Source organism: Sphaerodactylus townsendi, linkage group LG11, assembly GCF_021028975.2.
Source record: "Sphaerodactylus townsendi isolate TG3544 linkage group LG11, MPM_Stown_v2.3, whole genome shotgun sequence".
NCBI lineage: Eukaryota > Metazoa > Chordata > Lepidosauria > Squamata > Sphaerodactylidae > Sphaerodactylus > Sphaerodactylus townsendi.
In genome coordinates, this window is record NC_059435.1 from 46,756,001 (window position 1) to 46,826,876 (window position 70,876).

A 70,876-nucleotide genomic window follows, 5' to 3' on the forward strand; every position below is an offset into this window, starting at 1 on the left:
GCTCTTATTTCCAATTCTAATTCTGGTAGTTATATTTGAGTGTAGCTCTTTCAAGATTATGATCATTCTCTTAACCATATTTGATCTTTTAGACCAAAGTATATCTCTATTTATAGAGTCAAATGCCGAGGAAAGGTCAATGAATGCTACAAATAATTTCCCTTTTAATGGAAGTGCATTTATGAATTAGATCATGTAAAACTGTTCACTGATCTATTGTATTATGGTTTTTCCTAAAATGTGCCTGTTCAATAATGAAATCTTGTTCTCTTCAGCCCAGTCATTTAATTTATCAAGGAGGAAGTGTGTGTAAAGTTTATAGGAGGAATTTAATAGACTTATAGGTCTATAGTTTGTTGGGTTGGATTTCTCTCCTTTCTTGAAGATGGGAACGGTTATACTCTGTTTCCAGTTTTCTGGGATCTTACACCAAGCATGTATCTGAAAAAACTTTTAACAGCAAAATACATCAAGTCTTTTAATCTGAACTTTCCATTACTGCTTATGCTGCTTATGCTAGAGTTAATAACAGAATGTAATTTTTATTTTCCAGTATAAAATGTATGACTTTCATCACAACCATCCCCATTTCTGCCCTCTGGGATTTCCAACTGTAACACTTTTATGTACAATTCAGTACTTTGCTGCTTCATGTAGCCTGCTCAGTGTCCTTTACATTGATTTCAACTGACAGGTTTGACAACAAATTGCTCAAAGCATTCCCTGAACCCATGGGTGGTCTCTTGAACGGGTTACCACAGAAATTGCCAAATGAATAATGGGCTATAAAGTAAGAAGAGGTGAGACACAATCTTTCCTTCTTTTAAAAGATCATACACAAAGGAATGGAAAAGTTTTAGTGGAGTTTTCACAATATTAATTATTTGAGTGCCCTTTATCAGTGGCTTCCATATTATTTTCCCTTGGGCTCAGGTACTACACTTACCTGTCAGACACAGAACCAATCTGAAATCTTGACTGTCAAAAATTTCCACAACCTCTGAAGATGCCAGCCACAGATGCAGGCGAAACAGGAGAAGATGCTACTAGAACACAGCCAAACAACCTAGAAAACCCACAACACCCTAGTGATTCCGGCCGTGAAAGTCTTCGACAATAAGTTTCCACAACCTCATTTGTTTCATCTCACATCTTGCCCTAACTGGTCAAGAGTACATTTCAACAGCAGTTTTCTATTCTTACAGTCTGACACCTGTGTAAACTGAGCTGGATTTGGGCACAAACTACGTAAACTACAATTTAGGGCTTCTACTTGGGGTGGGTAAAGCACTGTCAAGTCATAGCTGATTCATGGCAATCCCATAAAGTTTTCAAGGCAAAAGACGAACAGATGTGATTTGCCATGGCCTATCTCTCCATACCAATCCTAATTTCTTGGTGGTTTCCCATCCAAGTAAATGGCCAGGACTGACCCTGTTTAGCTTCCAAGATATGACAAGATCAGACTAGGCTGGGCATCCGGGTCAGATTATGAGAGGCCTCTGGCGCTTATCTTTTGGTATTCCAGGCTCCATGCTTGCTTGGCCCAGCTCCAAGGTGGTGTATCCATTCTCAGTGAGACTGACACTTCTGTATTTCTCATTTTTTGTCTTTCCTCCAAAGTGTTTCTGACCTCTTCCATTTTATCCTTACCCCCATGAGGCAGTGACTGACCCAAGGTGACCCAGCGTATACCATGTCTTACAGGTGATTTGAACCTGGGTTTCCACAGTCTGAATTTGGTTCTCCATCCTGCTCAGTTCAGGGTCAGTTCGAGTTTGTGTTGCAGCCTAGACATCTACTTTCTTTGTGTCTTGCTTTGCTCTCCAATACCATCTCCTCTCCCAACTATTTATTTTGGTTACAATGATGTGTTCAGTGAGAGGCACAAGTCTCATTAATTTAAATGTGATGTAAACGTGAAAGTGGTTGTATGATTGCTATGGAATTTACCAACCAGTTTACAAATATGACTGTCTTTTTCTCATATTTAGGGTTTTATATTTACTACATTGCCTTCCCTGTATAGGCCCTGGATCATCCTAATACTGATTTTTATCTATCTCTCCATATCATCCTGGGTGAAATACTGCTTGCATATGATCCTGGTTCTGTAATGCTGAGCCCAGCGTGAATCATGGCATATGACCTCCTCCATGAATGGAGAAATGATACCACTACTGATGCAGACCTTCAATGGGTGCTTTGAATAAGCAGAGCTTGCGGGACTATAGTAATACCAACATTATATCATGGTTGTGCCATTCTATGCAACAAATGTAACTATGACCCAAAATCTTTTAAAATGAAACAGAAGCCAAGAAGCTCTTTACAGACAAAATTTATTCTAGTATAGGTTTTTGTAAGTTAGCCCTCACTTCTTCAGACGCATTTGATTTCTTTGTACAGATAATGGATTTCAACTTCATGCAGCTAAATTATGGAGTGCCATCCATGATCATAATTACGAAGGGAAATTCTGTTTTGGTCTGTTGCAGCAAAGTGAGGCAGAAATCAAGGGGCACAGTAAATAACAAAGATTACCCAAGCATAAACTGCCATGAGTCGGATCTCACTTTGTAAGCATATGAATAAATCCTTAATCCTTTCCTAATACAACAGGTTTTAGGAACCTAGCAGTGCACTGCTGGGAGTAGCGGTAAGCCCCACTGAATATACCTGTGCAGAATTCCAAATAGCCTTATTTAGAATTGACCTCTAATCCTGCAACTCCATGCATACATACCTGTGGTAAGCACCATTGAGCCCCATTAAAGGACTTCTGAGTAAATATGTATGGGCCTGTATGCTTCCTTACAAATCAAAATCTTTCACACAAATAAAAATGTAGCATAGCTTTTTCTGGGTGCCATCAATGCACAACTGATTTATGGCAACCCAGCAGGGTTTTTAAGGCAATCAGAGGCATAGCTCCGGGGGGGGGGGACGCACCGGGTGCGCCCCCGTGTGGGGTTGCGGCGAGGGCGTTCCGGGGGCTTGGAGGAACGTTCCATGGTGAGACGAAGGCGGAGGGCGCACCGGCGCACCAGGCGCATTTCCCCCTTCAGGCAAGAGACAGTCAGATGAGGCCTGCCATTTCCTGACCCTGGTATTCCTTGGAGATTGCCCATCCAAATACTAACCAGGACCAACTCTGGTCAGCTTCTGTGATCTGACAAGATAAGACTGTGGCTAGCACAGCTATAGAATGTTTTATTAGGATAAACCTAGGAAACAAAATTGTGAAAAATGTTACACTCTTATGTAAAGAAAGTACATGGGTTTTAACATTATCCATTCTGTTACTGAATGTTTTAATACTTCTTAACCATTAGGAATCCTAAATATATTATGTAAAGCCAAGAAGTTTAGTTAAAGAAGAAAAAGAGCATGTTCTTCCATGCTCACTGATGACTTATTCCAAAAGAGCAATGTGTCAGCACTTAGCCAAGAAAAGTGCTGTTTGTACTCTGAAGTCTAAGTTCAACCACAACTCAGTCCAAGAACAATAAATAATTGTATTCCATCTACGGTACACATAGGATGTCCTTTCCCAGCATTTTTTTGTGCCCTTAAAGTGCCATTTTGGAAGAAAACCATTTGAAAAAGACCATTTCCTAGTTTTTATCATCTGTAACGTATTGGCTCATTTTTTTCTTCTCCAGTTTCTGTCAGGCAATTTTTGTATAAAACTTTTTTATTCCTCATTTAATTTTTTAAAATGTATTTAAGAAACATCTTTTTTTTTTCACTAAAATGAGACAAGGTCCTCAGCTGTTATATGTTAACAGACTGTTATTATATGAAGATCTGGCCAGTTGTTTCCTTACTACTCATAGACCATTAGGGCAATAATAAGTATTCCCCAAAGTTACAGCTATTTAAACTCTAGCTATTATACATAAAGTTCCCAAAAGTTAGAGGTTTCCTTTGTAATAACAAATGGGAGCAGCACAGAGGAAAACTTTCTGCTTTCTTTAATCAATTGGCAGATGACACCTCCACTTCCAGCCAAGAATAACCACACTGTCAAAAAACTGGGTGGCATGGGGATCGGTTATAATGCAGGGGAAAAATGGACTAGGGATTCTGCATACAAGGAAACAGATTAAAGCAGGGAAAGGTGGCTTCTAGTTTACCCTCAACTCAATATTTACTTACTTCCAAAATGTATACCCTGGCTTTCTGCCTCATAAGTCACTAAGGCTTCAACAATTTGAAAACATAGGGCAAGGAGGAGAGATCAATGAGGGAATACCAAACATTCATCTCATCTCACAAGGGCAGGGGGGAGGGGGCATTTGAAGCAAGGCCTCAGAAGATGACCCCAGTAGTTGCATAGGTTCATAAGGATGCAGGTGTTCCTTCACCTATGTTGGTTCTTCCCCCGCTCCACACACACACAAAATACAGGACTTTAAAGGTTAGCTCTAGCACCTTGAATTGTGTTCAGGTACAGACTGGAAGCCAATGTAGATAGGCCAAGACTGGAGTGATATGGTCTCTACAACTCACTTAGTCAGCATCCTGGCAACAGATTTCCATACAAACTGAAGTTTCCAAACACTTTTCAAGGACAGCCCCATACACTGAAGTAATCTAATCCAGATGTTACCAGAGCATGAACTACAGTGACATTCTCAACATCAGTCACTAGCACCCATGCCTCTAACTGTCAGCAAGCAAGCAATGTGAACACTGCAACATCATCAAATTTGCAGTACACAGCAGTAGTAGTCTATGTAATATGAGCTAAGCTATTGCTATGAGAGCTTGAATGTGTAGTTTGTCACAAGAATGCTGCAGACCTGAGGGGGTGGTTTCGCAACACTAGATTTGACGCCATGGGCACACTACAGTGTTAAAAGAAATGCACTTCTGTCTAATTTGGTGCCCCTTAAAGCATGGTATTCTGGAGGTGGAAAGTGCTGTCAAGTTACACTTGACTTACAGCGACCCCAGAGGGTTTCAACAGAAGAGATAGTTTGCCATTGCCAACTTCTGTGTAGCAACCCTGGAATTTCCTGGTCACCCACCCAAATATTCATCAGAGCCAACCTTGCTTAGGTTCCAAGAAGATTTGATTAGACTGGGCCTTGCAGAGGAGGCATGGCATTCTAGGTGACCACTGTTTGGTTGGGCTGGCTCAGTACTCACACAAACATAGTTTGTGTAGAGGGGAAAAACACTGGTAATGAGAACAGGAGTAAAGTTAGTGCATTTCTACACAACATCCAACTGTACATAAAAGTATGCCCAATGGCAGTTCACAGAAGTAGTGACAGGTCTACAGGCCACATCCCCTGCCTCACTCTCCTTCCCCATCTGTATACTGCTGAAACATCTTCTCTATCTCTTGACTACTATATTCATGTACTTCTCAGGAATCTCAACTGTTTTTTGAAACTAACTATACGTTGGATCAGGATTACGCAGGCAGCAGAATGAGGTGGAAGAATGAACTACTTGAAACTGCTGGTTAAGCATGCCACTTTGAAAAACTACCAGTAGAACATGTAGAAAAGTAGCACATCATTCTTGTGCGCTAAAAAAATGTTCAAAGATGTGTTTCACAACAACAAAAGATACCTATTAAAACTGATGTTCTGTAATCTCTGTACAGATTATTGTATATTTGATTACTACATTTAAACTTTCGGATATTGAGCACAATCCAGCAATTTTAGTCCTTTTTGCTAGATTGTTTACAGGCAGGTAAGATCAGGAAGACAGGCCGTCCAAGCCAAATGAAGGACTGCACTGACCGTTTGATTATTTGTTGTGATTGTTTTTCTCCCTTATAATGCCCGGTTAGTAGCTGGCCTTGTCACAACAAGGTTGTTCTCTATCTCGTGCAACTTTGGTAGTGTCTCAAACACACACACACCACATCACACCAACGTGCAGCTTTGGTAATGTCTCAAAACAACCCCCTCCCCTCCCATCACACAAACACACACACACGCTCTTCATTGTGGCTTCCAATGGCTAATCTTGGGAGGGATATTTTGCATAGGGCTAATCCTGCCTGGAGGCTCCAGAAATCACATGGCTCCTCCTGGTTCTTGCAAAGCATGCGATATACTCTGGAGAGAGAACATCCGCACCTGCAACTCCTCTGCATGGAAAGGTTATGAGATCTGCGGACTTCATGCCACCAGGGAGAAATCCAGCCGTACGCAGGTTCGATGATCTTCTAGAGAGACGCAGGGGCCCAGAAGGTCGGGTTGCTGCTTCTTCCCAGCTCTGCAGCTCCAGCTGTCGTTTCTGCGCGTCTTCTTCTTCTTCCAGGCTACCGGCCTGCAGGGAGAGGGCGCGCGAGACGGTCCCGGGACTTGAGACATTTTGCAACCGCAAGAACTTCACTGCACAGCGACGAGGGCAGCCCTTGGCGGAGCAGCTTTGCCGGAGGCTCTCTTGGGAAGGGGAGCCCGCTTGCAAACTGCCGGCTGGTGCAACAGCGCTCTCCAGTTGGCTTGCACTTGGAATTTAAGGGAGAAAAGTCCCAGAGTTAGGGAGGGACCCCTCCAGGGAAAGGAAACTATGAGCATTGCTCGCCCGCCGAGGCGTTTGCTCTCCTTTTGGATGGCACTGGTGTTCCTCAAGGGAGCGGTCTGCCAGCCAGGTAAGAGGAGGGAAGGGACCAGAAGCGGTGTGCGTCTTCGAAGCATCTTCAGAGTTAAAATGACGCAAGGGTGCATGCACAAAATTATGACGCTGTGAAGTCAAACGTAATATGTATATTGTTCGGTTGCGTGGACGATACAAGGCATACGTGATTAAGTTGTTGCCAACTTATTGCATTAGCAACCTTAAGACACTTGATTAAAATGAGAAAAAATGGATTTCCTGCCTCACGGTATGTTTTTAAAGTGAATTTCAGAACTGAATGATCTAAGGTAAAAGACGACGAAATGTAAAGGTTCAGCTAAAAGCATTTAGGAGTCAACCTGTGGCACTGTTTTCAGAAAAGGAGCCCTTCTGGTCAGTTGCAGCAAATGCAAAGCCAGAGGTCCCCTGAAAACAAGGCTGGAAGTTAGTCATAATTCATTTGAGGTCCATTGTTTCAAAGGGGCTAAGTGGCTCCTCATAAATAAATCCTTTTCCTTGGTAGGTGTGGTTAGGGTTGCAGCCCTTGGTTGTATCTAATTTTACTTTGGTTGGAGTCAGTAAATTGCTGTGGAAAAAAGATAAGCCTATATTGGTAATTAACATATATAAATGATTTTTGAGTTCTCAAAGGTATTTATATCTTGCATGCAATATCAGGAAATCAGAGTTTGAGGAGTGAGCTGGGGGTATGAAAAGAGTTCATAACCCAGGTGACCTTTGAACCTAGGACCTCCTACTTCACATCCCATAGCCTTCCCATTGTACTCCTTAGGTATGTTCATGAGTTTTTGTTGGCAGAAGGCTACTTTGATCAAGTAGCCCATCAGGGACGTCAATCTTATTGTAACTATGGGCACTTTTAGAACGTTGAGAATGAGGAGTGGGCATCAGTATAAAATGGCTACCACATTTGCAATCACAAAGCACCTGCCGTTAGGTGCTGTTTCCAAGGAAGCAGGAGATAAATGCAAGCAGGGATTATGCCTTTGCTTTGGAGAAGAAATCCTTGGTCGAACAGGTGATGGGGCCCAGGAAACCCACTGATAGGCACTATCTGATATTGGGGATCAAGGCCTTACACATCAGACAAGGAGAAAGCTTTGCACCTATAATTATTTTCCATTGTATACATTATGTCTCACAGAGGAGTAACGGAAGCCCTTATACTTCCCAACGTGCTGTTTTGTGGGCTCTTCCAGTTTTATAGTAAACATATTTCATCCCTCCTCCAGCTCAAATAACAAGACTAAGCATTCTTTGAACCACTGTAGGGCTTGTTAGTTTGTGCCTTTCTTGGCAGGACTTGAGCCCTGGTTGCTTTGAATTAACCAGTTCACATCAATGGGAGGCTTGATGTGTACTTCCAAATACACGCAACACATCTTTTATCTCACCTGGTGTTTGCACATTAGCAGGGCTGAGCATGTACATTCCACGTGTTAATGAGAGGTGTCAGGAAATCTGGCCTATCAATGGTTCCATAGTTAGTCTGAGAAACTGGTAATGAACAAGGACATAATATATTATTTATGGATTGTCTGTAATAATAACTTTCACAAGTGATCAGTCAGATGCACTGGAGAACCAAAGCCTTTCCCCGATGTTCTCTCATAGCACTGATATTTAGAGGTTAATGGGATATAGAGTCATCTTTAGTTCTGATGGCCACTGATGGACTTGTCTATCAAAAATATGCATCTTTTTAAGGCCATGCACACTAGTAGCCATTGCTGGGCATTACTGGAAGCTATTCAGTCAGTGATGTCTTGTCTGAGAACAGCTGTTTTTATTACTCTTTGAACAGTATTTTATAATGTGTGCATAGTTTATCCCACCATTGATAATATGGCCTGGTGATGCTTGTGGCTCATCATGTGTCAATCTCTTTTAAAATGGTATATTTCACTGCTTGAAGCACACCATCTTGCTCAGTACTGTTACATTAATTCAAGACTAATTCTGGAGGTGGAAAGGTCCTGTTCCATATTAATAGTTGTTTTTAAATTCTGCAGATCCATCTCTCTATGGAAAGTATAGCTTAAAATATATGACACTAGAAGGAACTTTCCTGGACAGTATAATATTACCGTTTCATGGGCTTGGAGTCTCAACAGCATGTGGTGTAATCTCTTTAGGAGCACTTAGCAAGGGTTTCTTCATTATTATCTCTTTTTGGTTGTGATCTGATTGGAAACTACCCAAAAGTAAACTGGTGAAACCATTCTGCTTCAAACAATACTGCTAATAACGCCTTCCCTAATGGTGCTATTTACTAACAATTGTTTTTGGCTGTTGGCCCTGAATCAGTACTGCTCCAAGATATTCCTCCAAAGTAGTAAACTACAGCATGAATTTTTAAAAGTCCTTTTGAGCACTTCTTTCCAGATTTGTGACCGTTCCCAGGCTGGGCTTTTTATATGTTAGGACCCTGAGTGACTTGTGAGCATTTTTACAGTCATGCACAGAACTTGGACAGATGATTGGTGACTGCAGTAAGTTTCTCAACTTTCTTCACACGTTTTAGTCTGGGCACCTCCCTACCAGATCTCTGATTTAGTTCTGACTGTTGGCATCAGTATTGTAGTGTCTTAACCTAATCCAATTAAAAGTATTTGAAACCCATCATGAACCATGAAAATATTTAGCTTGTTTATGTTAATACATTTAATATTTCTTCTCTTCTAGAATGCCAGCCTGGGGGTCATCAGATCCTTCATAGTCCATATAGAAGTGTTGCTTTTGATTCATCACGACTTCAGCAGTCGGCAATTCAAGACTTAATATGTGATCATTCATTGACAACGGGATGGTATCGCTTTGTAATTTTTGATAAACCGGCTAAAATGCCTACTAAGTGCGTGGAGGTATTGGGACATTCCATTTGACTTACAAGAAGTAATATGAGTTCAAAAAGTGGGAAGAGTCAGCAAAATTAAAAAGTCAACCAATGTGCTGAGTTTCTTTTTTTAAAAAAAATCTGGATTGGATGTAGTTCATAATTGCAACTCCTAGCCTGCCACATCTTGTCCCTTCTGCAAGGCTTGAAAACACGTGGTTGCATCCTGAATTTTGTTTGGATATTTCTGGTCTCAAGCAATGATAGAAAAATTACAAGTTGTTTTGGAATCTGTGTGACACACTGTAAATTTTAGGTGGTCACCATGTTGTATCAGAAATCACATATCTAAACTCCTTTGCATATTTATTTTTTATTTTTTATTTATTTCTTCAATTTCTATACCGCCCGATCCCCGAAGGGCTCCGGGCGGTGAACAACACAATTCAAAGAACATTAAGCAGGAGCAAATCATACACAATACACAAATACATAAGCTCCATCCTATTAATCATCAATAAAACATCCTAAAAACTCATATAAAACAGCAGATAACAATTAATAAATAAATAAACAAGCAAGAGGCGTCCAGAATACCCCAATTAAAACCTACCCCAAGAAGGGGGACGGCGGGCCCCTCAATATGAGGGGACCCTGATGTAACAACGCCAGGGCAAAAAGCAGGGCAAAGACTTGCCTTTACAAATATCTGCCCACATAATTTTTCCTCTTTTGTTCCTCTTAATAGTATTACTGGAAACTAAAAGGTAGCTGCTGCTACAACCCTATTAAAATTTATATTCATTTAATCTCAGAGTTGGAAAGGACCATCAAGGTCATCTAATCCAACCTCCTATCATTTCAGGTCATAGTGGGGTATAGTATGTTCTTGAAGATTAGTGCATCTCAGGCCAATGCTACCAAATATATTCAAAGTATTCTTTATTTCTCATAGTTTTTATCTGCCCTGGGTGATAAACTTTTTGTGGAAAATTGAACATTTTCTGTGTTTGCATTTGGTGGTAAAAGGTGAATCACTGTGGAACTCAAGCACCGGTCTGGTTGTCTCTGGGAGAGTCAGAATCCATGCCTCAATCTTGTGAAATCAAACACTTAACAGCCTGTGCAACTTGGCGGTTTTTCTTCAGCACTGCCGAAGACTGCTGCCTTTTCCGAATTCCTGTTAGCGTGAGGAACTGTGGAGATTTCTTCGTATACTTGCTCCAGCCTACCCAGGGATGCATGGGATATTGTGCAGAAGGTGAGAAAATGTATGTTGCTACATCACTAAACATCAATATATTTTGTTTTCCTATCAGTGTCTCTGACCATTTCGTCTCCTATCATATTTTGGTAAGCACTTCTACGGTTTTATGGAGAACTTTAGAAAGGCTGTGACAGTTTTAGTCACAAGGTAAGTCTTCTGTAGATCAACATTGGAAACATGAATTCTGTGAAACCACTTGATGAATATTAGTATCTTGACTACTTCCAAGGATCCTGGGATACCCATCTCCTTCAGACCCTTCCTCCGGACCTTCCACATTCCCCGACAGGTTCCTGGAGAGATTTACTGACCTCAGAATGGATAGGAGATGATGCAAGGTTCGCAGTTCTGAAGGACTGCAATGTTCCCATGACTGCAAGGTTCCCAGTTCTGAAGGAACCTTCCCAGCCCTTGCCCTTCTTGGCCTCTGTTCAAGAGTCTCATTTAAAGAAGATGCTCCATCTCCTCAAATCCCTCACCCACTCACTCACTCATCCTGGTATCTGTTGTGCTCTCTCTGCTCTTTTCCTTTTGAGCCCATCACCTGTTCCATCACCAGGTGTTTGTTGCTTTTCCCCACCTCCCTGCACTATCTTGTGTGACTCCACCTCCTTGCAAGTGGTTAGCAAGCTACCATTGAGCCACTCACCTGGGTTGTGCCTCCCACTCCTCCCCTGCAGACTGTGGGTCTTCCGTGGCTGGACCCAAAGCCCTGTGACTCCTTGGAAGTCTGTCGGCTTCTTTCCAACTGTTGTAGTTTGGGTAGGAGAGGGATATGCCTGCTCTGCATCAAGCCCACAGCTCCAAGCTTCACCTCTCTTCAGTTTTGTTGACATGAGCCATGGTCAGAGACAGGAAGTACACTTCCATGTGCTTTCATGAAAGCAGCGCACTTGCATGTTGCAAAACAGAGGATTATGAAATACCAGTGGATTTTAGTTGATGTAGAGAAAAGTGTAATCACTCCTATGGTCTGTCTCAGAAAAAAATGTTAATAGAATTGTATATTCCTCCTCCACAGAACTCAAGATGTTGGACCTTCTTTGTTGTAGAATACTCCGCCTGGTCCTAGTGTCTACCTAGTCTGGCTCTCCCCCATCCATTTGAAAGTTTGAAAGGAAAAATACATGCTCTTGTATCAAAGTACCATGTTCAGTAATGCACAAAATAATTGTTTTACAAAGACAATAGATGAAAATGAATGATAATTCTCCTACTTGTTTGAGACTCTAATGCACAAGTATACAATTTTCTTGATTGTTGTGCCTCAACTGACCATACCAACATCATTTTCTGAGACAGAGTATAGCAATTTTAGAAAGTCACACAAACCAAGCCATTGGATCTGATATGCGTTTGTTTGCACAATTACATTTGCTGTGTTCCAATTTTGAAAGCAATTCAGACAATTGTTGAAGAAATAATGAACAATCAGAGAGCTCACAAGTTGCTTTTTAATGTTTCTAATAGCAAATTAAAATGACTGAACAAAACACGTTACATTACATCAAAACTGCTGACTTGTTTACAAGAATCAGTTATTTTTGATATGCTAACTGGACTGGGAAGAAAAATATCTCTCAGTAAAGATTTACTTGCAATAAAAGATTTTAAATTACTTTTGTCTGTTTTAATTAAAATGAATGAAATAAACTCTATTATCAGCAAACGATATCAGTTATTTACCCCAAATAGTCCAGTGTATTAGGGTTTTTATTACTTACTATTTTACATGCCACATGCAGTTATTATTATTTAATGTATTTTTATTATATAAGAAAATGTGGATGGTGAAAAGTATAAATGTTTTTCATCATCCCATGCAACTTATTTGCGAAATTACTAAATGCATATAGGATAATTCACCATTTCTTTTTAGAGTGGAAATATTGAAAACATTTTATTGCTACATTAAACTGAAAGCCAAATCGCTGTCTTAAACTAAAAGTAATGAACTGTGTTTTTTTAAAAATACATTTAATTTAAAAGCTCGAGGCTGTTTAGTAAAGTCACAGCACTCTGAAAATTACAGCACTCCGCAATTCTCAGACTTCAGCAACTCAAGGACCCCGTTTTGATGAAGAGTTTTTAATGGCTTCCTGGCCATTCCCTTCTCTTTCACTGGCACACTCCACCCAATCTGTTTCCAAGTACATGTGGTAAGCCAGACTTCCTGTTGAGTCTTCCATCCTCTTGTATCCTCAGAACAGTATAGCGAGACCCTTATCAGCTACTCTTCAAAAACCAGTTTAAACAAAATGTTTGTATTGTCTGTACATGGCTTAAAAGGGCAGATTCCAGAAAGTACATGATGCTATAGAGTCACTGCTCAAAAGACTCCTGACCCAAGTTCTGGTCAGTCCTTCTGTACGAGCCTACAGTTGCCATGGGTTTAGAATGGCTGCTTAAGTTGGTGATATACCAGAAAGCTTTCTGCTGCATTATGCAGCAAATCATGTTGTGGTTTGTTAGGAGAAGATGCCAGTGTCTGTGACTGATTATGCACAAGGTGTCTGCTGTGCAGTGGGGGTGAGTGACCGCTGCAGCAAGCTTTCTTGTACAAATGTGTTTCCTCAAGTCCTGCTTTCACTTTCCATTCTGTCTGCGGCACATGACACCACTTTTAGAATGGTTGTATTTTGCTTCGCCGGCAGAGCAGGGAAGATTTGCCAGTGAGCACAGCTTTGCTAGACATCTTCCCTCCACCCACAGCCAGCCTACCTAGCTTCACCCTGCCGTCCGTACCTGCCCCCCCCCTCCATGTTGCCAGCTCTTCCCTGCTTCCTACTCTCGTCCTGGCATCTTTTGGTAGCCGGCAAGAGGAAGCCAAAAAAAAGCTCAATCACACTGGCTTACCTGAAACAAACCAACCTCTAAATTCCCATATTGTTACATGGATATCTTGATGTAATAATAATGGATATAATAATAATGCATAATGGGCTCCAGTTTTTGTCACCAGCCATGAGATCCAACTTTGAGATTTGGAACAGGTTTTGAATGTAGTTTTGGGAATGATCACAGAGATGCAAATATTCGAATAACTTGGTTTCCAGTTAAATTTGGGAAATCCATCATTCTCTCATATGTTTTCTAGGTATGGATGGCCATGCTCCCAGCAATTAAAACATGTGGCATGATATGGTAAACTTATTCTTGCAAGGGCACTATCATGCCATGCTTATGTTAGTTATATTGCAAATATCAGCCATGTAAAATTGCACCAAAGTAACAATAAGGCTTTTTTTCACCTGATACATTAAGACAATGATTATACCTTGTCTCACAAAAAGATAGAACCTCAGTGTTGAATTAATCTGCAGCCACTTCCTGAATATTCTTTATATTAAAAGGAGGTGGTAGCTATCTTATGGAACAAAGGAAAAAAATGGCAAAATTGGAAGGTTTGAGCTTTGAAAAACCAATGGGTGGAGAAGACCCCAAGCAGAATGCAGTTAAACTCACTGTGCTAGCCCAAGGCATTTCAGCAATGCAGGCGTTTTCAGCTGCAGCAGTCATTTTAATATCGGGACTTTTTGTCTACAGCTAAAGCCCACTACTTTCACTTCCTCCAAACAACACAGAATCACATTTTTATCTTTTGGTGGGACAGAGCATAGACTTTATGCTTTTATCCGCATGGTTCCGTATCCTACCAGTAGCTTTGAATCCCACAGTTGGAGGGTGACTGGTAATGACAAAAAGATGGCTGCTATCCAACTGCATGATGGGGAAAGAAAATGTACTTAGCCCAGTTTTTACGTGTGCAAACAAAAATACATGGACTGGAATAACATATGGCACCTATGAATAGTTTTTAACAAATTAAGGGGGTGTGTGGAACAATGGAATGTACAACAGATGGTTCACATGATTCTATATAATTTGTGTTTGACATAATATTACAATGCATGTCTTGTGATATGTCTTGCACATGTGGTAAAGATAGAGGGGTCACTTTAGCAGGCGCTTTCACTTAATGCAAGTACGGTAGATAGTGAGGAGACATTTTAATATCTCCGCTTGCGCAAGGACTGTCGTGTATGTGGACAACTTCCTTGGAAGCCAGCCTGTTAAGCTGGATCACAGAACTTTTGCCAGAGCAAAATATCACCTGTGCCATGTTAATTGCTGGCAGCCTTTTTTAGCATAAAGTTAAGCTTTGGCAACTCCAGGCTGAGAAATTCTTAAAGGGTAGATCTTGGGGAGGGCAGGCCGTGGGAGGGACCTATAATGTCATAGAGTCCTCCATCCAAAGCAGCCATTTTCTCCAAACAAACAGCTCTGTAGTCTGGAGATCTGTTGTAATTCCAGCAGATTGCCAGGCCCCACCTGGAGTTTGGCAACCATATCTTTAAGGTGTCATAGGTTTTTGTTACTATGTACTAATGATTGATGAACTGGAATTTACTAGAGAAGTAGTGTAACCCATAAATGTAATACTGATAATTAACTCCACAATGAAAATATTCCTGTTTCACTAATTTCAGGAATCTCTTTCTCTCTAGTGATTTCAGATGCAAAACCCCATAACTATCAATCTGGGGACCCTGGAACACAAACCATCTGTAACGGTAAGTATCTTGTGCTCGTGTCTTGTCAATATATTGTTTAGACAGATGACCCAGCGGATTCATTATGCAATGTGTTTAATTTCTTTCTCTAATTTTGAGCTTGGTAAAGTGAAAGATCTCGTCTTTCTAATTAGAAGATGTTAAATTGTCACTGTTCAGGTGAAGAGATGCACGCAACAGCTAAGTACCAAATGAAAACATTATTGCAACAAAAAGGAAAACTTGTGTAATGCTTCTGTTGCTCCACTGAACACTAGTTCATTTGTGATTTTTGGGTTTGTACCTATTCATTTTGAAATAATATTAAGCTTGGGAAAGAGGTCCCAAAATTGTGCATTATAAAGGAAGACTAAGGAAAAGGTATGGGTCAGACTGGGGTAACTTGCCCTTCCCGTATCTCCAAACCTGGATGGAAGTGTATGGCTTGGCTAGGCAGTGGCAAAGGCATGGAAATGAGAAGAGAATCTCAGTAGGTAGATTGCAGCTCATTGTGTAGCAGTGCATTTTTTGTCTTTGAATCTGTAGAGTTGGATGTTTCACCATTTAATGTAATTTTTTTTCAGTTTTGATATTACCTGTTGACCTTATTGGTGTGTACTCAGCTGCACTGTGGAATTTATTGTGTGCACAGGGGTTCTCATTCTTTAACTTTTTGTAACCATTAAGAATATTAGAGGTCCTCTGCTGGATCAAACTCTGGTCCTTCTAGTCCAGCATCCTGTTACACACAGTAGCTAGCTAGCCTGTTGCCCCAGAGAGCCAAACGGGACATAGAATCCTTTGGAGGATGCACCGGTAAGGGGAATCTGTCCAAAAATGTCTCCATTTCCAGTGGGGTCCAGATCAGTAACTCTTTCCTAAAATGTCATGATAACTTTTGGATATACTGATGGCTATTATGTCAAACGATTTAAGACTATTTGTTCTCAGTGGGATATAGACACAGCACTCTTCCTACAGCTGCATGTTCTGCTTCATCAAACCTGCATGGCTGTCAATTTAGCTGATATTTCTGAAATCCTGAAATGGTTTGCAGAAAATTAATTTATTTGTCTTGCTGCTTTTTGCTGGGATTTCCCAAAACCTTTCTCCTCTTACATTTTACCTTTTTGTTTTGTTTTAAATTGATTGTTTATATTTCTTAAAGGTCAATAACTAGACTCTCCACTCGTTTCCCCCTCTCTTATTAGGTAAATTTCCTTCTCCACAATTGTTACTTCCATCTCTACCTCCTTCAAGCATACCTGAAATTGTGGCAGAGTTAGTTGAAGACAGTGTTTTCTTAAGGTGCATCTTTGAAGTACCTACTACAAATACCTCTGTAGGCTTTGTTGTGGCTTGGTCCAGACTGTCTCCTGAAGGCATCAAAGAAGAATTGAGACAAGAGACAACAGTTCAGACATTCTCTGTTTTAGAACTGGATGGTATAAACCTCAGACTTGGAGACAGGGTATGTTTAAATATAATTCTACTGTGTATGTTTATGCAAATTGCTAATATTCTTTAGTTACCTTCTAATTACAAGTCTTAAAATTAATCTAACTGGGCAAAGAGCTGACATCAAGTGATAATGGCTGGGTGGAAACACCTTTGCATGCTATTCTTTTAGGTGACTGATCATCATGGTGCTGTAGGTGGTTGTTTGTTTCCCAGAATCTAACACCCTTACTTCCTGTGATTATAGTGTTGAGGTAGGACAGTTTTATATGTGTAGATGTGATATATATGTTTGTGCTCTGTTAAGCTTTTAACGCAGTATTCTCTTATTCTTCTCATAGATTTACTGCAGCAGTTCCTCCTTTTTCTTAGAGAAACCAGAAATTCAGAGCCCACTTGCTGAAAGCAAGGAATTTTTTGCAGGGATTAAGGTAGGTTTGAATCGTATTATCCCTGCGCTGAAAGATATGCAGTGGTTGTCTGTTTCTGGGCACAATCCAGTTTGCTGGTTCTTGTTTTTAAGGCCCTAAATGGTTGGGGGCTGGGTCATCTGCTGTCATCCAATCATATCCACCTGTTAAGATACTTTGCACAGAGGTGAGGCAGGTGGCATCCAGAGACAGGACTTTTTCAGTGTTGACTCCTATTAAATACTGTTCCTGTTAAGTTTCACCTGATGTCGACCGTATTTTTTTTAGAGTCCAGTCAAAATGTTTCTTTTTGGCTAAGCTTTGAAATTTTTTGATCTTTTAAAACTGTTTTTGAAGCGGACTTCTAGGAAGTAAGCTGGAGAGATAGAATATTTACATGAAAAAATGTGACTTTTATATATGTAATTTTCTGAAAATAATTTTTACATGCAAAAATACCCCAGAACCCAACCCTCGTTTGGGGATTCTTGGAAAAAAATCATTATTTATTTCTTTGGAGGGGGGAATCTCTTTAAGAAAATCACAGAAATTAGTGGTAAATGATTTATTTCTCCATCACAGTGTGCATTTATTTAGTAGGATATTTATTTTATTTGTATTAATTATAATCCGCCTTTCTTGATAGTACCTTATTGTTTTTTGGTCTTTCAAATCCTTTTAACATTGTTCAGAGAGTACTATTAAGAAGATACGTTTGGATTTATACCCCATCTTTTCCTCCTGTAAGGAGGTTCAAGGTGGCTTAAAAGCTCCTTTATCTTCCTCTCCCTGCCACAGACACCTTGTAAGGTAGGTGGGGCTGAGAGGCTCATTCCGCACATGCAGAATAATGCACTTTCAAACTGCTTTCAGTGCTCTTTGAAGCTGTGCAGAATGGCAAAATCCACTTGCAAACGGTTGTGAAAGTGGTTTGAAAACCCATTATTTTGCGTATGCGGAAGGGGCCAGAGAGTTCCAAAGAACTGTGACTAGCCCAAGGTCACCCAGCAGGAATGTAGGAGTGCAGAAACTCATCTGGTCCACCAGATAAGCTTCTGCCACTCAGGTGGACGAGTGGGGAATAAAACCCAGTTCTCCAGATTAGAATCCACCATCTCTTAACCACTACACCACGCTGGCTCTCAACCACCACCTACACTTAACCACTACACCACACTGTCTCTCACCACATTGTCACCATCAGAATATGCAGGTCTGATAGTGAATAATTCCATGTAGTTATTTTGCATTCTTAGCATACTCTTTTTGTATACCAGCTGCATCCTGAGGCATTTACTGTGTCTGAAGATGGAAAGCAGTACAGACTGACAGCAGAAAGCAACATTCCCATTCCTTGTCGTAAAGCAGGCCAGCTTGAAAATGACTGCAAAATTTCATTGAAATTAAGCATGTTGGAGGAAGGTAACAGTTGCTTTGAGTTTTTCTTTTAAACTTTTTAGTTTGACCATTTTATACTGACGGTGAGTTATATATACAATCCACTCTAAGATATCTTGGCACAGTAGATACGCTGTTGAGGTCTTGAAGAATCCAAGAACTAGTACAGCACTAGTAGAATGAAACAGGTATTTTCTCATCTTGAAACTGTCTTTGCTAAATATATTTGACATTCAGTAATGATAGAAGATGAAGCCTCGTGTAAGAAAAAAATCACTGATGGATTATTTTACTCTGGAACAGGTAATGATCAGCGGATCGTAAACTTGGTGCTTTCTTCTTGCCTTGTGGACCTCTTTCAGCAACCCTGCCACAATAAAACCTGTAGCCAGGCTACTGTTTATTTTGCTGCAGTGTCTGATTTCATTCAAGATGGAGACACAGTAACCAGGATTGTGGTGGACCCTATCATTAGTGACAGTTTTCTGTGGAACAATTACATGCCCGACAGCATTCAGGTAACAAACTCATTCTGTTTTATCTTTATTTTTAAAAAATGGTTCTCAGCCCAATGAGTCCAATGTAATTAGAAAGGCAAAACTCTATCTAGGATTGCACTGTCAGTCACCATTCTTTGTACATTTTAAAATAGTATTTGTTTTTACCATTTACATGACATTCTAATTGGTATAGTGTGTTACTATTATTAGTGCACTGGCCTGCATAGTAACTGTATGAGAAACATCACTATTTATCCGTTTTGGGAACTGATTTGGACCAAGCCTCACTATAATCTCACACGTTACCAAATTCTCATTAAAACAATAGGAAACAATAGGAAATTTTAATTTTGAAATGGGCTGCCAAAATCCAGGTTTTAAAAGAGGAGGGAGAGTTGGGGGCAGAAAACTCCCGACCGTTGCCCTGCCTGTCGAACAGGCCCGGAACAACTAAGAGGGAGTCGTGGGCCGGAGCCCACAGTCATCATCGCGCCGTCAGCAACTTTTATGCCGGGCATGATTAAAATTGAGCCCGGGGCTGCAGGAACAGCGGATACATTGAGCAGAGCCTGTTTCGCGGGCCCGGGGCCTCGCAGGATGCTTTGGTGACGAGGCAGAAGGCGGCTCCCACGTTTTTAATATCAACGCAACCAGCAGATGCCGGATGCTATGAGTTAGTGGCAGTAGCTCCAACTTTTTTAATATCAACGCAACCAACAGATGCCGGATGCTGTGAGTTAGTGGCAGTAGCTCCAACTTTTTTAATATCAACGCAGCCAGTGGGTGCTGGACTTTGTGAGTCAGTGGCAGTGGCTCCAACGCTTTGCTAATACCAGCGCATGGCCAGTAGATGCGGTTTTATGGAGTCAGTGGCGGTAAAACCAACATTTTTTTAATATCCGCGCATGGCCAGCAGATGCGGACTTTGTGAGTCAGTGGCAGTGGCTGCAACGTTTTTAATATCAATGCAGCCGGCAGATGCCGGATTCTGGGAATCAGCGGCGGTGGCTTTAACGTTTTTAACGTCAACGCATCCAGCAGATGCCGGATTGAGAGAGTCAGTGGCAGTGGCTCTCTCGCTGCTGTACTGTCTGTACTGTCTGTACTGTCTATACTGTTTGCTGGCACCTGTTTCCACCCTTTGGCCCTTGTTGGTGATATTTAACTTTCAGAGAACAATACCAGAGGGGTCCTATCTGGGTGGTGTGAGCCCCGGATTGGGACTCTCTGGTGAGGTTTATACCATCCTTAGGACCGCCAACAACCATCAGGGACCACTAGTGGACCACTAGTGGGTGCAAGGGTCGTGGACGGGGCTGGCACCTAAATGCAGATGCAGCCCATGTTGTGACCCTGGACTCTAGCTTTGCTACTGAGCACAATATTGCAGATATTACGTGAATTCTAACGAGAATATTTTGTATCCGGCTATGATATTGTGAAGATCTTCATGACCGGACAATTAGTTAGTTAAGTAAATTATGTGGGTAGATGTTATGTTTTTATCACTGCTGCCACTAGATTGATTGATAGGTGTTGACTGAATTGTTTAGCAACACAAACATTGCTATTGTTAGAGACAGTGGTGAATCCGAGTCCACTTCGGTGGAGAGTTTTCGCCGGGGAATAGGCAGGAAGGGTAGTAGGTAATGGGGGCCCCACCTGAGGGGTCACCAGGGATCCCGGTATTAATGGGGAGCCGGGTAGATATGATGATAGGCGGGGGCCATATGAGAGAAAGGTGGGGGAGAGGTAGATATGCTCGCTCACCTTCTGACCTCCGACCTATCCCGAGGAACGTGGGTGGTAGGGTTCAGAGAGACTCGGCAAGTCATTGGTGCTGATCAATGCAAGGTCCATAAATAATAAGACCACAGTTCTGCTCCGGGACTTTCGAGGGACCTGCAAGGTGGACCTGGCTTGTATCACCGAGACCTGGGTGCGTGAAGAAGGAGACCCGTGTCCCTTGGCCAGGTCACGCAGCCAGGTTTCGCGTGTCCGCACCAGTCGCGAACGAGGGCCGGGGAAATTGGCGTGGCAATGTTCATCCGTGATGCCATCCCCTTTAGGGCAGCCCCTGTCCCGGAGATCGATGGTCTAGAGTGTGTAGGCCTGGAGTGGTTGGCCCAGGAGAGGTTGGCTGTTCTCCTAGTGTACCCGGTCGCCCTAAGCGCACCGGGAGATAATACTGCCACGGCTGCTGGAGGTGGTGGCGGACTGAAGCGTTAGGTTCCCCAGGCTTATTGTCCTGGGGGACTTCAACGTATCCATGTGTTCCTCGCCCTTCCTGCAACTCGCGGACCTGGTGTCATCCATGGCTGACACTGGGCCTCTCCTTGGTAAATTCTGGCCCCACTCATGAGGCCGGACACACATTGGACTTGGTCTTCGGATTGAGGGTTAATATGGTCATATCCTCTATTGATAGAGTGCCATGAATCTGACCATTATGCCCTGAAGGTTGGGATGGATGTGCCGCATAACTACCCCTGTCAAGCTGGCAACGGGCGTATTTTTTATCGCCAGCGAGGAGACTTATGGATCCTATTGGTTTCCTGAATGCTCTGCGGGACTCATGAACCCACCGGCACCCTTGATGAGCTGGTGGGAGACTGGAATTCCCGTCTCTGAGATGCCATCGAGGAGATTACACCAGCGTCCTCTACGCCCCCGCTTACTGACTATTGCCCCTTGTTATACCGAGGAGCCTCGCCATATGAAGCGGGAACTTAGACGACTAGAGCGAGTGTGGAGGAAAGTTCGTGACGAGGCGACACGAACATCTTATAGGATGTTTATGAAGGCCTATGAGATGGCGACGAAGGAGGCGAAGAGAGTTTTCTTCTCCTCCTCCCTGGCGTCTACTAGCTCCCGCCCGGCACAATTGTTTCGTATTGATGACCGGTCTTTGACCTCACTGTCTGAGGGGTCTACAAGCTGTCAATTGGCTATTATCTGTGAGGCATTTATGAGCTTTTTTGCAGACAAAGTCATGTAATACGGCTCATGAATTACCTGCCACCTTAGAGACAATAATAAGAACTGGAGGCTCCCCTTGCGCGTCTTCTGGCCCACTTGTTTGGCCCGGATTCTCCCTGCTCTCGGAGGCAGCTGTTGACAGGGCCCTGGCTGCTGTTAGACCTACTACCTGTCCTCTGGATCGGTGCCCCTCCTGGCTTGTTAAAAGCGTGCGAGGCGGAGATTCGACCCCACCTGTTGAATATCATCAATAGCTCCCTCGAGGCAAGGAGTTTTTCCTGGTGGGTTGAAGGAGGCAATTAGTCCTTCCACTCTTAAAAAGACCATCGTTAGATCCTGGAGATCTGGCCAATTACCGCCCCGTTTCGAATCTGTAGTTTCTGGGAAAGGTAATTGAAAGAGTGGTGTTGGAGCAGCTTCGGGGTTTCCTGGAGGACACATCGGCTTTTGATCCCGCTGATCCGGTTTCCGTGCTGGGTATGGGGCCGAGAGACTGTTCTCGTCGCCGTCTGGAATCAGCTCCGCTTACAACTAGACCGAGGCGGATCGGCGCTGCTGGTTTTGTTGGATCTAACCGCTGGCGTTTGATGTAGTCCGATCATGACCTTTTGACCCGCAGCCTGGCGGCTTCCGGAGTGCGAGGCACTGTCCTTAAATGGAATTGCCTCGTTTCTCCGGGACCGGACCACAACAAGTGTGAGTAATGAGGATCAAGCGTCCCGGAGGTGCTGCACTTCATTGCGGGGTACCTCAGGGAGCGCTATTGTCCCCGCTATTATTTAACATCTATATCGCGACCCCTTGCTCAGTTGATGTGGAGCTTTTAGACTGACGTGTCACCAATATGCTGATGACACTCAGCTCATTCTTGTCGATGATGGAGGGAGCTGACACCGCAGCCCTCGCGGCTCTCCAGCATTGTTTGGGGGCCGTGGCTTGTTGGTTGAAACAGAGCTGGCTGAACCTAAATCCAGCAAGAGCCGGAGATCCTCTGGCTGGAGACCGGAAGGTTAGGAGATTTTCAGCCACCGGTGTGGGAGAGGGCTGTATTGGCACCAACCCCCCCTCTGTCCGCGACCTGGGGGTCCATCTGGATTTGTCTCTTTTCGATGGAGACCCAGGTGGTATATAACCCGAGTCGCGTTCACCACCATCTACGTCAGGCCCGGCGATGGTCCCCATCCTTTCCCAAGCTGACCTGTGGCCACTGTGGTCCATTACAGCGGTCACCTCCAGGTTGAACTATTGCAACTAAGCTCTACGCGGGCCTTCCCTTCGCGTCTGATTCGGAGATTAAAAATGGTCCAGAATGCAGCGGCGCGTATGCTCACAGAGGGGTACCATGGGAGAACATATTACCCCTGTGCTCCGCCCGGCTTGCACTGGTTACCCGGTCGAATTCCGAATCATTTTCAAGGTGTTAGTGTTAACCTTTAAGGCCTTCTGTGACCTGGGACCTCCGTACCTGCGGGACCGTCTTACCCCATATGTCCCAAATGAGCCTCTGCGTTCAGCAGAGAGCCAACTTACTGGTGATCCCTAGCTAGCCCCTCGATGATACGACTGGCCTCCACCCGGGCCAGAGCCTTTACAGCTCTGGCCCCTGCCTGGTGGAGGCAGCTCTTCCATCAGCTGTCCGGGCCCTGCGGGATCTTGCTTGCTACGAGTTCCGCCAGGGCCTGTAAAGACTGAGCTGTTCCACCCGGGCCTTTAGGGGAGACCAGCCGTTGATAAAGAGATTTATCCTCCTCTTCTCCCTCCATTATGACATCATGGAGATCCTGCCACCCCTTCCAATTGGGGTTTATGGGAATTAGGAGAGGGCGCCATCCTGAGTTAATTAATGCTGCATTTTAAATAGGGAAGGGTTTATTTTTATTCTTATTAGAGCTGTTTTAATCTATATTTATTGTATTTAAAATGTTGTTGTGCTCTATCCATGTTGTACACCGCCCTGAGCCCTTCGGGGGAGGGCGGTTTATAAACCCAAATAATAAATAAACAAATAAATAAATAAAATGGCACCACATGCCTGAGGGAGACTCTGGAACATAGTATCATGTAGTTTGGCCCTTAGATGTAACCCATAAAGTTTCAAGTCTCATCTCATACACACATACTTCAGGGCATAATTAGAAAACTGAGTGTATCAAAAAGAGTAAAATTGAACTCTTAAATATAAAGTCTAGTTAATGTGTACGTGGAGGGGGAAATCATTCCAAGCTGACAAATGTTTCCAGTATAAATATTAAATAGTTCTTGTAATACAAAACCAAAACATCCAGGAAAGTCTGATAAAGAAGACTTGCCAATTATCGCCATAGTTGCAATCCTTGTAAAAATAAATTTCGTTCTTTAGAGTATTTCATTGTAATTGACATTAGTGACTTTATATTTGCTGAAGTCAAGTCAAACTTCTCAAAAGTCTCTATTTCTTAAGTTTTTCTTTTAACAGATGAAATGAGATCCAAACATGTGAACCTTTAATATGTCCTAATTCTGGAATTAACTTCTTCAGATTATTGTGTATTTTAACCAAGAGATTTGAAGGGCACTTATGACCAGTATCTGAACTTGATACATTGCAGAGTCCAGAGACTGAGAGACCCTATATGGTGCAATGGTTAAGAGTGTTGGACTAGTATCTGGGAGATCCAGGTTCGATTCTCCACTCATGCCAGAGAAGCTCGCTGGGTGACCTTGGGGTAGTCACACTATCTCAGCCTAACCTACCTCACAGGCTTTTTTTTTTAGTATAAAATGGAGGAGAGGAGATGATGTAAGCTGCTTTGGGTCCCCCTTGGAAAGAAAAATGGGGTGCATACGAATTAAATAAAATAATTAAAAAACACAGATTTTGCTCTAGCTTTCGCATCACTTTGTTCCAAGAGAAAGGCAATTCAGCTCTTAATGTTAATTTCCTCAGTCCCTTCAGGTGCCTTGTATATTATAATTAACATATTTTTGCAGCTACTATTCTCTACAGTATGCTCAGAAATTTTAATGATGGCCTCCTTTTAACTTGAATTCTTTGATCTAAGTTCATCTGTTTTCTATTAAAGCATTCTGATTCTTTTACATTTTGGCAATCATGTCATTTATATCTGTTTTAGATTCAAGTTTGATTCAAGTTTGATATAGTCTTCTGATTCTCGTATTAAAAACTTCTGATTATTTGGTAATCTTTAAGGTCACTTTAATCATGTTTAATAACTAAATTACATATTTAAGCTATTTATGTCAAAATCAGTGAGTGTTTGAGTATCAGCACGTCTAATCAAGCAGTTAACTGCAATCATAATGTTCAATCTGCATTCTTTTCCGAAGGTTACCGTGAAGGATTTGCCCACTGCATATTGCTACTCTTTTACCGACCCACATATCATTACATTTGATGGCAGGTAATTAACAGGATTCCCTGCTGTTTGTTTGTTTGTTTGTTTTAAAAAAACCAACAGCCATCACTATTAAGAACAACTCTTCATTTGTTTTCATCTGTTTCTCTAATTAAATTGCAATATGGGAGGAAAACACTTTCCCCTCTAGTGCTTGCTTCAGTTTAATAATGCTTGTTCTATTTCTAGGGAAAAACTGTTCTCTTTCACTGTGTGGCAATGAAATGTAGCCAGTGAAAATTACATATTTGATTGCTAAGTAGATCCTACATGTTAGTATTCCAAGCGTTTTTCAGAATAGCAGTTGCAGGAACCAATGGCATGGGAGAGTTGTTCCTCCACACCCTGATTCTGCTGTCCCTGTAGGTTTCTGGTTCTCATCTGGAAAACAGGATGTTTGACTAGATGGAGCAGGACTGTTTTTATGTCCTTCAGAGTTGGCGTTCAGAAGCATATATTTTCTATGAAGAATATTTATATTCTTGTGTATCTTTAGTAATTAATGTCATGTGAAAGAAATTGAGATCCCTTTTTGCTTTGGTGTTTCAGTGTGAAACTCAAATGGTACAGGGCTTTTGTAAGTTGCTGCTGTGTGGATCTTGTTACACCTGTGTTAACACCTTGATTTCATCAACCCATGCTGATGATGTTAAAACAAAGGTATTCACAAATGCCAGATTGATCTTAAAATGTTTTTTTGTTAAACTCACACTCTCTTTTATTTTTGTCTCTAGAGCCTATGACAATTTTAAAACAGGAACTTTTGTACTATACAGAAGTAACTCCCGTGATTTTGAAGTCCACGTGCGTCAGTGGGACTGTGGGAGCCTTTATTACCCGGCATCATGCAATTGTGGCTTTGTTGCCAGAGAAGGAGCTGATATAATAGCATTTGACATGTGCCGTGGCCAGCTTCATGACTCGCACCCTCATTTATCTGTAAAGAGCAGAGACTCTGCAGACAGCTATGTCAGGATCACTGAATCTTACCAAGGAAGGAAAGTCACAGTATGTTATCGATTTTGTGTGAGCTCTGGTCCTCTTCTATTCAGAAAAGGTTGTATTAGCAGACTACACGCATTCTATATCTTAACTCTTTCTTACTTTCTATAACAAAGCAGAAAAGTCTTCCCTTTCTTAAAAACATTAAAACAATTTTAGAGTTTGAAACATACTTCAATGTAGATTATTTAAAACAGGAAGGGCAGGACAAGAAGCAGATTGGAATATTAAGAAGTGACTATACCAGTTCTGTTTTTAATTAATGGAAACATTGGTGCAATCTGTACTTTCCTCCATTTCCTGTGATTGATTTCCTTACTGAGCATTCCATTTTTGTTCCATGTGGAAGTTGTACCTCCTCTAAGAGGTACCAGATATTTCCATTTGTTTGTAGGAATGGACCTTAATGTTGCTTTTGTCCCACCATTGCTCTTTCATAATTAGTGCCATTTTGTAAAAGCTAATTTTGTAACTGTCTGCCTGCCCACATTGTGTACTTTGCTGACTTCAGCCATGGGCAAACCCTGATCTTGCAGTCCTGGAAGCATAACCACTTATAGGCATATTTGAATCCTTCCCATAAAAAAGCATTGTTTATTTGTGGCATCTACATCCTGTCTTTTATAGTCCCAAACTGCCAAAATAATTGAATTTTGGACATGATGGAAAAATTAGCCCTAATTCAACCACAGCTCTAACAATAATTTTGCATATCTCTCTATATAATAGCTAATTTGTATAGGGTAAAAAAAATCAATGTTCTGATATTTTTGACACCACTTACCCTAGTTTCCCTGATACCTCTCCCTTAAACCCTTAAACCCCCAAACCCCCAAGCAGTCTGCAGAAAATGGAATAGGTGATCAGGGTGGATATACTGTCTAACAGAACCTTTTGAAGATCTAAATAAAATGGCAATGGGTTAGGTAGAATAGAGTGGATGTAGGATGACACAATTCTAGTTCTTCCCTTCTACAGAACAGTCCAGAAACAAATACTTTGTTTCCCTCCCAAAAGTATTTTTTAAATTTTGCCATGCAATTTGTTTGTAGATCTCATTTTCTTCCGGAGCTTTCATTCGAGCTGATGTGAGCGAATGGGGAATGAGTCTGACACTCCGAGCCTCCAGTTCAGACTATAAACACACGTTGGGACTTTGTGGAACATTTGATGGCAATTCAGAGAATGACTATCATGATGTGGATGGAACTAAACTTATAGGAGGAGCTGATGCTTATCTGACATTTATTGACAAATGGAGGTAGCGACCTTACCAATCCCATCAAAGTCTTCATTTTTTAAAATCCTATTGGAAAGGGTCAGTTTAATGCAACGGGCTCCTTTTAAAACCACAAAACAACATGCATATATTCTGTGGTTGAGACAGGAGTCCCCAATGTTTTTATTTTGCCTCAGAAATAAGATTGCAGTTTTTTACATATTTCAGCGTGGTGCATATTTGTATATTTTAAATGTGGAAGAAAACATCTCTATAATCAACAAAAAAATAAGTTGTAACCTTAGGAAGTGTGATGAGGGAAAGCTTGTGTGTCTGAAGAGCTGGAGTTGGCCTGTGGAGAGAGTCCTGGGTTTGGATGATGTTTTGAGTCAGGCTCTCACTCAGTCTTATTTATCTCACAGAACCCAGTGCAGTATAAAAATTAAACCATCAGAGTAAGGCCTGGAGGATCTGGATTGAAATTAAATATTGACGTGAAGTTCTATGGGTGACCTTGGGTCAGTCACATACTTTGTCTAACCTTTGTCAAACAAAATGAGGAAGGGAGTACCAGATATACTGCCTTGAGCTCCTTGGAGGAAGGGTGAGGTACAAATATGTTAGATGAATGGATAGACAAGCTTTTAAAATCGGCAAATAACACCATGTATGCCACTCTAAGCTCATTAAAGGAAATGTAAACATAATGCACCTGCCAGAGTTTTCTTTGGATCCCCCCCCCCCCCACACACACACACCCTACCCCAAGTAGCAGTTTCCTAGAGGGGACAATCACCATTCAATTCTAAAAGCGTTGTTAAAATAGGGAAGTGTTACAAAACTCCAATTGTGTGAAAAGTTCTCTCCTTCCCCTGTGTGTAAGTGAATTTCTTCTTTGGATACCACCAACCCGATTTCTCTGCTGTTTTGACAGAATTGCCCCAGGAGAGAGCCTTTTTGACAAAACACCATCTCCTTTAACTTCAGCCAAGAAAACACTTTTCTGCAGTTGCAGTGCAGATGGTGGGGGAACAGATGAGCCAGTGAACAAACTGAAGTCTTTTTCAGAAGCAGGATTTGCTTTGTCTTGTAAAAGAACTGAGCAACATGCTTGGCTTCCATCTTTGATCCCAGGACTGGATGTTACAGCTGAGTATATTAGCTCTGTTGATCCTGTCAGGGGCTTAAGTAAGCGGGCCTCAGTGCTTGAAGAGGATTCTTCTCTTTTCTCCAGAGAGGTACAGTTGCTTAATCAAACAGTGCTTCTGACAGCATCCCCGAAGTACGGATCCACCTTTCCAAACTTGAAGAATGGCATTAGAACAGATAAAAAAGATATTCGGTTCTCCATGGCCTACAACTACACTAACATGTATCAACAGCGGCACAGAAGGCTACCAGTCAGGAACCGCCAGAAGCGGCAACATGATTATGAGTACTATCCTGTATTTCCATCCCAGAGTCTGAGCCAAGCAGATCTGGATGGATTTAGTTATTTCTTTCCAGAAGATCACACAGCTGACACATACCAAGAACCCCTGTCTTCATGGCCCACGCCTTCTGGCCTCACTGAATCTGATGCGTTGGGTCTGTGCCAGGAGATGGTCGCTAATTCTAGCCTAGGCAGAGCCTGCCAAACTCTCCTTGGCTATTACATAGAGAATGTCGTCAGCATGTGTGTCAAGGATTTGCAACTGAAGGACGATCTGAACTGGGCAAAGGCAGCTTTGGCCCTCTTGGAAAACGAATGTGAAAAGAGAGTTTGGGAAGAGATGAATTACAGCCCAAAGGAAAATGAAGGGTTCATTGAGGACTTGCTCTTAGCATTGAAATGTCCCAACCTCTGCAGCAACAAAGGTTATTGTGTCGAGTGGGGCTGTGCGTGCTTTGAGGGCTTCACCTCATACGACTGTAGTATGTTGTCTGGTGAGTTGTCTGCTGCAGTTATTAGCATTTTCTCTGCTGATGTTTCTGGCCACAGTGGGCCTTCTCATTACCTAGTATTTCCATTGTAAGGAGTTTCGTTATCTAGAGGAATAATTAAAACAAGATTATAACACTAGCAGCCCTAAATGCTGCAGCTCATTCTGCCGGGTCAGCATTCAAGTACCTTGTCCATTCCGCATTCTCCAGCGTGCATCAGACCACAGTTTTCGATGGCAGCCCTAAAAAGGTTTCTCACACGTAGAAAGCTGGATGTCAAAAAGAAGGCTTAGCCCATTCCCTGACGTGTCAATTTTGCATTTATTTTGTCTGATTGCGTTATAGTCTGTATTATATTATTCATGCTATTTGCATGAATGGTCCACTGGTCAGTTCCGTGTATTTGACTCTCTGATTTTAATTTCAAAGATCAGGTGCCAGAAATTATAGAGTTAGATAACGAAGGATTGTGTGATATCCGGCAATATGACTGCACAACTGTAAGAGCATTTGGCCATGGATTTCGAGAGTCTCCTGGGCTGAGGTGTGAAATTAACAAATTGCAGGTGAGTTACTATAATAAAGGTAACACTGAATCTGTTATGACAGGAAAGGTCAATTTTGCTTGTATCTCTGAAATTCTTTCTTGTACCTCTGAAATCCATGCTAGGTCCATTGGGGTTACTTCACATGTAATGCTAAACAGTGGTCTGACTCTGTAGGAATGAACCTTCTGTTCATATATTCCCACATCCCCTGCTCCCCTTATGCACTGCATTTCAATTAGTACCCAGCATAAACCATAGCTTCAAACCATGGTTTACAATTCTGGATTGGAGTGGTACTGTTACTCCCATGGCAGGGTTCACATTAGTTAAAACAGGCACATGGAAACCAAAATTCTCTATAACTATTTTAAAGAAATACAATAACCACTACATCACAAGGCTGTATAAAGAATGATCAGTCTCTTTAACAATTATTCTGTCCGGGTACCAGTCTTCTGACTAAGGAAAAATCAGATTTATTTACTCCAGGTCTTGGTGAAAACCTTCTGTCCCAGCCAGTGGGAGCTCAATGTTGACTGTTAAGAACTTTATTTAAAATCAGTTTAGTTTTTTAATAGATTAAATAAACAAAAATCATAATTATGCAGAAACACTAGAATATGTAAATGAGATTATAAATAAAAAAGTATACCTCTCATCCCTTCTCCTACCTAGTCGCCTTCAAAGATAAAATGCAGTTTCTTAACAAGATTTTTCAGGAAAGAAAAGATAGTATTACTGCAACCCAGATTTCAGAGATTCAGAAGTTGCAGGGTATGGCCACCTTATATAGAAGCTATTATCTTGGCCAACACATGACTTTATTAAACCTTCTAATCTGTACTCTCTAAATGCATTATTTTTTAAAATTATTTATTTTATTTATGTTCTGCCTTTCTATCTTGCCCTTTGGTCCAATGGGGACATTTTGCACTCCACCATTTTATCCTGACAACAACCCTGTGAGATAGGTGAGATTGAGATTGTCTGGCCTTGTAACCCAGCAAGCTTCCATGGAAGATTGGGGATTTGAACCTGAGTTTCCCGTTGAAAGTCCAGTCTTTCAACTAGTACACCACACTGACACCTCTAAGAATCCCAAATAATAATTACTGAAAACTCTGTTCCATTTGGTTTTGGATTTACTCTGGTCATAAAGCAAATGATCTATAAGTTATCCTTCAGGCTGAAAATTATGAGATGGCTACAACTGTGAAATATTTGCAGATTTACAAAAGAATCTCAAAGCAAACGCTCAGGCCTACTGTGTCTAAATAGTGATTTAAATCTAAATAGTGATTTAAAGTTAAATCTGAATAGTGATTTAAAGTTAAAAGCTGCAAGTGTACACTACAGTTTGCTGGTTCAGTTTAAGAGCAAGTGACAGTTTGAACTAACTAGTAAGTAACAAATTGAATTAGAGTATTCTGTGTTGGAATGAAGGGATGGGGGAATACATGAGCTCACACCTGAAGGACCAAGTTGTAGTTCATGTGAACTGAATATAAATGGTATTATGTCTCTTCAGGCCATTAGCTGTAACAGCAGGACTGAAAATACTGGAGTCCAGTTGTGATTTGCTGCTTGATTTGTCTCTTAGCATGGCACAGATTGCCCAGTTAGGCTGATCATTTCCATGTAGCAGATGTTGAACTGATCCACATTTTTTCAACTTGTCAGATGTATTCTTCATAATGTGAGGGACCCCAGATTTACCTGGCCCTGGTTTGCAGGTCCCGGTGGGGGGACGATAGAAGAGGCAATATGGCTGGCTAACCTGGGGGTGCAGCTGACTTACGGCTGGAGAGGCCAGCACATAGGCATGCTTTTTTCCTAGGCTCCCCAGTCTTTGACCTTCTTGTCCCCTGCTTTAGGCTAACCAGAGCCCCTCGGGGATGGGGCGGTCTAGAAGCCCAAAGTATAAATAAATAAATAAAGTTTCCCTGTTCAGACAATAACTCACTTGATGGGTTCAAGGATTTTATTGAAGACATGAGAAAGACAGGAGAAGACAGTTCTGGCAAAAAGGTGCCAAAGCAGTTGATAATATGTTTCAGCGAATCCCCACCTCCACATGTGAACCAAGACAGTTAGGAAGATCCATCTCATCCTGAAGGCCCATCCCAGCCGCCAAGCTCCAAGGCCAGGGAAACAGATAAAGCAGCACCTGCAAATGCTGAAGGTCTCCCCAGCAATTCCCCCCCCCTCCCAGCAGTGGCATCCTGACACTAGGCAGGGCCTGACCAGGAGATTTCACTGGGATGGCCTTCCCTCTAACTGTGCCAAGGCTCTATCAGCTGCTGTACCAATAAAGTTGTGGTCATTTTCATTCCAGCAGGTTGTTGGTGTCATTCCATATCTGGGTGCTGTTGGGGGAGGGGGTTCTTTGCCATCTCTTTTCCTGGTCGTCCCCCCCCCCCCCCCCCGCCCCTGCTTTGTAGCACTGGGCCTGCAAGAATAGATCATCACCAGTTTGTTATCAAGAGTAATATTTACAGGAGGGTTTTTGCTGAGGGAAAAAAAAATTACTTAAGCTGGAATTTCTCCAAGACACTTGATTACTTCAGCAGTATTGGAAATCCTGAACTAATCAAGCTGTCCTCTGACTTTGAGCAAGTGATGTAACTTGACATGTTTATCACCTGTGTAAAATAAATTTCATTTGCACATATTCACTAGAATTTTTTTTTGTAAATGTTTTTCCTTGGCTGCTTCTAGCAGATGCTAAGGTTATTTTAGTGGATTACATTACAGGCTATGGATTTTCTGGGAGTGCAACATGGATCCTCTCATCTGCAAGTCAGTGTGAAATGAGAAAGTCAACAGCACATTTACACTCCATTAAGTTAAAAGCCCTCCCATCAAACTCCTAGTGAGACAATTATTGGGAATTCACTTATCACAGTTTGAAATGTCTTGCTCTTCACTCATCAGCAAGGGGGTTCTGTTTTGCTTTTCTTTAACACTCCCAGCAGCAGCAGCATTCTTGGTTCAAAACTTCTTAAAAAGAGGGAAAGAGAGAGAGAGAGAAAGGGGTTACAGTAGTCTTAAACCACACTTTTGTTGAGTACTTGACCAGTTGCTGGTGGTCACCAAGAAAACAGGCACCACTCTTACTTGTTTATGTACAGGAGTAGATTGGAAAGTTAAAACATCCCACGAGACAGCTGAGCCAAGAGGTCTCTGTTGTCATTATTGCTGTTGCCAAGCAGAGTGGCTGGGATTTATCCAAGACGCTTGATAAATGCAACAGTATTAAAAAATCCTGAACTAAGCAAGCTGAATCAAGTATGGGGTGCTGTGTGGTTTCCGGGCTGTATCGCCATGTTCTAGCAGCATTCTCTCCTGACGTTTCGCCTGCATCTGTGGCTGGCATCTTCAGAGAATCTGAATGTTTCAGATCCTCTGAAGATGCCAGCCACAGATGCAGGCGAAATGTCAGGAGAGAATGCTGCTAGAACACGGCCATACAGCCCGGAAACCACACAGCACCCCAGTGATTCCGGCTGTGAAAGCCTTCGACAATACAATGAATCAAGTATCATAATAAGAATTTAAAAATAATAATGATTATGATTTTTGTCATATATATGACTATCAGTTGAACCCCAACCAGATATGGCTGCCTTTGAACCCCAAACAGAGAAAGCTGGACTATAATTAATGTAACTAAATAAGCATTTGATTTTTTTTTCACTTTTGTGTTTAATTCAGACATTTTTTGCCATTCTCAGCTGTTTCTTGGAACTGGGCCCAAACATACATTAGAGCTATTGATATTAATTATACTGTTTCCAGTCTACTAGAAACCATGTTACTCTATTACTCCTTATGACTCTATTGTACTTATTCTTGTACAAGGTTGTTTTGTTCTGGGTCTCCGGATTCCTATTTGGCATGTTTAGCTGAAATTCTGGCCTGCAAAATCATCCTCCATGCTTTCTTAAAACCAGCAACATCCCCATTATGTTTGTGGCTATATCTATGACAAATTGTTTTACTTGAAATATCCCATGAACGTTCTGTCTACCTTTGTGTTGATAGGAAGCTTATCTAACAAGACTGGTGCAGTTGAAAGAGTAGAAGAATAGGCCTTGAATTTGTTTTTTCCTTTTTAACATCCAGCCTGATGAAGACTTCTAAAGAATACCAAAACATGTACACAGATTTTTGACAGTTTGCTTGGTCTTAAATAATATTTGGGCAGTGGGAGTGATTTTTCTTTGAACCATTATGACTACTGGAACTTCTCAACAGGGTATGGAAGCATAAAATGTAAAACAGTTCTCTTATGTATTCAAAAATGCTTTCCCATTCTGTTCACCAAAGCTTCAGGTTGAAATATCCATTTGAATATTATACTATGTACTCATATTGTTTGAAATATAATTAAATTGAGCTTTGTATCCTCACATTCAGTACAGTGATAACGAATGGGTGCTCGGAGTATCTGAATTTATCAGCGGAGTCTTCCATAATACTAGGACTGTTGATTGTCACTTGTCAGCTGAGGGACAGTATTTTGACACTATGGATCAGGTAGATGACAAGCCAGTTGCAAGGTGGCAAATCAAGGTAAGCTGTAAAGTTTATTTAAAACAGTAAAAAAGAGATTGTTTTAGTGTGATTTTAAAGAGATTACCCCTTTTTTCCTATTCCAAGGACTTGAACAACTCACCGTATATCTAAACAGTATTAAAAACATAACAATGTTTATTTCTTTTTATTTATGATTCAAACTTTAGGGTACTGTGAATGATTATACTTTTATAAATAACTTGCAAAACAATTTAAAAGTATTTAAATATGCAATATAAAACATAATTGTTGTTTTTGTAACAGATACTTTGAAACTTTATTGAAATAATCTATATTCTCTTGGAGTTAGTTGGGTATGTTTTGAAAGAATCCGTAGGCTAGGGGCCACTATAGAGAAGTCCCTACTCTGTACTGTTACACTCATTGCAGTAGAAGTGTATGTGGTTCAAGACCTTATTTGCAGATAATAATGAATGAGTAAATTCATATGGAGTTCCTTAGGGAAGAGCCAAGAGGACAGTAATAGAACATGTGCCTCGCATGTAAAAGGTCCAACTGGGTACTGGATTTCTGCATTACATAGGCCAGTGCTCTGACTCTATATATAGTCAGAGAAATATAAATATAAATTTAATAAACTAATATAAGGGTTTAGCCCCTCCATGGCACAGAGTGGGTAAACTATAGTACCATAGTCAAAGCTCTGCTCACAACCCAAGTTCAATAATGATGGATTTCATGGGAGCCGGTTCAAGGTTGCCTCAGCCTTCCAACGCTCTGTAGTTGGTAAAATTAGTATCTAGTTTGCTGGGGGGTAAAGTGTAGATGACTGGGGAAGGCAATGGCAAACCACCCCATAAACATAGTCTACTTAGTAATTGATGTGATGTGATGTGACATCACCCAGTGGGTCAGTAATGACCTGGTGCTTATCCAGGAGACTACCTTTAATACAAAGACAACAAGTGGGTTCTAAGGTACTCAGGGCCCAGCTGATAGTTTGCCAACATAGATAGATCTATCCTCCATAAATCTTTTTATCGATGACTACAAGTCATGGTGACTAAAGGAAACTTCTACATTTAGGGGCAGCAGATCTTTGAATAGCAGTTCTAGAAGGCAACATCATGGGAAGATTTTGGCCTCTGTGCCTGAGTGTTGGCCATCCAAACCAACTGGTTTGACTACTATGTAAAACAGTATCCTGGATTAGATGGACCACTAGTCTGTTTTAGTTCCTGTGTTTATATTCTTATTTGTACAATATCATTCAAATGCCCTATATTGCATGCTTATTCACATTGTTGTATGTCCAAACAGATTTCTAATGATGGGCTCACATACAGCAACCCTAAAATAGTAACTTTATTTGATGGCACTTGTCAATTATGCAGTTCCCAATTGGATGGATTATGCATTTTGAAGGCAAGTACTTACTTCTTTCCTGACTGTTTCCTCAAGAATATTTTGCTCCGCTATGGCTTCCTTACTGCAGCCTTGTTTTCAGGCGAATCCATTTGACACTATCCTCTATTTATCCTTTTTTCATGTCCTCCCCCCCCTCCCCCCGCCCTTTGTTGCAGTCTTATCCATACCTAATTTGATGTGATATTTTTGGAAAGTTAAATAATGTACTAGTTCACAGTTTTCCTTTTTAAGAGTAAGTCTCTAGTTCTTTTGATTGCAGAAATAGAAGGGGAAAGTGCACAACCTCATAGCCGAAAGGGCTGCCACTGCTTTATTTATTTATTGATTGGATTGGATTGGATTGGATTGGATTGGATTGGATTGGATTGGATTGGATTGGATTGGATTGGATTGGATTTGGTAGACCGCCCTACCCCCGAAGGGCTCAGGGCGGTGTACAAACTAGACAAACACTACAATGTAATTAAGAAGAAACAAATGGAATAATCCCAATTAAAACAATAAATAAAAACAGTAGCAGCAATAACCCATCCATAATTAACTAAACAGATGACATCCGGTATTATACCCCGGGAGGGGAAAGACAGATGTTCAAGTAAGCAGATGGCTCATAGGGCAACAGAGAGGGGCGGATTTCAGCGGCTAGCCTCCCCAAAAGCCCGGCTTTGCATTTGCAACCACAACAAAAGCTACGTGTGGAATCACCCCTTGTTTCCACTTGCTAGTCTTGTTGCTCCTTGTCTGGAACTGGAGTTCCCCCATGAGCTGAGCAATTAACAGGGGGCAGCATTCGATTGACTGTGAAGCTAGGCAATATTAGAGAGGTCTGTCACACATACTGAGACTGACTTTTTAAAAAAATCAAATGATTTTCTAAGTGAGGTAATGCTCTTCTGCTTGGAAATCTGACATCCTCACTAGAAGTCCAAAGTGTAATGTATTGATTTGAGTGATGGAGTACAGCATCCTCCCAGGTGCTCAGCACACCATCCTGTTGCTTTCTGCATGAGCCAAAAACTGGAAACACACAGAAATTTTACAGCATTATGGTGCAACAAAGACTTCACCTGCCTAATTGAGATGAATAGCATTTGCAGAAGAACATACTCCATGCTGTTACTCATATGAACAAAGGTTGTACAGAAGATGTTTTTGAAGTTTGGGTCTGTCACCAAATAAAACTGCATTTTGCATGAACCATGTATGTTTTGGATAGAAAAAACTAGAAAGACAAGCATGACACAAGAGTTTCATCACTTGTAAGTAAATACATATTAGTGTCTGCAGAAAAGCCTGCCAGTGACTTAATGAATAATGCTGTTGTTTCTGCAAAGGAGAAAACGTGCACCATAGATGGAGTTTGTTACGGTGAAGGTGACACAAACCCGCTGAGCCCTTGCTTACTCTGCAGACCTGAAATGTCGAAGTTAACTTGGTCAATTTCTGAAAGTAAGTGCCAGTTAGAAAGGTGACGCGAGTCCATTTTCCATTTTGCTCTTGTTTGCCTCGTAAATGAACTAAACAGCAAAAGGGAGACTGGCATCTCCAAAGAGTTAGAGACCTGAAGTGGGCAAACAGCCAGGAGCTGTAGCCCAAGTGTTACTCCACAAAGAATGGTCCCTGGGTATCAGAAGCTGTTCATATCCCTTATATACCTTTCAGAAACTCCCTTACATATCTTTAGGAAACATTTTATTTAGGATGTCATTTGAACAGTTCTTTTGCCTCCCCGCAGTTTTATATTATTGATTTTAACTTTTGGGTTTTGTGCATTGTAAGCTGACTTGAGTTCCTAGGTGGAAAGGTGGCGAATAAATTTTTAAAAAATAAATAAATAAAATATGTTTCACAATGTGTAGGACCACAAGGGCCAGTATCAATGCATCATGTATTAATTGAACCTCCCCCAGAGCATGTTCGCCAGTCAGCCCCCGGTGTTCAGTTTGATCCTGGCCTCAGAGAGGCTTAGACCAAGCTTTAAACTGCAGGTTACAATCCTATACTTTGAAGCTAGACCTGGGCAAACTGATGCTAGCATCAAACGGTCCACCTTGGGGCAAGCCGGCTGGCCTCACTCCTGAATTCTACAGGGAGATCAGGGGCCGAATAAGGCACCATTTTATAAAGCTTCACCTCTGAGTATAAATCCAAACTCTTCTTCTTCTCTTCTTAGATAATGGAAAGTACTTTGTTCAGGCACTTTGTTGGTGTTGGGTCCCTAATGTCTGAATTATTTTGTTTGTAGCCTTTTTTTCATATTTCTCAGCACATTACAAATCTTTGTTTCAGATAACCAACCTCCTGTAATTCACAATCTTCAAGGAAGGCTGCAAACATTTTATGGGGAGAACTTCATGTATCAGTTCATGGCCACAGACCCAGAGGGCTCTGCCATTGCCTTTTCACTAAATTCTGGGCCCCCAGGTGCCAGTCTTTCTCCTGCAGGACTCTTGATGTGGAAGGCACTATCAAATAGCACTCAGAAATTTACTTTTACTGTGACAGATGACTGCAATGCTGAAACCAGAGGAACAATAGAGGTAGTAACTGCTGCTGGGTAGATGCCCAGTCCTACAATGTTGCAATAAGTCCATTAATAATGGAATTTCTAACTCTTGAGTGAATAACCTGCTGTGTTTACTGGATGTGTTTTATAGGTCACCGTGAAACCATGTGACTGTTTAAGTGGTGGGTCTTGTGTGACAAATGTCAATTCCCCCCCTGGAAGTGGGAAATACATTTGTGTCTGCTTGCCAGGGTTTGAAGGTGACCTTTGTCAAGTGAACATTGATGACTGCGCGTCCAGTCCTTGTGGCCTCGGCAGATGTCTTGATGGAATCAATAGCTTCCGCTGCGAATGTCCACCTGGACTGCAGGGTGAATTATTCTACGTTCTGAATTTACGCGGCAATTGTCCAGTTTCGTGCATGATTTTAGGATTCAGTTACTGTGATATTTACCTAGGTAAAACAAATATTTTCTCAAAATTGCTTACCAGTCTTCATGTGTATCTGCCTGAGTCTTTTAAAACCACTGAGGAAGAGGGCAGAATTTTATGTATAGAGCTCCTAGCTTAAAGGAAGCCAGCATTCAAAAGTCAAAACATTTAATTGTACATATAATTGTACAGCACTAAACAAGAGCGGGAAGTATGTTTCTTGTAGTAGTTTGGTTTTTGTTTTGTTCTGGGTTGTTTTCCATGCCCACGGTTGTCATCGGCCAAAAAGCCCAGGGCTTCCTCTCCCTAAGACAATATCTGTAAATTGTTGGTACTACTTTAAGATACTTTAATGTGGTATTTTTCCTTGAGCTTTTTTGCATGAGGCTAAATCAGAAATTTGAAATGGTTCTCTCCGTTTTCCTAAATGTCTTTATTTCTGTTTAGGCAGGCATTGCCACGGAGATATTGATGAGTGCAAATCAAGGCCCTGCTTCCCTGGTGTAGCTTGCTTCAATACTGCTGACTCCTATTATTGTGGCCCATGCCCAGAAGGTCTTTTTGGAGATGGGAAAGAATGCCATGGTAAAAACTTAAAAGTCCCCCCTCCCCCGATAAGGCTGCAGTCATCTTACATTTAATTGAAAGTTTTGTTCTTTGGAAGCCAGCCAGGAACATACCACTGTTATGTCCAGCAGCTAGTTTCTCCAAAATAGCAGCATGCAACAAGAAAAGGGGAGAAGGTGTTGCATGGGAGAGGTGCTAACTGCTGTAGGACTTGGATGCCACTGTTGCTGTTTTTATATAACTGTTGTGTCACCTGCAGCTATCCAATGCAAAAGCAATCAGACGAAATGCTGTTGTCTCATGAGTTGCACACAGCTAACCATGAGTTGCACACAGACAAAATGACTTCATTTTAAAAAGACTGTTATCCTAATATAGTGTTTTGCTGATTTTCTGAATCAGAGCACCAGTTCCCTGCAAAAAACATACACTTATATTCCATTTATGAATTGCTGGGGAACAACACAAGGATTTTGGATCACACATGTGATGGGAGCATTAGTTCCTTCCAGTGTACACCTGCTCTTTCCTGTTAGCAACCAAAGCTGGGAGGGAGAGGCAGTTTTAGCCTCCTGCTGTTTTCACATCTACAAACCATCTTGTCAGCTACTGTTGGCTCCATTGTAAAAAACACATTATATACAAGGCTGCATGTAAGCTTCTCAGTGAAGCCAAAAGTGGCTTGAGGGGGTGGTTTGGAGATGCAAAAACAGCTGGGGAACTTGAAGCTGCTTTTCCCTTCCTGCTTTGGTCACAATCAGAAAAGAGCTGGAAGGCACAAAAACTTCCCTCACATGTATGATGCAAATTCCTTCTGTTGTCCCCCACAGACATGAGTGTTTTGTAACTTTTAGATAGAGTCTTGGCCCTGGCCCTGGCTAGCCTGGTCTGCTGATATCTCTAAGGCTAAGCAGTGTTTGCCCCAGTGAGTATTTTGATGGAAGACCACCAAGGAATTCCAGGGTTGCTAAGCAGAGGAAAACCACCTTTGTCAGTCTCTTGCCTTGAAAACCTCATCACGGATTGCCAAAGTCAGATGTGACCTTATGGTGAAAAAATTAAAAAGATGGGAGCCCTAGTGCCAACTCCTACCACCTGTGACTGATTGCATTTTCAGACTGTTGCCCTGCTGGTCTGCAGTAGATCTGATGACAGGAGCTTTGATTCTCAAAAGCTTATACCCTGAAAATCTTGCTTCTCTCTAAGGTGCTGTAAGACTTGAATCTAGCTGTTTAGTCCAGATAGAATCAGACTGAGCAATCTGTTGACTACTGCACTGAAACAGAAAGAGCAGTTGTACACTTCTGGAATAAAAAAATCTCTCTCTTTTTCAAAACCACTCCTGTTGTAATTCCTGGATTGACACTATTGTTGCTGTGTGGCATATTTCTGGGAACAAAATGAGGCTTTTGTGTTAGCTATCTATTGTCCCCAACAGTGATTAAGAGCACCTCCTTCTGCTTTGGTTAGTGATATATCCAGAGGTGGGATCCAGCAGGTTCTCGCAGGTTCCCAAGAGTAGGTTACTAATTATTTGTGTGTTCTGAGAGGGGGTTACTAATTGGTGATTTTGCCATGTGATTTTTGCCTTAGTTACGCCCCTCCTCTCAGCAGTAGCGTGCAGAACTTGAAGCAGTCTAGCAGGAGGTGCACCGGCATGCGTGGCAGCCTGCGCCTGCGTGCATTCGTTTCCCGCCCAAGGACCGGGGCAACCGCTGCATGCTTGCCAACGCCCCGCCCAGGAATGCCCCGCCCCCGGAATGCCTGGCCATGCCCCCATCGTGCCCCGCTCAGCCCCATTGGCGCTACTCCACAGTTTGAATCCCACCACCATGGGAACCTGTTACTAATATTTTTGGATCCCACCACTGGATATATCTTTGTTTCCTCTGTTGAAACAATCGAGGCCATTGCCTGAGGAACGGGGGAGAGAACTGGCTAGTGTCCATGAATGGAATCTCACAGTGCAATCCTGTGCTGACTTACAGCCTTCTATGGCCATTGACTCTGCTCAGCATTGCACTGAGCAGTTGAGAAGAAGGGGAAGATTCAGAAAGTGGGAGAAAAAATGCTGCAGCAAGACCGTCATGCGTAAGAAGGTTGTCAGGGATGAAATTATTTGAGAAGAACAGGGAAACATGTAAGTGAAGAAGTGCTGTGCACCGACAATGTCTGGAAATCCTATTGTCCAACCTTCTGCCTTGGAGCTGCTGCTGAAGAACCTTACTAAGGGAGAGAACTGATGTTTTCTAAATATTGGAAAATAGTTATTTGTCCATAATGATTTTCCCATAACAACATATTCCCTTTACAGTCTCCAGTTACAGTGTTTTTATTTCCTTGGCACACTGGCGGGAGCTGTAGGGTAGCCAGCTGGCCAGAAGAAAAATGCCCTGTTCCTTTAATAACCCCTTAATGGTATGTTTATTTATCAGATTGTGTTATTTATTTGTATGCCCTGAAAAGTTTCGACTGCCCATTTCCACACTTCAGACTTCTAGTAAAAGAACAGGAAATTTTTCTCCAGGGCAGCTGACCACCCCAGGTTGCTAGAGGACCTTTCCTGCCAGCTAGAAAGCCATATTGTTTATCTAGTTCCTAGAAGGTTCAGCACTGTGTCTTCTGGAAGGTGAAAGTCATTTGTTATTTGCTAACACTTTAAAAAAATTTATATCATAGTTGACATCAAATCGACAACTGAAGCTCCTCCTGATCCTTTGACTCCTGAAGATGTTTACAGCAAAGAAGGTGGCCGTATTGATCAAGAATACGCAGTCACTGGTACCCCTACTGATGAAAATGTCTCTGGCAAGTAAAGATCTCAGGTTTATATTATTCATATGACTTTCTTATGGAAGAGAGGGGAAATTTGGATCATAAGTGCCCTCGGTAAGGGAGGGCAGGGAATACATTACTTTTAGCAAAGCAATTATTAGGCATGTGCCCCCCTTTTTTGCTTGCCATGGGATGACCTTTCTTGGGGTTTATACATATTTCCAGAAAGCTTTAAAAAATTTAGGGTTTTCAACATTAGGGGAGAAACAGTTAATAAGTCAGATTATGCTCTTAATAAATAGATTCCGAAATGTATTTAGGGTTGCAGCAAACAGTTTGTTAAGATTAAATATTGTTTACCTCAGGGTGTTGTTTTTATCCTTGAGACTTTTTAAAATTTTACAGTATGAAATCATTGCTAATAATATTATATGTACTAGGCTGCTGAAGGCATTCTTTTCCCATTGTCCATGTCGTAGCTAAAAACATCAAGACTTCTTTGAAGTATAGTGTTTTGTGCTGTTACTACACAATGATCTATCCTGAATTTATCTGAGGTCATCTGGGCCAGATTGCTGACCTTCATCAGTTTCTTTCCACCATTTGTTTGTTGCTTAGGGACCAGAAAAAGAACTTAACTGTCTGTTACTAGAAACGCTGGTTGTCTAACTGCCCTATGAGGACAATTTCCCATGTTGTCACTTTAATGAATGGAGTGATATACAGGTGTCATCCCATTAACAAAACCAGTTAAAATGGGAAGCATCCTGCTGCATTTGCTAACAAGAAATAGGGAAGTCCAATGGCAAAAAATATAGTAGTTACGATGTTTGAGGTGCAGGACGGGTGATCAAACTGGGCATATTTGTGCAAAATCATAATGCTTATGGTGGTTTCATTTTGTCTAGCCTATTGCAGTTCTTTGCTCTTGGTGACTAAATGGGGAGGGGGGGCAACAGTAATAAAAGGAAAGGTGAAAGATCAAGTGCAGTTATTATTTAATAGGTTATTCTGAACATGTTTCATCTGCCTTCAGCAGGGAAATTCATTCAGTGGTTAACTGCTCATCTTTGGAGACAGAGATCTTCTGCATGCTATGTATTAAAAGGAGATGTAATTTCGTGTCTAACTTCTGACTAGATTCCCTGATGGAAGGCAACAGACATATACTGGGAATAACCTATAAAATAGTAATTGCATCTTATCAACCATGGTTCTTGCATTTTTCTCATTCTCATGTCACCACAGCTGCTTCAGTGTGTGTTTACACTGGTGTGCAATGCTGGCAGGTTCTTCTAGCGGCGAACAAATCAGATTCCCCAATGCCCATGTCATGTGCTGTCAGCTCTTGGGCCTGGGCCAAGCAGCTGGGATATGTCTCTCATGTGGTGCAAAATGTGCTCCAGTTTAATTTGCGATGTTACAAGGAATCCTTGGTTGCCTTTGCCAGACAGCATGCTTCTAAAACAGAGGCCCCAAAACAATGCCACAAGATAATGTAAGAGCAAACGGTGACGGAAAAACCTTGGTGCCAGATAAAGATAGCAAAGGGGCAAGGGACTTCAAGAAGCTTGTATGTCAACAAAGGCACTGTTTAACCTTTGCAGAGTTCACATGCTATTAAATTAACATGCACATTTTAAGTAAACTAAATAAGTCTAAAGATGACTATTAATTTTTTTAAAAGTCAGCTAAATGTGTGAGTTGAAAATACTGGAAATCTCAGAGAAGCGACCTAATCTTTGTCGCACAGGCGCAAAAGCCAAAATACTGGAAATCTGAATTGTTGGATTTGTTATTTATAAATGTATAAGCGACTGTTTTTCTTTTCAGCTTTTTCCTTAGATGATGTTGCAAACTGTTCCCTATAGAAGGCGAACACAGATGGCTTGCCTTGATCTGTATTTTCTTGTGGCTGAGAAGTCCTCATTCTTCTACTCCTTTCCAGGAAATAAAATAATTAAATTCTTTTATAATGATTTGACCCCACACAATTCCTTAGATTACTTGTCAAGAGAATGATGTTCATTAAGTAGCTCTGGGAGCTTTTGCTTAAAGAGTTAATCTGAAGCATATTTTTCTAGTAGTACATTCAACAAATTATGCCTGAATGATAAAAACAAAAAGCTGCTACTTCTACTAATTCAAGAGTATTCTTACAAACTTTAGATTTCATAATGCTGTTTTTCTGTCTTCTCTGCTGCTTGGCAGGTTTCCTGCAGCATTCCACGACGGCGGTTCCAAATACTGCAAATTTTCCTTCTAATCCTGCAGATGTTCCCCAAAGTTTTCCCACAGAAGTAGCCAAGAGCACTCCATCATCTTCGATAACTCAGACAATTACATCTTCAAAGTTGCTCGTTTCACAGGGAACAGCTTTTAGAAAGCCAGTTAGGAGTGAATTCCTTGATTATTCATTTGATGTCAGTACTTTAAAAATCCATTCCGGTAACACAGGCAAAGACTCTGTGATCAACCCTCTGCCTCACGTGTCATTTAGGAATAATGCAGTGTCTCCCGGGAGGACAACAAAGACACCAGCTCAGGTGGTGAGATCTTACTCTCCCTTAGGAGTCAGCATAATCCTGAGCAGCAAAGGGAATGTAATCAATGGGACATTAGTAACAAACAAGGAATCAGAAGGAAGAAGTGATGGCAAGCTTCAGGGTCAAATTGGCAAGCAGAGAGACAACCTTGTCCATTCCACCTATGAGACATTTGCTATGCCACGCAAAGTGTCCAGGATGGGTAAAAAGTTAGACACATCAGTCCCACAGTTACTCACCTGTGCAGATTTACCCTGTTTTCCTGGAGTTCCTTGTGAATCAAATGAAGAGGGAAGTTTCAGATGTGGTCGTTGCCCTTTCGGCTATTTCGGAGATGGTATTGTTTGTATAGGTATGGATGTTTACAATATGTGGCAAGGAAAAGCTACATGTTCATGCTTAATTTTTGTGATGCAGAAAAGGGCCCTTTTGAGATGTGTGTACGCTCCCAAAGAATGTTAATGCAGTCCTATTGTAGTAATCCTGAGCATCTGAGATTTTCATTTATTACCGGTATGAGCAAGCTACAGGGGAGCTCTAAGGCATCTCATTCTGACTATGGTTCTGAGAAGCTCATGAGTCCCACTGTACCAACAGAAAGCTGAAAGTAATACTACAGTCCTCCTGGGGCTATTGTATAAGTTGAAGAATGGATGGTACCTGGTACAAAAATCTTTCATCACTGCCCTGAATAACCACTTAACACAGGTGTTATTCTGTGAGAGCAAAACACACTGTTTTTGTGTGTTGTCGAAGTCTTTCATGGCTGGAATCAATTGGCTGTTGTAGGATTTCTGGGCTGTGAGGCCGTGGTCTGGTAGTTTTAGCTCCTAACGTTTTGCCTGAATCTATGGCTGTTTCCGCACGGCCACGCTGCGGGGGTGCGTCGGCGTAAATAACGCTAACGCACACACCCCCAGGACCGTTCGCACGGACAGTCCCGGTAGGGGCGGGCGACAGCTCTGGAGTTGCAGGGCAGGGAGGGCGTGTCCTCTGGCCTGGACGATGCGCCGGAAGGTCGGAGGGACAGTAAGGCGTTTGGGAAATGGGGGGGGGGGAATGGCGCCTTCCAGCTGCTGCCGTTTGCACAGCAGCAGTTGGAAGCCGCTGTTTCCGAAAAAACCTCAGGGAGCGAGGTTCAGAAACAGTTACTTTGCGCTGCTTGGGGGTTACAAGGCCACCGCTGCTGCGATGCACTGTATTCTGCCCGTGTGGAAACAGCCTATGACTGGTATCTTCAGAGACATGTCACAGTAAGGCCCATTCCATACAGGCCAATAAACACAGATAAAGGATTTGGGGGGGGGGGTGTCCCACTCCTAAAGCGAGTCTGCCCCGCGTTATTTTCCCCAAACTGGTTTTTTGAGAATCGCACTATCCACAAGTCTCTTTAAAATCCTGGGTTGCAGCCGCTTGTGACCGAACAGCTGGGTAGGAGGCCCTTTATTTGGCTGTGCTTTCCTTAAAAAAAAATTTCCCAGCTTACATCTGCGTATCCCCGCAGGTGCAAATGGTCGTATCATGGTATTTTGAGAGATCAGCATGGCTGTGGGGGTTCATTTGTGCATGCCTGCGTAGCTGTGCATCGGTGGGAGGTAAAGTTAAAAAATACACTCGTCTCCATGCGAAGGCACAACAGCAACCCGCGTTGTTTTCGTGGGCTCCAATTGCTGCCTCACGGATGCATACAAAAACAGGAAAGCGGGTTACTTTATCTAGACTTCAACCCGCTATACATTTGCTGTGCAGAAAGGGCCTAAGAGAAACACATCTTACCATGGTATGCCTCCAAAGATGACAGCCCCAGATGTGGGTGAAACGTAAGGAGCTACCAGACCACAGCCTGGAAAATCCACAACAGCCTGTTTTTGTGTGCTTTGGAAAACAACTGACTTCCTGGGAATCAATATTGTCACCGAAGCGTAGCATTTTAGGGCAGTTGCTACTCTGTGCAAAAACTCTTATGAGTTATGTTTGAATGAAGACAGGATTCATGGCAAGGCAGGAAAATGATAACACTCGCTGCAATTCTGTGAGCAAGATCAAAGAAACTATACAAGTAGCCTCCACAAAGGGCACTCCCTTGTTCAGAGCCTTTTGCCTGCTAGTCATATTCTGTGCTATTCCTGCTTCACTGTTTCCCACACATTGTGAAGTAGCGAGAAACGAAATGGTTTCTGTCTTCCATTGGTTCCCTAAACTAGTTGTTTCTGTGGGATACAGAAGTAGTCTCCGTGGGACATAGGATTTTAATAACAATTTCTAAAAATGGTTGATGTCTCTTGCTGATCCTGCCTGCCATGGATTATCGATCTGCTATTCTTTTTCTTATCCAGAGACTGAGAAATAATAATTATCCATTTGTGATCGTTTGGCCTTCTAGTAGCAACTCCCAGTGTTTCTTTGAATCCCATTTCCTCCACTCACCAATAAATATCTTTGATGTGCTGCTTCCTGCTGTCCCTATCTTCCAGGGATTATCCATTGTACTTCTGCATTATGTATTTCAAAACTTAACTGTAAATTATAAATGCAATAGCAGAATGCCTTTAAATATAAAAATATCTTCTGGCATGGTGGGACCCATGTTCTTTGGTAGAGGGCGTTGTGGACAATAAATGTAAAAGATTGAGATCCACTGCCCTAGAGAATGGTAGGATATTCTTGAATTTCACAAACTTTTTCAAATGTACAACTAATTTAAAATATGCCTGTGTGTCTGTAAAAAGGCAAGATTTTTAGCTAATTCTGTGCCATGTATACTGAAAATGAATACTTTACAGTAGATTTCAAATTGTCAACTGATTTTCCCTTTCTCCTTACTCTTATATAGCAATATGCAGGCACTCGTGTGGTAAAAACATGGAATGTGTGGCACCCAATACTTGCCGATGCAAATCTGGATACTCGGGACAGGGTTGCCAGGTTGGTAAGTATACATGCTCTGCCAGTGATAACCACCTGGAGGTTCATGTTTCTGAAAGTTCTTTGAACCATTCACTACATTATTAAAACTACCCTTTGTCCATATATCTAATATTGATGTCTGCTTTATACAGCTGTTTGTCAACCAGAATGTAAAAACCATGGGAAATGTATCAAGCCTAATACATGCGATTGTCTCCCAGGGTTCAGTGGTTCTATCTGTGATGAAGGTAACTAGACATCTTCTTTAACATTCACGGCTGACTCACAATGTGATTTCCTGAGAATATTGATACCCAATGAGTGTCAGTGATTTCCCAAAGCACACAAAAACAGTGTGAACAGAATTTTTATTTATTTATTTAGGAACATTTGTATCCAGCCCTTTTGTTAAATAAAATCAGCCCTCAGGGCAATTAACAGTATGAATCACATAAACACTAAGATCATAAATAAAAGAAAGGAGACTTCAGCAACACATACACAGCAAATAAAATGAGAGCCAGTGTGGTTTGTAGTTAGAGTGTCAGACAAGGATCTGGGAGACACTGTGTGCAGATCCCTGTTCTGCTGACTGATCTTGGGCAAGTCGCATCCTCTCAGCCTAGCCCCGTGGTGTCGAACCTTTGGTACTCCAGATGTTATGGACAACAATTCCCATCAGCCCCTGCCAGCATGGCCAATTGGCCATGCTGGCAGGGGCTGATGGGAATTGTAGTCCATAACATCTGGAGTGCCCTAGCCTATCTCACAAGGTTGTTAGAAGGACAAAATGGAGGAGAGGAGAAAACACTAATAGTGAAATAAAGTGCAAGAATCAGGCAGTATATTCAGATGCAAACTGTTATGGATTGTACAGAACAAAACAGATTTTAGGGGAACTGAAATGAGGGGCTACAGTGAGCTTCTTGACATAGGAAATTCCATGAACTGTGGGCCACCTCTGAAAATGCCCCATTTTGTATGCCAGTGAACTTTCTTGGTCTTTCACTGAGGGCACAGCAGAGTACAGCATCATATGATGATCTCAAAGCCCCCGTAAAGTTTGAATTAGACCTGAAAATCTAAAGAGCATTAGAGTCTAGGTGGTTACACACTGGGATTGGGATGTGGGGAAGCAGGAGAAGTACAGCTATAGTTTTTCTGAGCCAGAAACACATACAGTCAATTTCAGGCAAGGGTTGAATTCCAATTCTGAAACAGGAAGGGTTGCCATCCTGAGCAGTGTTGCATCCTCTGTGTCCATTGAAGAAAAAGAAAAGTTGTTTTTTATACTTTGCTTTTTCTCTACAATAAAGTCTCAAAGTAGCTTACAGTCACCTTCTGTCTTCCCCTCTCCACAACAGACACCTTGTGAGGTAGGTGGGGCTGAGAGAGTTCTAAGAGAACTGTGACTACCTGTCCCCCCACAGGCTTCATGTGGAGGAGTGGGGAATCAAACCTGGTTCTCCAAATTAGAGTCTGCCACTACAGCAAGAGGAAAGAAGTGGGAAATTCCCATTCTGCATGCTTCAGTCTTGTAAATTGTTGGATTTTATGAATGTTATCTGGGTGCAGTGTTCATAGCCTTCTTTCTCATTTCTCTTTCTCATTCCTCAGTGCATGCTTAATTTGGAATAGCACTTGAGGAGCCCTTTTACCATGAAACCACTTAGATATGATCAGAATGCTTGAACCCATAATGGTCTTCAATCCCATTGACTAAACTGGAAAACCATGGAGTGAATTGTTGATTTGTCACTGTTGATGTTATTAGAGCTGTGCCCATTTATATCCATATCCCTGTTTGACCAGGCCAAATTTGGATGGAATTTGGTTTTCTGTGCTTCCAACATTCAAAGAAGTAGCTGTCAAAGTTTATTTCAAAAGACGACTGTTTCAGACTCTTTGCAGTGAACAGAATCCTATGTTTTATCTTTTGTTAGAAAAAAAAAGTTTGATTTTAATTGATGTTTTGAAGCTGATTTCTTGAACAGTCTAATTTTGCATCTGCAGTACATTGTGATCCACCCTGCCAACATGGAGGGACGTGTCTAGCTAAAAACCTTTGCACTTGCCCATATGGCTTTGTAGGTCCACGATGTGAAACAAGTAAGTGAATTTTTTGAAATGTGAGAATTGGAGGAACAAAGGAACATGGTACTGTGAGATACACACCTTTTCTCGAAGAATCTGCGGAAAATAAATGTCAGATCAGCAATTTGACACTTCTTGCTGTTGCTTGCCTGAACTTCGCCTGTGGCCAAGCAAAGTGAAATGAAGCTGGCTGTAGCATTTTGGTTAGTTAGGTTGGTCTTAGATATTTCAAGTATATCCGAGTGTTTCAAGTATATCCAAGAATTCGAAGGTTCTACTGAAAAGGGTGAGGTTTGGTTATTAGGGCAGAAAATAAGCCAGTTTCTTTTCTCTTCAGACCTTGCCTTTGGAATCCTGTTTTTGGATTTCTAGTCAATATTTCAATATTGATTCTATTTTAATATAAAAATAGTGGAGAAAAAATGTCATAAAAAGACTAGCTCACGATGCTTACCTAGCTACACAAATACAGCTTGTGCAGGTGGCAAGAGAACAGCATCAGCTGTTATCCCTTTATATTCCTTTACTGAATTATGCAGTCACCACTGATAATTTCTCTGTATTCTTGGTTTATATTAACTGCATTTTTTTTAGTATAGTGTGTTTTGGTTTACATTCCTGGGGCGGGAGTGTATAGTATATTTGTGATTATTACTATTCTCATATTAATCATCCATCTTGAACCTATTTTGGGGAAAGCAGGTAGGCAAATATTTTGAATAAATACATATCTCCCTTACAGGAGTTAAGAACATAGATGGTAATCACTGGTAGGAAACAAACTTGTTTTTATGTGTATTAGTTATTGTTGAAGGCTTTCATGGCCAAAATCACTAGGATGTTGTGGTTTTCTGGGTTGTATGGCTGTGTTCAGTAGTTTTTTCTCCACAGATGCAGGCAAAATGTCAGGAGAAAATACTACTGGAACATGGCCATACAACCCGGAAAACCCACAACATCCTATATTATAGTGGTTTTAACTATTGCTGCCACCAGTCCTTGACTATATATATAGTTCTGATGGGGTATTTTTATTCTAAAAACCCAGAAAGTTTCAAAAAGCTTTATCAGCAATACATTGAAATTAATTTTTCCTAGCAGAGAAATCTTCCATGGATCTTTGACGGGGGAGAAGAAATGCTGTAATCTAAACAATCTGGATAGGAGTGTTGTTTTCATGTGATAGTTTGTTATCAAGATGTGGTTCATTTTTGTCACTTTTTAAAAACTTATAATTTGTATGTAAGTGCTACAGATTGTTGTCCTTTGAACATTCTAGGAGTGCTGGGGGGTGGGGTTGTATTTCCTAGTGATTTCTAAGATTTTACAGTTGTACTGAAGTGTCATTAATCTTCTATACCTGCCCTGTATCAATATCTTGATTCTTTTCAGACATCACAAACCAAAGGGAATCTGTTGTGATGAACATGAATAAGGCTTATTGTTGGGTTTGTGCACTCACTCCCTTTCCCTCCGCCCCTACCACTTCCTTTCTGCGAAGAGTATGATTGAAGACTTCCTGCTCTTGAAATCTTTCACCAAACTCAGATTTGTTATAATGTTCAAGTGGAAGCTTCAGTAGAATCCCCCTCCGTAAATAGAATTTTAAATGAGGAGTGAATTGGAAGAGGGCTTCAGAAGGGAGCATGTAAACCTGACAGTATTCATGCTTATAATGAACAAAATCCAGGTGGTTTGTAATGTGTAAATTCAGTCCTGTGATGCAGTTCTCATTACTAAAATCCTTAAGGCAAAAAGCTGGGGAAATTGTTTGGATGCATTACAGCTGTAAAATATGATGGTCTCTTTTATATGTTAGCTCCTTTTTAAAAAATCTCTCTTGAAACAGTGGTATGCAACAGGCACTGTGAAAATGGCGGTGAATGTCTTACTCCAGATGTCTGCCAGTGTAGAGTTGGCTGGTATGGACCCACATGTAGTACAGGTAAACAGCACCCTCCAGAGGGAATTGCCTTGTAATAAAACTACACATGCACGACTACAAAGCATGAACAACTGAAAAAATCTCGAGTTATAATATTATAGCACAAGAATTAGATCTCTTACATCGAGTACAGCAGACTAGGTGGAACAGGGATTGATTCCCATGGGAACTTCATTAGTAAAACTTCATTCTGCATTGCTTTGTGATATATCAGTCACTAGAATTATTGATTCAAGGTCAAATTGAGATCTGCCTCTCAAGCCTTGTTCTCTGTGCTCCCACCTTCAGATGTGAGGCAGATGGCAACTAGAGACAATTAGAGATTTTCTGTGGTGGCACCTTGCCCTTGAAAAGGCCTCCCATTTGGAGGCTTGCTGGTACTAACTATTTTAGGCACAAAGCTAAAACATATCTCTTTACCTAGGCTTTTTATTAGGTGTCTGTCCCCTTTATAATATCTTTATGGATAGTTTTTTATGCTGTTTATGTCTATTTGGCTTGAGTTTTTTAATGGCAGTATAGAAATATTCTAAACATATAAATTACTATATATACAATTTTGGTACAGGTATTAGTGGGCTCAGTCTGTCAGCTTTAGCTCTAGTCCGATACCCTTTTGTGCCTTCAAGGTTGATTATTTTTCTTTTCTATCCCACCCAAAAGATGAGCAGTGTCATCCTGCCAGATTTAAACACCCTCACCAGGATAGTTTCTGGTGTTGGTTTGCTGTGTTTGTATTGTTTATGTTTGTGTTTTCGTCCTCCTAGGACATGATTTGTTCACTGTTTCCATTTTCAGACTGCCTTCTAATGAAGGTTCTTGAGAAAACTTAAAACATCAGTTGAAATAAAATAAATACAAACAACAAAAGAAGCCCTTAGCAAAAACAGCTAGTACAAGAAATTCACAACAGAGCAGCATAGTTTACACAGACAGCAGCATTGTTTATGTAGCATTAATGCCTGGGGGAATAGCCAGATTTATTTACTTGGCCCCTAAAAACCATTAAGGTAAGACATAAAGAGGCAGTTCTATAAATAAGATGCCAGCATTGAAAAGACCTGATCACCAACTTCTACTTTTCTTATTTCTGTAAGTGTGGCACCCAGATTCAAGCCACAAATAAAGATAAAAGTTAGCAGTTAATATCCAGCTTAAATAGAAAGGCAAGTCAGTAAGGAAGCGTAGTCTTTGTGGGAAGGCGAGGATGGGAAGAAGTAGTAAATGTGCTGTCAAATAACAGTTCGAAATAAACTATGTGCCAATTCTCACATCGTTTGTTCATTATAGCTAAGATATTTAAAAGAGCTTTTCATGCGGCAAAAATGTAATTTTTTATTTAGTTGCATGCATTTACAATTGACATTTTAAAAAAATATTTCCCTTTCCCTTTATTGTTTTCTGTAGCCGTGTGTAACCCAGTATGCCTCAATGATGGAACTTGCGTTAAACCAAATACTTGTCTTTGTCCCAAAGGATTTTTTGGTGCCTATTGTCAAAATGGTAATTTTTTTAATTTTTAGAAAGAAAATGTTTCATCTGTATGTGCTCTTACGTGGGCATAACAGCCTGTATGACAGTGGTCTATTTTGTGCTGACTTATGCACATTCTCACAGTAATGCTATGGTTATGTGCTCCTTCCTTTCCTGAGCAGCAAGGCATTCTGGGAGTATTGCTTTCTGTGGTTGGCTTCCTTTAGAACAGAGGCTCTGTGTGATGTTTTCTTTATTTACAAAAATAAAAAAATAAAACAGTGGCAAAGAGGCGTTCCTGTAGATATGTTACTATATAGCAGATCTTGAATGTGTATCCCTAGGACAGTGGTGGCGAACCTTTGGCACTCCAGATGTTGTGGGGGGGGTGTGGGGCGGGGGGGGTGGGGGGGGGGGGGTTGGGGGGGCGGGGGTTGGGGGGGGGGGGGTTTGGGGGGGGGGGGGGGTTTGGGGGGGGGGGGGTGGGGCGGGGGGGGGGGGGGGGGGGGAGGGGGTGGGGGGGGGGGGGGGGGGGGGGGGGGGGGGGGGTTGGGGGGGGGGGGGGGTGGGGGGGGGGGGGGTGTTTGGGGGGCGGGGAGGGTGGGGGGGGGGGGTGTTGGGGGGGGGGGGGGGTGGGGGGGGGGGGGGGTGGGGGGGGGGGGGGGTGGGGGGGGGGGGGTGGGGGGGGGGGGGGGTGGGGGGGGGGGGGGGTGGGGGGGGGGGGGGGTGGGGGGGGGGGGGGGTGGGGGGGGGGGGGGGTGGGGGGGGGGGGGGGTGGGGGGGGGGGGGGGTGGGGGGGGGGGGGGGTGGGGGGGGGGGGGGGTGGGGGGGGGGGGGGGTGGGGGGGGGGGGGGGTGGGGGGGGGGGGGGGTGGGGGGGGGGGGGGGTGGGGGGGGGGGGGGGTGGGGGGGGGGGGGGGTGGGGGGGGGGGGGGGTGGGGGGGGGGGGGGGTGGGGGGGGGGGGGGGTGGGGGGGGGGGGGGGTGGGGGGGGGGGGGGGTGGGGGGGGGGGGGGGTGGGGGGGGGGGGGGGTGGGGGGGGGGGGGGGTGGGGGGGGGGGGGGGTGGGGGGGGGGGGGGGTGGGGGGGGGGGGGGGTGGGGGGGGGGGGGGGTGGGGGGGGGGGGGGGTGGGGGGGGGGGGGGGTGGGGGGGGGGGGGGGTGGGGGGGGGGGGGGGTGGGGGGGGGGGGGGGTGGGGGGGGGGGGGGGTGGGGGGGGGGGGGGGTGGGGGGGGGGGGGGGTGGGGGGGGGGGGGGGTGGGGGGGGGGGGGGGTGGGGGGGGGGGGGGGTGGGGGGGGGGGGGGGTGGGGGGGGGGGGGGGTGGGGGGGGGGGGGGGTGGGGGGGGGGGGGGGTGGGGGGGGGGGGGGGTGGGGGGGGGGGGGGGTGGGGGGGGGGGGGGGTGGGGGGGGGGGGGGGTGGGGGGGGGGGGGGGTGGGGGGGGGGGGGGGTGGGGGGGGGGGGGGGTGGGGGGGGGGGGGGGTGGGGGGGGGGGGGGGTGGGGGGGGGGGGGGGTGGGGGGGGGGGGGGGTGGGGGGGGGGGGGGGTGGGGGGGGGGGGGGGTGGGGGGGGGGGGGGGTGGGGGGGGGGGGGGGTGGGGGGGGGGGGGGGTGGGGGGGGGGGGGGGTGGGGGGGGGGGGGGGTGGGGGGGGGGGGGGGTGGGGGGGGGGGGGGGTGGGGGGGGGGGGGGGTGGGGGGGGGGGGGGGTGGGGGGGGGGGGGGGTGGGGGGGGGGGGGGGTGGGGGGGGGGGGGGGTGGGGGGGGGGGGGGGTGGGGGGGGGGGGGGGTGGGGGGGGGGGGGGGTGGGGGGGGGGGGGGGTGGGGGGGGGGGGGGGTGGGGGGGGGGGGGGGTGGGGGGGGGGGGGGGTGGGGGGGGGGGGGGGTGGGGGGGGGGGGGGGTGGGGGGGGGGGGGGGTGGGGGGGGGGGGGGGTGGGGGGGGGGGGGGGTGGGGGGGGGGGGGGGTGGGGGGGGGGGGGGGTGGGGGGGGGGGGGGGTGGGGGGGGGGGGGGGTGGGGGGGGGGGGGGGTGGGGGGGGGGGGGGGTGGGGGGGGGGGGGGGTGGGGGGGGGGGGGGGTGGGGGGGGGGGGGGGTGGGGGGGGGGGGGGGTGGGGGGGGGGGGGGGTGGGGGGGGGGGGGGGTGGGGGGGGGGGGGGGTGGGGGGGGGGGGGGGTGGGGGGGGGGGGGGGTGGGGGGGGGGGGGGGTGGGGGGGGGGGGGGGTGGGGGGGGGGGGGGGTGGGGGGGGGGGGGGGTGGGGGGGGGGGGGGGTGGGGGGGGGGGGGGGTGGGGGGGGGGGGGGGTGGGGGGGGGGGGGGGTGGGGGGGGGGGGGGGTGGGGGGGGGGGGGGGTGGGGGGGGGGGGGGGTGGGGGGGGGGGGGGGTGGGGGGGGGGGGGGGTGGGGGGGGGGGGGGGTGGGGGGGGGGGGGGGTGGGGGGGGGGGGGGGTGGGGGGGGGGGGGGGTGGGGGGGGGGGGGGGTGGGGGGGGGGGGGGGTGGGGGGGGGGGGGGGTGGGGGGGGGGGGGGGTGGGGGGGGGGGGGGGTGGGGGGGGGGGGGGGTGGGGGGGGGGGGGGGTGGGGGGGGGGGGGGGTGGGGGGGGGGGGGGGTGGGGGGGGGGGGGGGTGGGGGGGGGGGGGGGTGGGGGGGGGGGGGGGTGGGGGGGGGGGGGGGTGGGGGGGGGGGGGGGTGGGGGGGGGGGGGGGTGGGGGGGGGGGGGGGTGGGGGGGGGGGGGGGTGGGGGGGGGGGGGGGTGGGGGGGGGGGGGGGTGGGGGGGGGGGGGGGTGGGGGGGGGGGGGGGTGGGGGGGGGGGGGGGTGGGGGGGGGGGGGGGTGGGGGGGGGGGGGGGTGGGGGGGGGGGGGGGTGGGGGGGGGGGGGGGTGGGGGGGGGGGGGGGTGGGGGGGGGGGGGGGTGGGGGGGGGGGGGGGTGGGGGGGGGGGGGGGTGGGGGGGGGGGGGGGTGGGGGGGGGGGGGGGTGGGGGGGGGGGGGGGTGGGGGGGGGGGGGGGTGGGGGGGGGGGGGGGTGGGGGGGGGGGGGGGTGGGGGGGGGGGGGGGTGGGGGGGGGGGGGGGTGGGGGGGGGGGGGGGTGGGGGGGGGGGGGGGTGGGGGGGGGGGGGGGTGGGGGGGGGGGGGGGTGGGGGGGGGGGGGGGTGGGGGGGGGGGGGGGTGGGGGGGGGGGGGGGTGGGGGGGGGGGGGGGTGGGGGGGGGGGGGGGTGGGGGGGGGGGGGGGTGGGGGGGGGGGGGGGTGGGGGGGGGGGGGGGTGGGGGGGGGGGGGGGTGGGGGGGGGGGGGGGTGGGGGGGGGGGGGGGTGGGGGGGGGGGGGGGTGGGGGGGGGGGGGGGTGGGGGGGGGGGGGGGTGGGGGGGGGGGGGGGTGGGGGGGGGGGGGGGTGGGGGGGGGGGGGGGTGGGGGGGGGGGGGGGTGGGGGGGGGGGGGGGTGGGGGGGGGGGGGGGTGGGGGGGGGGGGGGGTGGGGGGGGGGGGGGGTGGGGGGGGGGGGGGGTGGGGGGGGGGGGGGGTGGGGGGGGGGGGGGGTGGGGGGGGGGGGGGGTGGGGGGGGGGGGGGGTGGGGGGGGGGGGGGGTGGGGGGGGGGGGGGGTGGGGGGGGGGGGGGGTGGGGGGGGGGGGGGGTGGGGGGGGGGGGGGGTGGGGGGGGGGGGGGGTGGGGGGGGGGGGGGGTGGGGGGGGGGGGGGGTGGGGGGGGGGGGGGGTGGGGGGGGGGGGGGGTGGGGGGGGGGGGGGGTGGGGGGGGGGGGGGGTGGGGGGGGGGGGGGGTGGGGGGGGGGGGGGGTGGGGGGGGGGGGGGGTGGGGGGGGGGGGGGGTGGGGGGGGGGGGGGGTGGGGGGGGGGGGGGGTGGGGGGGGGGGGGGGTGGGGGGGGGGGGGGGTGGGGGGGGGGGGGGGTGGGGGGGGGGGGGGGTGGGGGGGGGGGGGGGTGGGGGGGGGGGGGGGTGGGGGGGGGGGGGGGTGGGGGGGGGGGGGGGTGGGGGGGGGGGGGGGTGGGGGGGGGGGGGGGTGGGGGGGGGGGGGGGTGGGGGGGGGGGGGGGTGGGGGGGGGGGGGGGTGGGGGGGGGGGGGGGTGGGGGGGGGGGGGGGTGGGGGGGGGGGGGGGTGGGGGGGGGGGGGGGTGGGGGGGGGGGGGGGTGGGGGGGGGGGGGGGTGGGGGGGGGGGGGGGTGGGGGGGGGGGGGGGTGGGGGGGGGGGGGGGTGGGGGGGGGGGGGGGTGGGGGGGGGGGGGGGTGGGGGGGGGGGGGGGTGGGGGGGGGGGGGGGTGGGGGGGGGGGGGGGTGGGGGGGGGGGGGGGTGGGGGGGGGGGGGGGTGGGGGGGGGGGGGGGTGGGGGGGGGGGGGGGTGGGGGGGGGGGGGGGTGGGGGGGGGGGGGGGTGGGGGGGGGGGGGGGTGGGGGGGGGGGGGGGTGGGGGGGGGGGGGGGTGGGGGGGGGGGGGGGTGGGGGGGGGGGGGGGTGGGGGGGGGGGGGGGTGGGGGGGGGGGGGGGTGGGGGGGGGGGGGGGTGGGGGGGGGGGGGGGTGGGGGGGGGGGGGGGTGGGGGGGGGGGGGGGTGGGGGGGGGGGGGGGTGGGGGGGGGGGGGGGTGGGGGGGGGGGGGGGTGGGGGGGGGGGGGGGTGGGGGGGGGGGGGGGTGGGGGGGGGGGGGGGTGGGGGGGGGGGGGGGTGGGGGGGGGGGGGGGTGGGGGGGGGGGGGGGTGGGGGGGGGGGGGGGTGGGGGGGGGGGGGGGTGGGGGGGGGGGGGGGTGGGGGGGGGGGGGGGTGGGGGGGGGGGGGGGTGGGGGGGGGGGGGGGTGGGGGGGGGGGGGGGTGGGGGGGGGGGGGGGTGGGGGGGGGGGGGGGTGGGGGGGGGGGGGGGTGGGGGGGGGGGGGGGTGGGGGGGGGGGGGGGTGGGGGGGGGGGGGGGTGGGGGGGGGGGGGGGTGGGGGGGGGGGGGGGTGGGGGGGGGGGGGGGTGGGGGGGGGGGGGGGTGGGGGGGGGGGGGGGTGGGGGGGGGGGGGGGTGGGGGGGGGGGGGGGTGGGGGGGGGGGGGGGTGGGGGGGGGGGGGGGTGGGGGGGGGGGGGGGTGGGGGGGGGGGGGGGTGGGGGGGGGGGGGGGTGGGGGGGGGGGGGGGTGGGGGGGGGGGGGGGTGGGGGGGGGGGGGGGTGGGGGGGGGGGGGGGTGGGGGGGGGGGGGGGTGGGGGGGGGGGGGGGTGGGGGGGGGGGGGGGTGGGGGGGGGGGGGGGTGGGGGGGGGGGGGGGTGGGGGGGGGGGGGGGTGGGGGGGGGGGGGGGTGGGGGGGGGGGGGGGTGGGGGGGGGGGGGGGTGGGGGGGGGGGGGGGTGGGGGGGGGGGGGGGTGGGGGGGGGGGGGGGTGGGGGGGGGGGGGGGTGGGGGGGGGGGGGGGTGGGGGGGGGGGGGGGTGGGGGGGGGGGGGGGTGGGGGGGGGGGGGGGTGGGGGGGGGGGGGGGTGGGGGGGGGGGGGGGTGGGGGGGGGGGGGGGTGGGGGGGGGGGGGGGTGGGGGGGGGGGGGGGTGGGGGGGGGGGGGGGTGGGGGGGGGGGGGGGTGGGGGGGGGGGGGGGTGGGGGGGGGGGGGGGTGGGGGGGGGGGGGGGTGGGGGGGGGGGGGGGTGGGGGGGGGGGGGGGTGGGGGGGGGGGGGGGTGGGGGGGGGGGGGGGTGGGGGGGGGGGGGGGTGGGGGGGGGGGGGGGTGGGGGGGGGGGGGGGTGGGGGGGGGGGGGGGTGGGGGGGGGGGGGGGTGGGGGGGGGGGGGGGTGGGGGGGGGGGGGGGTGGGGGGGGGGGGGGGTGGGGGGGGGGGGGGGTGGGGGGGGGGGGGGGTGGGGGGGGGGGGGGGTGGGGGGGGGGGGGGGTGGGGGGGGGGGGGGGTGGGGGGGGGGGGGGGTGGGGGGGGGGGGGGGTGGGGGGGGGGGGGGGTGGGGGGGGGGGGGGGTGGGGGGGGGGGGGGGTGGGGGGGGGGGGGGGTGGGGGGGGGGGGGGGTGGGGGGGGGGGGGGGTGGGGGGGGGGGGGGGTGGGGGGGGGGGGGGGTGGGGGGGGGGGGGGGTGGGGGGGGGGGGGGGTGGGGGGGGGGGGGGGTGGGGGGGGGGGGGGGTGGGGGGGGGGGGGGGTGGGGGGGGGGGGGGGTGGGGGGGGGGGGGGGTGGGGGGGGGGGGGGGTGGGGGGGGGGGGGGGTGGGGGGGGGGGGGGGTGGGGGGGGGGGGGGGTGGGGGGGGGGGGGGGTGGGGGGGGGGGGGGGTGGGGGGGGGGGGGGGTGGGGGGGGGGGGGGGTGGGGGGGGGGGGGGGTGGGGGGGGGGGGGGGTGGGGGGGGGGGGGGGTGGGGGGGGGGGGGGGTGGGGGGGGGGGGGGGTGGGGGGGGGGGGGGGTGGGGGGGGGGGGGGGTGGGGGGGGGGGGGGGTGGGGGGGGGGGGGGGTGGGGGGGGGGGGGGGTGGGGGGGGGGGGGGGTGGGGGGGGGGGGGGGTGGGGGGGGGGGGGGGTGGGGGGGGGGGGGGGTGGGGGGGGGGGGGGGTGGGGGGGGGGGGGGGTGGGGGGGGGGGGGGGTGGGGGGGGGGGGGGGTGGGGGGGGGGGGGGGTGGGGGGGGGGGGGGGTGGGGGGGGGGGGGGGTGGGGGGGGGGGGGGGTGGGGGGGGGGGGGGGTGGGGGGGGGGGGGGGTGGGGGGGGGGGGGGGTGGGGGGGGGGGGGGGTGGGGGGGGGGGGGGGTGGGGGGGGGGGGGGGTGGGGGGGGGGGGGGGTGGGGGGGGGGGGGGGTGGGGGGGGGGGGGGGTGGGGGGGGGGGGGGGTGGGGGGGGGGGGGGGTGGGGGGGGGGGGGGGTGGGGGGGGGGGGGGGTGGGGGGGGGGGGGGGTGGGGGGGGGGGGGGGTGGGGGGGGGGGGGGGTGGGGGGGGGGGGGGGTGGGGGGGGGGGGGGGTGGGGGGGGGGGGGGGTGGGGGGGGGGGGGGGTGGGGGGGGGGGGGGGTGGGGGGGGGGGGGGGTGGGGGGGGGGGGGGGTGGGGGGGGGGGGGGGTGGGGGGGGGGGGGGGTGGGGGGGGGGGGGGGTGGGGGGGGGGGGGGGTGGGGGGGGGGGGGGGTGGGGGGGGGGGGGGGTGGGGGGGGGGGGGGGTGGGGGGGGGGGGGGGTGGGGGGGGGGGGGGGTGGGGGGGGGGGGGGGTGGGGGGGGGGGGGGGTGGGGGGGGGGGGGGGTGGGGGGGGGGGGGGGTGGGGGGGGGGGGGGGTGGGGGGGGGGGGGGGTGGGGGGGGGGGGGGGTGGGGGGGGGGGGGGGTGGGGGGGGGGGGGGGTGGGGGGGGGGGGGGGTGGGGGGGGGGGGGGGTGGGGGGGGGGGGGGGTGGGGGGGGGGGGGGGTGGGGGGGGGGGGGGGTGGGGGGGGGGGGGGGTGGGGGGGGGGGGGGGTGGGGGGGGGGGGGGGTGGGGGGGGGGGGGGGTGGGGGGGGGGGGGGGTGGGGGGGGGGGGGGGTGGGGGGGGGGGGGGGTGGGGGGGGGGGGGGGTGGGGGGGGGGGGGGGTGGGGGGGGGGGGGGGTGGGGGGGGGGGGGGGTGGGGGGGGGGGGGGGTGGGGGGGGGGGGGGGTGGGGGGGGGGGGGGGTGGGGGGGGGGGGGGGTGGGGGGGGGGGGGGGTGGGGGGGGGGGGGGGTGGGGGGGGGGGGGGGTGGGGGGGGGGGGGGGTGGGGGGGGGGGGGGGTGGGGGGGGGGGGGGGTGGGGGGGGGGGGGGGTGGGGGGGGGGGGGGGTGGGGGGGGGGGGGGGTGGGGGGGGGGGGGGGTGGGGGGGGGGGGGGGTGGGGGGGGGGGGGGGTGGGGGGGGGGGGGGGTGGGGGGGGGGGGGGGTGGGGGGGGGGGGGGGTGGGGGGGGGGGGGGGTGGGGGGGGGGGGGGGTGGGGGGGGGGGGGGGTGGGGGGGGGGGGGGGTGGGGGGGGGGGGGGGTGGGGGGGGGGGGGGGTGGGGGGGGGGGGGGGTGGGGGGGGGGGGGGGTGGGGGGGGGGGGGGGTGGGGGGGGGGGGGGGTGGGGGGGGGGGGGGGTGGGGGGGGGGGGGGGTGGGGGGGGGGGGGGGTGGGGGGGGGGGGGGGTGGGGGGGGGGGGGGGTGGGGGGGGGGGGGGGTGGGGGGGGGGGGGGGTGGGGGGGGGGGGGGGTGGGGGGGGGGGGGGGTGGGGGGGGGGGGGGGTGGGGGGGGGGGGGGGTGGGGGGGGGGGGGGGTGGGGGGGGGGGGGGGTGGGGGGGGGGGGGGGTGGGGGGGGGGGGGGGTGGGGGGGGGGGGGGGTGGGGGGGGGGGGGGGTGGGGGGGGGGGGGGGTGGGGGGGGGGGGGGGTGGGGGGGGGGGGGGGTGGGGGGGGGGGGGGGTGGGGGGGGGGGGGGGTGGGGGGGGGGGGGGGTGGGGGGGGGGGGGGGTGGGGGGGGGGGGGGGTGGGGGGGGGGGGGGGTGGGGGGGGGGGGGGGTGGGGGGGGGGGGGGGTGGGGGGGGGGGGGGGTGGGGGGGGGGGGGGGTGGGGGGGGGGGGGGGTGGGGGGGGGGGGGGGTGGGGGGGGGGGGGGGTGGGGGGGGGGGGGGGTGGGGGGGGGGGGGGGTGGGGGGGGGGGGGGGTGGGGGGGGGGGGGGGTGGGGGGGGGGGGGGGTGGGGGGGGGGGGGGGTGGGGGGGGGGGGGGGTGGGGGGGGGGGGGGGTGGGGGGGGGGGGGGGTGGGGGGGGGGGGGGGTGGGGGGGGGGGGGGGTGGGGGGGGGGGGGGGTGGGGGGGGGGGGGGGTGGGGGGGGGGGGGGGTGGGGGGGGGGGGGGGTGGGGGGGGGGGGGGGTGGGGGGGGGGGGGGGTGGGGGGGGGGGGGGGTGGGGGGGGGGGGGGGTGGGGGGGGGGGGGGGTGGGGGGGGGGGGGGGTGGGGGGGGGGGGGGGTGGGGGGGGGGGGGGGTGGGGGGGGGGGGGGGTGGGGGGGGGGGGGGGTGGGGGGGGGGGGGGGTGGGGGGGGGGGGGGGTGGGGGGGGGGGGGGGTGGGGGGGGGGGGGGGTGGGGGGGGGGGGGGGTGGGGGGGGGGGGGGGTGGGGGGGGGGGGGGGTGGGGGGGGGGGGGGGTGGGGGGGGGGGGGGGTGGGGGGGGGGGGGGGTGGGGGGGGGGGGGGGTGGGGGGGGGGGGGGGTGGGGGGGGGGGGGGGTGGGGGGGGGGGGGGGTGGGGGGGGGGGGGGGTGGGGGGGGGGGGGGGTGGGGGGGGGGGGGGGTGGGGGGGGGGGGGGGTGGGGGGGGGGGGGGGTGGGGGGGGGGGGGGGTGGGGGGGGGGGGGGGTGGGGGGGGGGGGGGGTGGGGGGGGGGGGGGGTGGGGGGGGGGGGGGGTGGGGGGGGGGGGGGGTGGGGGGGGGGGGGGGTGGGGGGGGGGGGGGGTGGGGGGGGGGGGGGGTGGGGGGGGGGGGGGGTGGGGGGGGGGGGGGGTGGGGGGGGGGGGGGGTGGGGGGGGGGGGGGGTGGGGGGGGGGGGGGGTGGGGGGGGGGGGGGGTGGGGGGGGGGGGGGGTGGGGGGGGGGGGGGGTGGGGGGGGGGGGGGGTGGGGGGGGGGGGGGGTGGGGGGGGGGGGGGGTGGGGGGGGGGGGGGGTGGGGGGGGGGGGGGGTGGGGGGGGGGGGGGGTGGGGGGGGGGGGGGGTGGGGGGGGGGGGGGGTGGGGGGGGGGGGGGGTGGGGGGGGGGGGGGGTGGGGGGGGGGGGGGGTGGGGGGGGGGGGGGGTGGGGGGGGGGGGGGGTGGGGGGGGGGGGGGGTGGGGGGGGGGGGGGGTGGGGGGGGGGGGGGGTGGGGGGGGGGGGGGGTGGGGGGGGGGGGGGGTGGGGGGGGGGGGGGGTGGGGGGGGGGGGGGGTGGGGGGGGGGGGGGGTGGGGGGGGGGGGGGGTGGGGGGGGGGGGGGGTGGGGGGGGGGGGGGGTGGGGGGGGGGGGGGGTGGGGGGGGGGGGGGGTGGGGGGGGGGGGGGGTGGGGGGGGGGGGGGGTGGGGGGGGGGGGGGGTGGGGGGGGGGGGGGGTGGGGGGGGGGGGGGGTGGGGGGGGGGGGGGGTGGGGGGGGGGGGGGGTGGGGGGGGGGGGGGGTGGGGGGGGGGGGGGGTGGGGGGGGGGGGGGGTGGGGGGGGGGGGGGGTGGGGGGGGGGGGGGGTGGGGGGGGGGGGGGGTGGGGGGGGGGGGGGGTGGGGGGGGGGGGGGGTGGGGGGGGGGGGGGGTGGGGGGGGGGGGGGGTGGGGGGGGGGGGGGGTGGGGGGGGGGGGGGGTGGGGGGGGGGGGGGGTGGGGGGGGGGGGGGGTGGGGGGGGGGGGGGGTGGGGGGGGGGGGGGGTGGGGGGGGGGGGGGGTGGGGGGGGGGGGGGGTGGGGGGGGGGGGGGGTGGGGGGGGGGGGGGGTGGGGGGGGGGGGGGGTGGGGGGGGGGGGGGGTGGGGGGGGCATCAGCCTCTGTCAGCATGGCCAATTGGCCATGCTGACAGAGGCTGATGGGAATTGTAGTTCCTGAACTTCTGGAGAGCCGCAGGTTCCCTACCCCTGTCATAGAAGTACATGACGCTGCCATTTTTGCTGCTAAGTTGCAGCTGTCTTAAGGCGATCCCATAGGGTTTTCAAGGCAAGAGACATTCAGAAGTGGGTTGCCATTGTCTGCATTACCTAGTTCAGTATTGTCTATGACAGACAGCCTTGCAACCTGCATCTTGAAATCCTTTAACTGGGCATGCCAAGGACAGAAGCTGGGACTTTCTGCATGCAAAGCATATGCTCTTCAGACCTTTTACAGAAATGTACCCATTAGTTAATGCACAGTTGGAGGAACTGTGACAGCTGCTTTAGATAAGAGGCGTTGGCTTCCAATCACAAGTCATATACAAGACAGGGTTAACCTGTGCACTAACATGAATGGATACACCTTATGGTACAGACGCACCTGCCATGAGGTGCTTTCCCAGGATTCTCAATGCAGCCCCAGGAATCTCATATGCAATTCCAGTTGCTGGATATTCAAGCAGAGACTTCAAAGATGGCCCTATAGCATGTACAAATCATGATCCCACCAACTTCACATAGAGAATCCTGCATCTGTCCAGAAATGTTTTGCTGGAACAATGTGTTTAGGAACAAACTTTATTCTGTTTAGTATATAGGACAAGAAATTCTATTCAGGGAAATGATGAGAGAAAAACAACAGGTATTTGTGAAAAATGCTTTATTAAAATAAAATATTCAATGTTAAATGTGCTAATACGAGACAACAGAAAACCATGCATCCAGATTCTTTTTCATACATATATTTTGAAATACATTCAAATAGCTTGATATAGTCTGAAGTATATTTTTAAATGGCCCTTTAATATAGGAGAGCTTCCATTAGATATATAATCAGATTTTTTTAAAAAAACTATTCAGGAATCAATTATGACAAGGCAAAAATTCTTCTCCCAAAGTTCATTCATTAAAATAATAGCATTCATCTCCCAAGCAGGTGATTTCATGCTTTTATTTTCTTGGTGCACTGTAGACCAGAATATGGTGAACGGCATCTGCACACATCTGGAGCAATACATTTGCCTCCATGGTGACAAGGGAGTCTACACAGTGCTGCAAAAAAAAACAACACACGCAAGTTACACAGTACAGCTTCCACATTATTAAAACAACTCCATACAAAGCTAAATAATAACAATGATTACCAACATTCAGAATAAAAATATTATGAAACCATAATATATTGAATCTGTCCTCGCTATCTGATATTTTGCAAGTCCCATACTTTAGGAAAGTACTGTCTCCAAAAATAGCCATGACTAGCACTAACTCATCAAATCTTGGAAGCTAAGCAGGGTTGGCCCTGGTTAGTACTTGTAGAATCACAGAGCTAGAAGAGGCCACACAGGCCATCTAGTCCTACCACCTGCTCTATGCTGGATCAGCCTAGATCACTCCTGACAAGTGTTTGTCCAATTGGTGCTTCAAGACTGCCTGTCAAATGGAGCTCACTACCTCCTGAGGGAGCCAATTCCACTGCTATTTCAATTTTTTCCCCAATATCCAGCCAGTACGTTTCATCCCACAATTTAAACCCATTGCAAGTCTCATTCTCTGCTGCTAATTCTCTGCTGCCAACTGCTACAGCAATGTTAAGCTGAATTGTACTAGGATATGGTGGTAGGATGTTCTTCCCACATTTAGGCTGTTTCTGCACGGTGGCAGAAACGCAGCTCCACCAGCATGAATTATGCCGGTGGAGGCTCGGAGGCCATTCGCACGCTATCGTGCGAGCTGCCCCGACTTGCTCCCCAGCCGGAGCTGGGTCGGCCCCCTCCACTCACCTGACAAGCGCTACTCTGGAGGGCTGCAGGGACATGCCCACGCTGCCCTCCGACCTCCAGAGCAGTGCTGGATGGGAAGGTGAGTGGAGGGGATGGGGAAAGTGTCGTCTTCCCGCCAGTGTTGCTCGCGACGCACCAGTGGGAAGACGCTGCTTTTCAAAAACCTCGCTCATTGAGCGAGGTTTGAAAGCAGCGCCTTCGCGTCGCTCGGAGCGGCCAGGATGGCGCTGCTGCGATGCAGCAGTGCCTCCTGTGCGAACAGCACCCTAGGGACAGCGTTTTTTCTGTCCCTAGGGCACTGTTATTTGGCCTTGCGGAAACGGCCTTAGTCATAATAATATTATCTTTAATGTTTTTGGTAGTCAATCTGAGTCCTGGGAACAACCTGTTTTTTCATCTGCCAGCTATTCTTCCTTTACTGTTACTTTCACTCTTCCCACCTCATATTTAAAATCTATATGACTGAGCAAATGTCATAATTAATGTAATGCATCTTATCTGAAGAAATAGCTTTGGATTTATATATACAGGGGGAATTACTGAAAAAAGATAGTTACATCGACAGAGACATTAATTTGTATCTTGGGCAGGTCTGGCTAATCAGCTTAGTTCCAGTTATGTCAATCAAAGGCTCCCGAATTCTCACCTAAATGACATGCCCCACCAACCCAGCCGGCTGCACAGCTGCAGATTCCAGGAGCCAGACAAGCACCTCCATTCTGACATCCTTGAGGGCAAATTGCTGAGGAAAAAAGAATAAAACAAAGTCATCTGTCAGATTATATATATATATATATATTCTAGTGGTGCTGAAGAGCATGAGAAAACTTTAAATGAAAAATTAATTTTTCCCAGTGGCATCATTGAAGCTGGATCTAGACAGGACATAAAACAATCAGATTGAGAGCTGCACTTTTAGGTGTCAAATTCAGTTTCTAATGCAGTTACTCTAACTGCCATTGACAGAGGTGATTCTATAGTTTAAAGACTATGGGCTCCCCCCTAGCCCTTTTCCCTTGGAAAACATAATGTATGAATTAACAATGTGAATCATTAACCCATCAATACACCATGAAATCCACGTACGAAAATAAATGCTTCTTTGCTTTCTGCTAAGTTCTCTGACCTTCTAGTTTATCCACTGACTTCTATTGCTTTTATAAGGAAATCATGTAAATTTTCACAAATTCTGAAGCTCAAAAGTCCATTGGTCAATCAGGTGTGTGTAACAGAAACATGCAAAGGGCATTTTTTTGCACATAAGGCACAGGCATGATTCCGAATCATGTTTAACTGCAGTGAAATGGCTCTACACACACTCAAGACATGCTTCTGTTCCTGAAGATCTCCTTATTAATCAACTGTAAGAAGCCATGTTGACTCTGAAAGCGAAAACCACTTGCAGGAGGGGTGAGGACACAGCACAACACACTCTGTGCAAGAATAATTTACGAAGAGTTGTTCTGAAGACATGCTTGCCCGAAAACCTACATTCTGTTTCCTAGAATTAGATGGAGTCTCTTGTTTTCAGCCTTAAAAGAGCTATAGTGCAATCCAAGAAAGAGTTATACTTTTCTAAATCTATTGAGTCCTGTGGGCTTAGAAAGGTGTAACTCTTTTTAATTTAGCAACTCTTTTTAATTTAGTAAAAACAGTGGAGAGAATTCTGGATTGAGACAGGAAGTTTGGATGCAAATCCCAAGTCAACCATAAAATTTGACGAGTGAGTCTGAGCCAATTACAGGACTGTTGTCCCAGTAAAGCAGAAAATCTTCTGTGTATTCTACACTGAAGTCTTTGGAGGAAGAGTGGGATATAAATGAAATAGACAGTGAGCCGAATGGCACTTACCTTCTTGGCATCTTGAACTTGTCCATCCTGAAGCACAAATGCACTTTACCATCCCATTGACAGAAATGCACTCCCCGCCATTCAGACATCCTCCTTCACAGCTTACTGGAAAGCAACAACAAAGATGAAACATGCCAGGATTGGCATGCTAGGTGGGAGGGTTTAAAAAAAAATAATTTAATGCTTGTGAAATAAAATCAACAGGAAAAAAAGAAAAAAGATTACAACCACAGTCATATTAGTTTAGTATAACCATCAAGGAAAAGAATCTCCAATCTTTAGGACAAAACAAGGTGTTATTAGGTTAAAAGAACAATGTTTAAAGTAATTAAATAACCTCCTAACTGTAGTAAACCTTCACTGAATTAATCATTATCAGTTAAAAAAAACCCAGCACCTACATAAAAACAAGAGTTAATTTAACATGACAGATAACATATTTCTGATTAAACAACAATTACAAGTTACTAAAACATCCTTATTGATATAAGGCAGGTGCAAAGAAAAAATGCCTAAGAAACAAGTACTACTGGTTCTGCAACCCTAATCTTATTGCATTGTTTACTGACTGTTCTATCCATTGTTGTATTGATTTACTCTGTGTAGCCCGTCTTCAGTCCAAATGAGAAAGGCAGACTATAAATAACATAAATTTTAAAAAGAGGATAACTATTACAAGCAAATACCACACATTCATGCACAGTTAAATACCAGCCTTACAATAACCCTGATCAATGATAATCCAGAAATCTCAGTATATCTTTAAGATAAGGGAGTGCAGCATATAAAGTATTACCACGTTGTCCTGGAATCAGTCATTGCACAAGATTATATAGAGACCATTTCTGAATAAAGGGATTTTCAACAATACAACCTTCTTTTGCATTCCATAATCACAGCAGTTCAAATATTGAAGACCCCTCCAGAACTGGGAAGAACACTTTTTGCAATGAAGGACAATAACCATCCTTGCTGCTCTCGAAAAGGACTCTACCATCTCTATACCCATCTCTTTCTCCTCTTCTTCTAGATATTTTTTTTGTAAATTTAATAGACATTTATATCCCTTCCCATCTGCTCAATATTGTTCAGAGCATTGTTCTGTTTTTTGTTGTTATTAATCATTTGCAAACAATGTAAAAAGGAATTAAGAGGATAAAATAGTTTAATGGCTCCATCCAAAGGGGAGACAGGTGCAAATCTCCCTGTGGGAGTGGTGCGTTGCCACACTGGCAGATTGGCCCTCCCCAGGACACTTGCCCCAGCAGAGGGGTGAATTCACCGGCATGCAGCTGCTGCACCCTTCTGCAGCACTGGGATGCAGCGCTGGATGCCATGCCAGAGTCTCAGCGCCTCAGCAGCCGCTGCCATAGCAGGCACGTGAATGGGGGAGAAGTCGCTATTAGTCAGTTTCCTCCTGGCCATTTGCCGCCTTATGCTAGTGGCATAAGTCTGTTGAGTCCCGAGGAAGCTTCTCAGCGTCAGGGAGGCTTTTGCACTTTGCAAGCCTTCCCATGCCACGGGGAAGCCTCTATGGGAGAGATGAGGCCCCTTGAATGGGACAGTCCAACCTTAAAGATGTGGTATTTGACAGCAGCCCACTCTTTTTTTAAGGTTCTAAATATTGCCCTACCTACTGGCAGAGAAAACTGCCTACAAAATCTCACTCATACACACACACAAATAGGTGAGACCTCTACTCAACTTTTCCTTTCCATCTTTTCCTTTCATCTTTTCCTTTCTATTCCTTTAGAAGCAATAAAACTTGGCCTGTAGGGATAACAGCAGCAGAAAAAAAAGTGACCAGAGACTCTTTTTATCTTTCTTTCGTGTGTAGCTGTGATTCCTTCCAGCTTTCTCTTCCTGTAGACATGGAAGCTTTACAAATTTCCACCAATCAAAGTCAGCTGCTCTCACATGCTGGATTAATATGTAGGCGAGCTATGAATCAAACACACTTATGGCTGATTCACACACACAGGTTCACCAAGTGATTTATCATCATCCAGTATCCTATAATTTCACAATTTTCAACTGGTGCTGTCAACTACCTCCAATGAAAAATGATTGTTGGAGGTAGCATGAAGTGATACAAAAGCCTTGTCTGCAGTACGTGATCCATAATGCCAGTTTCATACAAAAGGACTCATAGATATCACTGTTATAGATAGAGGGGTCCACTGATGACTGTTTATAGTCAGTGCCTGCCTGGTTCCACCCACACACTCACCGTTAGACAACACAATCAAAACTACGCTGTACTCCAAAGAACAATAAAGCTATCAACACAGTGAACTGTTCCAATGAGGCAAGCACTACACTGGCATGCAAAGACCAGTGTCACATTCGAGGATAGGGCGGGATATAAATCATAAATAAATAAATAAATATTCAGATCTTCCTTGAATTATTTTTTCACTTGATTTACAAACAAGTGGGATATGAACTCACCTTTATGACAGTACCTTCCACCGTAGCCAGGCTGACACCTGCATTTTCCAGGTCTGAGACACTTCCCGCCATTTTTACATTTTGGATAACAAGTTGCTGTGAACCAAACAAGTCACAAAGAAAACAGGATCAGAAATGAGTGTGTTGGGGAGGAAGCAGACTTTGAAAAATCCTTTCATTTTAAAAAGAGTACAAGTGAATGTACAAACGTGCAAGGAAACAGAAGATGATGGTGGTGACAATTTATAAGATTCATGGTTTACAGTCCTTAAGGAAAAATATAATCTAATGAGGTTGCAGAATGTCTTATTACATAATTGCAGTACTCTCAAGTACTCTATCTCACAAAAAGATGTTAGTAGATTCCTCCACCACAAAATTCAACATGCCAGACTGACTTTGTTGTAGAATGCTCCACACAGTGACTACCTAGTCCTGCTCTCCCATCTGTTTGAAAGTTTGATGATAGTTGTTCAATGAACTCTAAATGCTCTTGTATCAAAGGACCATGCTCAATAATGCACAAAATAATGTTTTTGACAAAGGCAGCGCATAAAAATAAATGATAATTCTCATATTTGTTTGAGACTATATTCAAATGTGGAAGCATACAATTTTCTCAATAATGCACAAATGAACAGCCAAAGAGGCGAAACATGAAATAGTAGTAATTCCTTTGAATTCCTAATTCAAATGTGGAAGCATACAATTTTCTCAACAACTGCACCTCAAGTGACTGTACTAACATCTTTATCTGAGACACAGTATAGTAGGCAAGCTACTCATTTGATAAATATCACCACAATTGGTTACATGAATTAATTAAGACAGTCAAATTAATAAATGAAAGATGATTTCCAGAGTAGTCCTAAAGACAGTTATACTCTTCGAAAGCCATTGAAATCAATGGCCTTTAAATGTGGTAATTCTACTTAGAATGACATAGTTAAAATCCTATGTTTGGGGGAGACTGATGAGGCAAATGT

General features: G+C 48.7%; 2 protein-coding genes across 4 annotated transcripts in view; one reads left to right on the top strand and one right to left on the bottom strand.

The window, feature by feature from the left end:
• The first annotated feature begins 6,087 nt into the window (after positions 1-6,087).
• VWDE (von Willebrand factor D and EGF domains) lies at positions 6,088-48,413 on the top strand. 3 transcript variants are annotated; one of them, XM_048510395.1, is made up of 23 exons: positions 6,088-6,625; positions 9,298-9,476; positions 10,478-10,709; positions 15,224-15,289; positions 16,480-16,739; positions 17,068-17,157; positions 18,414-18,558; positions 18,838-19,052; positions 25,341-25,414; positions 26,143-26,416; positions 27,463-27,671; positions 28,564-29,555; positions 29,982-30,118; positions 34,520-34,675; positions 35,960-36,064; positions 37,402-37,516; positions 38,357-38,607; positions 38,725-38,944; positions 39,453-39,590; positions 42,252-42,380; positions 44,559-45,245; positions 47,727-47,822; positions 47,953-48,413. In XM_048510395.1, exons 1-23 carry the CDS (start codon positions 6,544-6,546, stop codon positions 48,054-48,056), a joined length of 4,956 nt encoding a protein of 1,651 aa, XP_048366352.1. In that variant the 5' UTR covers positions 6,088-6,543; the 3' UTR covers positions 48,057-48,413. The 3 variants fall into 3 exon arrangements, 2 of the variants coding, with proteins under 2 accessions (XP_048366352.1, XP_048366353.1); XM_048510396.1 differs by lacking the exons at positions 47,727-47,822; positions 47,953-48,413 and having other exon boundaries at positions 42,252-42,397; positions 44,559-44,617; XR_007245719.1 differs by lacking the exons at positions 44,559-45,245; positions 47,727-47,822; positions 47,953-48,413 and having other exon boundaries at positions 39,457-39,590; positions 42,252-42,364.
• Positions 48,414-64,448: 16,035 nt separating this feature from the next.
• Positions 64,449-70,876, bottom strand: part of LOC125441017 (von Willebrand factor D and EGF domain-containing protein-like) — an 11,596-nt gene continuing 5,168 nt past the window's right edge. Inside the window, exons 2-5 of the mRNA XM_048511264.1 lie at positions 69,891-69,986; positions 67,440-67,544; positions 66,235-66,330; positions 64,449-64,857 (exon numbers count right to left, since the gene is read on the bottom strand). Coding sequence (XP_048367221.1) covers positions 64,748-64,857; positions 66,235-66,330; positions 67,440-67,544; positions 69,891-69,986 — 407 coding nt within the window. The 3' untranslated portion in view covers positions 64,449-64,747. The remainder of the gene's footprint in view (positions 64,858-66,234; positions 66,331-67,439; positions 67,545-69,890; positions 69,987-70,876) is intronic.

Bases quoted from the DNA above. Each gene is read 5' to 3' on its own strand.
- VWDE (XM_048510395.1), top strand. From the start codon at position 6,544: ATGAGCATTGCTCGCCCGCCGAGGCGTTTGCTCTCCTTTTGGATGGCA. The intron at 6,626-9,297 runs GTAAGAGGAGGG...CTTCTCTTCTAG, and splicing joins GGGAGCGGTCTGCCAGCCAG to AATGCCAGCCTGGGGGTCAT. The intron at 25,415-26,142 runs GTAATTAACAGG...TTTTGTCTCTAG, and splicing joins ATCATTACATTTGATGGCAG to AGCCTATGACAATTTTAAAA.